This window comes from Podarcis pityusensis (genome assembly GCF_964106645.2).
Source record: "Podarcis pityusensis genome assembly, chromosome: 1".
NCBI lineage: Eukaryota > Metazoa > Chordata > Lepidosauria > Squamata > Lacertidae > Podarcis > Podarcis pityusensis.
The window spans coordinates 90,318,313-90,390,401 of record NC_138028.1 but is presented as its reverse complement, the minus strand read 5'-3'; the positions used below and the strand labels follow the sequence as shown (position 1 = coordinate 90,390,401).

Below are 72,089 nucleotides of genomic sequence, written 5' to 3'. Positions count from 1 at the left end.
TTGTGTTCCTGTATACTGCTATTTGGTTGCATGGACGTAGCCAGGATTTTTGTTGGAGGGAGAGGGAAGGACTTTTGTTAGGGGGGCAGAACTGACGTGATTGGTTAAGTATTTACCGTATTTTTCGCTCTATAACACGCACCCGACCATAACACGCATGTAGTTTTTAGAGGAGGAAAACAAGAAAAAAAATATTCTAAACGAAACAGTGGATGTATGATTTTTGTGGTTCATGCTGTGGCCACAGACATGTGATCTGACAGTGAGTTTGGAGTAGCCCAATGCAAAAATCCTGAGGATCCATGTGGATCCATGCTTTGTAACCACGTTTTTGCACCACTGCGGCCCCAGGCAACAGTGGGTGCGTGATTTTTTTTGGTGCAAGATGTAGCCATGGACATGTTATGTGATCTGATGGTGAATTTGGGGTGACCCAGTGCAAAAATCCTGAGGACCCATGTGGATCCGTGCTTTGTAACCATGTTTTAAGTGGGGAGGGAAGGAAAAACACTCAAGGGACAAGGAGAAGGATGCTGCTAATAATGCAGAAGAGGGGCTTAAGGGGAGAAGAAGCATGTGTGGGGTGGGTGGAGAAGGATGCTGCTAATAATGAAGAAGAGGGGTATAAGGGGAGAAGGCTCCTCTCCTCTCCTCTCCTCTCCCACTTTGCTCCTTTAAAGCAAGCAGGCTCTGCTTTTCTCCCTCCTCTCCGCTCATCCCCGGCTTAGCGAGCTGAAAAACTTTGCTGCTATTTAGCGAGCCGAGTGGGGAGGAGAGAGGGACAGAGAGCCTGCTTGCTTTAAAGGAACCAACCGGACAGGAGCCGCTTACACTCGTGTAAGCTGCTCCTCTCCTCTCCCGCTTTGCTCCTTTAAAGCAAGCAGGCTCTCTGTCCCTCTCTCCTCCCCACTCAGCGGCTCTTCTCCCGCTTTGCTGTTTCAAAGCAAGCCACGGAGGAGGGAAGGAAGGGGAACCATGGATCCTCTGCTCACGACTGCAGCAGATCCCGCCACCCGTAGGCATTCCCTCCATAACACGCACAGACATTTCCCCTTACTTTCTAGGAGGAAAAAAGTGAGTGTTATGGTGCAAAAAATATGGTAAGTTAGTTAAGTTAGTTAGTTAAGTATTTCTGATGTTTTACTTGATCTATGGGGGGCAGCTGCCCCCCTGTGATACTCCCATCTTTAGTTGTTTAGAAAGATTTCCAAATAAACAAATTAAATAAGGCTACCACCAGCTCCCAGTCATGATGGCTATGTTCTACCTCCTCTGTGAGAAGCATTATGCCTCTGAATACCAGTTATTGGGAATCTCACAGGTCGGCAGGTGGGCTGTTCTGCTTGGGTCTAGCTTGGGTCTAACCAGGCAACTGGCTGGCCACTGTGAGAACACAATGCTGGACTAGATGGGCCATTGGCCTGATGCAGCAGGTTCATCTTACGCTCTTATCTTCTTAAACTTTGTACTTTCTTTGGCTTCTCCCCCAGTCAATGAAGGTACACCTGCTGCTGGAGTGAAAGCTGGGAAAATAGTGTATCCTGTCTCTAGCCTTGTTTGGATGGTCCCAGCTTGGCTCTAATGTGGCTGAGAGTGCTTTTGGACAATTTAAGCCAACTGTTCTGCCTCCTGCAGGCAATGGGCATTGACTGGTGGAAGTGCACTGAACTGAACATAATTCCAGGGGGGTAGAGTGCATGGAACATTCACATCTATTCCCAATCTCCCCATTTTCAGACTCTTGAAACACCTCTACCTATTTGGCTCCTGTGAATCTAAGTAGCTGCAGTTATGGTCGGCCTGTTAGGAAATTATGTGGCACTGAAATATGGGTCAAAGATGGCAAAAACAAGCAAGCAAACAAACAAACAAATGAACACCAGTTGGCCAAGATCTTAGGAGATATAAAAGGCAAAAATTGCCTTCATACCCCAAATAGGGTGACTTCAAAATGTGGAAGCAAAACTCAGTGAAAAGTTTCATCTGTGTGATGACAAAGCTTATCACAGAGCTGCTGCTTCTTCCCAACACATTTGATCATTTTGATCACCAGGGACATTACATTATTTCAGTTTTGACAACATTTAGTCTGTGTAATTACCTTTCTGCCTTGTCCTTTAGGTTTCTAGTGCCACTGGCAATAGAATTAAATGTGCACCATAAACTACAGAAGGACAGTCTGGGTGTAGCAAAATGACACTTCCATGGTCTCCTCTTCTTAATCACCTTGGATGTAAACACATTTTAATCCAAGAAGACTGCTCATCTCAAACTGCTACACCTGACACAAAACTTAACTCTTTTCATGTACCTCTTCAAGTCCACTGTTCCATCCAGCAAACTGAAATTTTTGTAGCAGTCCAACATTGAATTCCACCCTATCTGTGTGGTGAAATGCTATACAGCTGTAGCCATTCTTCACATAAAGCCAGGTGATGGTGGGGATGTCTCCTAACATTTCCAGATAGGATTTACTTGCAGAATATTCCCTAAGCCACAAATTTAATACAAGCTTCATCATTTTCCCTTGACCTCTCTCAGGCCACTTTAGGGACACCATTCTTTAATAATAGCTGCAGTCATTCTTCTATAGTTGCTTCTGCCTCCTAGACATACAAACGTCAACATTAGGGAATTTCTGTTTCATGAATTTGAAGAAGGCTCCCTGGGCAAAAGAATACATATGTCAGGGTTTTGAAGGAAACGGAAAGAGTTTTGAAAAGGTTAGCAGCAATGTTGTCCTGCTGTGACCATTTCCTTTCGCCAGGAGCAAGAGAGACTGCAATTTCTGTCCCCTTGCCCTAAGCTTTCAGGCTCCTACATGTGCATCATGTTTCCTGGGTAGCTCAGGCATTTCCAGGACAGGTTTGATAAATTTGGGAGTTTTATTATTACTAGAAGATGTGGGAAAGGGCTCTTGTTTTGTCTTTTCACACTTTATTTCCTCCTCTTCTTTTCCACAAAGACCTGCTCCTGGTGAACTCCTGGCTCCTGCCCACATTTAGCCATGTCGTGCCAAGACCTCATGCAACCTTCCATCCACCTATTCCTCTCCAGACTTGCTCAGAGACCTCTGTGAAGTGATAGTATTTCTCCTCCTTTGCATCCTCCTACCTCCCTGTCCATACTCACAGGGTATCCAGGGACCAGGGTGGTCACCACACAGCTTGGGAAGGGCTGTAGCTCGGTGGTAGAGAATCTACTTTACATGCAGAAGGTCCCAGGTGCAATTCCTGGTGTCTCCATGTAGGGCTGGGTGGAAAATCTGTCTGAAACCACTGGAGTCATTACTGAGCTTGATGGATCAATGGGTCTGACTTGTACAGCACTTTTATGGCCTCTGGCTGTGAAGCAGCTTATAAATTCGTAAAATAAACAAATAAAATACAGTGCAGTCTGCTTTTAGTAATTAAAGATGGTGATGATTTTAAAAACACACCTTTATTATGACTCTTTCTGACCTTGTCTTTCTCCAGGGCTTTTCCCTTTGGAGAGATTTACTGCAATTTTTTGTTTTCTAGCTCTTAGATATCCTCATGAGTACAGAGATGCAAAACTGTAGCAGCCTACACCTCCTGAGGAAACCTTGATCCACACCGCCACCCCTTGCAAGTTCTACTTTTCTCTCTTCTGCAGCAGTGTATGAGATTGGAATGTTGACAGTTAAGGTCAGATGTGCTGCATTAATAATTGGAGTACTCACCTGTTCTCCCCCTCTTTACCTTCCTCTTTGCTAAAGCAATATCACTCCTAGAACCAGAGGGATTTCAGAGGCTGTCATTGGGTCAGAGGTGTTTACTCAGGCTTCCCAGTTCTCCGTTTTTATTGACCTCCCTATTAAGGGAAGAAAATGAAGCTTTTTTAAGGGTGAGTGACCAAGAACTATCCGACAGTCAACTATTGCCCAGTGGAAAAGGAATTGCTTCCGTTCCTTCCTTCCTCTAAAATCCTTAATCCAGATTGATCAGATCACTTGAAAGCAGGAGAGAACACTGCTTTTTGTAACACTGTGTGAAGAAGTCTAGGAAACCAAACAAGGCTTTGGGAAGTGTTTCCAACGATTAAAGGTTTGTTCCTGCATCTGTATGCATATGCTGTTCTCAGGTACAGATGCTCCTTCCTTTTGTCCCAGTAAGAATCGAGAAATAAAGTCTACTTACACACTAAGGCAGTAAAGAGTTTTTGAATGAAACCAGGATTTAGTACCTTAGCTGTGTATTCTAGCCTGGTTTCCAGATGCTCTAACTGCTTTTGGCATGGCCAAGAGTGATGTGCAGGAAGCTGGCCATACAGGAAGTTTGCAGAATGCAATGTAGCCTCCTAGAGTAGCTAAGATATTTCCAACAGGCCTTTCTAGAACGTTGCATTCAGATGCCCCAATTTTGACTGGCACAACCAGTGGACATTATTTTCACTCCCTATTTTCCAGGATGGAGGTTCTTAACGCGCAAAGTAAGTTCCCGCAGCAAGCCAAATGATGCCAGTGTCACTCTAGATGTTGCCTTCCCTGTTCAGATCATGTCTGGTGCATCCACTGTGCCAAAGGCTTGAAGTATGTGATGTGGTCTCCTAGAGGACTCATGGTCAGTTCTAATCTTGCTAAGTTCCCATTTTGCACAATCTGATCCCATTATTCATTTATTTCTTTATTTATATAGAAATTGTCTGTCTTACCCTTCTGGAGCTTATGCACCATTCCGGCAGGTTACAAAAATTTCAAATCATGAAATCATAAAACAAAACAAAACAATAAAATGCATTAAAAATATAGCATTAACAACACAAAAAACCATTAAAAAATACAGCATACTCAAAGTTCTCTATAGCACTGGTGCAGCCACTGAGGAGAACTTATCTCTTGTTGCCATCAACCATGCCTTCAGTCTAGGTGGGACACAGAGAAGTGTCTCTCATTCTGGTCTTAGGGAGCAGGCAGGAAGGAGGTGTTTCCTCAGATATTCTGGACCAAAGACTAGTTATTTCTTTATTTGTTCATTTGTTCATTCGTTTGTTCTTGTTCACATATTAATTTTCACCAATGGGCCACATAACAGTTTATAAGATGCGATTGTAAGTGGAAGCCAATAGGTTTTGCCATGGTCTGATGATTATTGGCTTGTGGCAACATGGAAGTTGTTGCAACCAGAATTGCAGAATGCTTTCCCTGCAATATGGGAGACCTCATCAGTGTTGGCATTCCAACAGCTCTTGAAGACACATATATTTTAGATATGTCTTTCCCCTGAATTTGCCCTTTCTGGTTTTTTAAATTGTCATTTTAATTGTTTTAATTGTTTTGGGTTTCATACAGTGCAGTGCTACGTAAACATTTCAATCACAAAATCAGCTACCAACAGACACATTTGTACTAACCAAGGAAGGAAGGAAGGAAGGAAGGAATAGGGCTTTAATACTGTAGTTATTAAGTAATAAATAACCATGTGTGAACCAGCCCTAAGTGATATACTTACATTTGAGATCCAGCCCTTATACTATTTTTAATTGAAAGTGTGAGGGGAGCTCATATGTTACTTAAATGGGAATAGTTACATAGGAGGCAAATAGAACAGCTGCGCATTTATTTATGGAAGTTTATGCTTTGTCGGTGCTTTCAGCTGTGCCAGTGATGCATCATAGCTAGATCATTATCTAATTCAGGAATACAGTAAATCATTATTATTTATATCACAATCTTGCCAGAGAAGAAAATGTAACAGGCTTAGATGCTTCCATTGAATGATTCGTGGATGAGGTGACTTCATGCTTTGCTAAATGCCAGAAAAATGTTCCAGATAATCCCACACTGAGGCTATGCTTCTTAAACACACCTTTGAAAAGGCTGTTTCAAATACAAGCAAGCTTCTGAGGAATAGGAAGTGAATGGTTATGCCATATCTTTCCAAAATGAAAACTCTGTTTCCATGGGATCACTGCGTTCTGCAGGAGATACTGTGTTATAAGAAGGTCCATTTTGTACAAATAGGCATCAAGCCTTATGTGTGGTGGCACCTACACTTTGGAATTCCCTTCCATTACATATCACAAAGGCACTACCTGTATTATCTTTTAAGCAACTATCTGAAGACTTTCCCTTTTCAACAAGCCTCGAAGGTGGAGATCTTTATCCCAGTCTGTGTTTCTACTGGATTTGAAATTGCTTTTATACGTGAAATCGTTTTTATTTTTATTCTGCACACAGAAGGAGAATGGAATTGTTTTGAATTCTATACATGGAACTTTTAATAAAGTATATGGGATTGTCTCCAAATGCTTTTATTGTTCATGTTTTTATTGTGAAGTTATTTTGAGATACTTAATGGGAAGCGTTTCATAAATTGAATCTAATAAACAAAAATCCATTCTTTGAAAGCTGTGGCTTTGAATCCATGTAACATTGTATTAAAACTTGACCTGTGGGCTTGATCCGTGATGGCTGCTTTTTTTTGCATATGCACTTGGTGTTGACGGCATCATCAAGAAACATAGGTGAATGGAACTTAATTTCTAGAAAACAGAGTACATGAGGTGATAGGGATAGTGTCAGTGATAGGACTAGCAGTGAGAAAATTTGCTTTGTTCATTCTGTGGCCCAAAAGAAGGATGCTCCAGATAAACCCTGGTCAACCTTCTTGCTGATCAACCGTGGGCTCCTATCAGAGAAAAGATGCACTAGAGAAAGACATCTGATAGATGGGTCATAAGCATTACAGGTGAGTCAAAGAAACTAAACCAATAAAAGATATAGTACAAGTTACATTTCTGTATTCTGTCCTGGTACTATGGTACAATCTAATTTCGACTCTCTCAGCTAAGTAATTTGCTTTCCCATTATTTTATTACTTACAGTAGATCTGTAACTTTGTTTGGATTGGGGATGTATTAGATTCCTAAATGACACTGTCACTGTTGCAGTTATTTTCACAATAATTTTAGGGATGTCAAAAAGCTGTCAACTCTTCTGGAATCAAACCATCTCGAATAAATAGCAAGTGGAGACTGCTCATGAATGCCGAAATGGGAATAGAGTCTAAAGAAAAGATGCATCCACGCCTGGTCCTTTCTTATTGGAGAATCACATCCTAGCAAAGGTATTTATAGCTAATAAGCCTCTATAATAAATAGCAGAAGTGCTTTTCCGTATGAGACAAGGAAGTCCTCCCAGAAGTAGCACGTAAAGGACACCTGCTTGTATCTGCCCCATCAAGTTTGGAAACAAGCTGGCCCACCTGGTCATGATGCCTACTACTTCCAGAATCAGAGGCAGCATGTTTCTGTGAGTACCAGTCGCTGGGGAGTGACAGCAGGAGACAACTATCGTGTGCATGCTCTGCCTGTGAGATTCCCATAGCTATCTGTTTGGTCTCTCTGGGAAACAGGATGACGGACTAGATAGGTTTTTGGTCTGATTCAGCAGGACTCTTTCAGCAAGTTGTTAGGAATGGAAGGTAAGTTGTTTCCATATTTATTTTGGCTGGAATGTAGCAAATGATATTATGGTGGTTCACTGGCCAACCTCACAGCACTACTCCTGCGTTCAAGTTTTGCAGCTGGCCCACCTTTCTTGCATCTTTCCAGAGGCCAGGTGCAAAAGCATCCTCCCTGGGGGTGCTGGGACTCTTGTTTTATAACTTTAAGCACATGAGTGGGTGTGAGGATACTAGTGGGAGAGGGCATAGACTACGTAACACCTGCTAGAACCTCAGAAATATTGGCACTGTTTATTTAATAGTGGGGGTATTCACAGTAGACTCACTGAAATGAATGGGCCTAACTTAGTTGCGTTCATTAATTTCAAAACTTAGTTGAATACCAGTCTAAGTCTTCATCTTGCCTTGTAGGGCAAGCTCTCACAAGGCAACAATAAAAATTCTGAAAACCCAAAGCAATTGTACACTCATAAATAACATTAGCTTAAAAACATCTCTAGAACATCAGGAATTAGAGCAGTAAGCAGCATGGCAGAATAAAAAGAAGAGACCAGTCAAATGCCACAAGAGACTGGGGCAACTAGGGTACTGTGGAGAAGGAATTCCACAAATATTGGGACACCAATGAAAAGATCCTGTGCCTGGTACCCACTAACCTGATTGACTTTAGAGGTGGGTGAGAGTACAGGGCTTCTGAGTCTTATGGTTGCAGGCAGTCCTTCAGGACTACTGAGATAGTTCATGTGAGGAGCTTTGAAATCTTCAGATGTGCTAGGACAATGATGCTTCCAGGTTTTTGCAACATGTTCTTCTACAGCTCATGAGGTTGGACTTGACAATTCTTGATTTCTTCATAGATCTCATGCCTTCCTTCAACATGGAACAGAACAGTAGCGTGAAAATTAAGGCTATGAAGGTCCCAGGTAACTTCAATCATATAAATGGTGGTGGGGTCTAAAACAGGTTTGATTTTGTGCAAATGCAAAGCCTCGAGGTGACATTTCATGGACTGAAATGTCAAGTCCAGGTTCTAGTTTTTCAATTGAACATCCCTAAACTAGAAGAACCTTGCTCAGAAAGAGTAGCTGACTGGCCATCATGTTTTGCTTTGAATCAAATAGCCTTCTTTCCTGCCCCTTTAACTTAGAAAGTTCATTTCTTCTATCACACAACATGAACAATTTTGCCAAATCCCACGTGACTCAGTCCTTTTATATCTTTTATCATGTCAGTCATTGTGCTGTTTCCTCTGGGCTTTCCACTGTAGTCATGCATGGGTCATGTAGGCTACAGTTCATCACTCTTGATATACTGGAGGAATCCATCACTAAGTGCATTCACTAAGTTAGACAAGAACCTGGAGCATCCAGGGGGTTCAAGGGAAACACTGTTCTTGCTGTAATAATTTTCTGCCCCCCCCCCCAAAAAAAAGAGATCTAAAGTTGGGAAAATAGGGAGAATGTCTCTGGAAAAAAAAATCAGGAACTACCTCTTTGTGACAAAGTTTAAATATTTCACAATATGCTATTCATTTCCACTGTACCACTTATATTTCATTTGCCTGGTGATGATTCATCCACACATTTATGCTTTCAAGTTCTCCTCTCATGTATGAGGTTGTACAAAAGCATAGATCAGTGGATTCTAATATTTTCTCTGATAGTATTTCCTTTAAGGGGCGCATTTCATTCCCAAACAATCAAAGTTAGAAGCCCAAGTATAGTTCAGTTCTATAGGACCAAAGCCACTGTCAATGGCATCAACCAGCAAGACTATCAAGTTCCATCATTAAATCATTTTTTTCTTACTCAAAATAAAGTTATAATAACCATGTGCATTCTCTCCCTCAGTTTTAGGCAATTCTTTTGAGTTAAATAAGATTTCCTGCTTTGCATCACAGCAAGATCCAGTGGGAAACGCTTAAAGAGGAGAAAGGAAAGAGGAACCCTGTCTCATCTGGGCACAGCTGCCTTCTTCTCTGCATTTGAAATATGAAACTAGAAACCTTACAGATTGCACCTCTCCTCCTGTACTTTATCTCTCGGCAGATGGAACTGACTATGGTGGCAGGAAGGATGATGACAAATGCATTCACAGAGGAGATGCTATTCCTCCTCTTTATGGAGAATGAATGACTTTGGGTGAAACTACAACTGCTGTTCAGTTACAATAGTAGATTGCTGAACAAGCTCCAGAGTGACAGGAGTGCCTACGAACAATAGGGCTCTTTCAAGCCTCAGCATTAGGGAACAATCTGTATTCTCTTAAATCACAGTCTGTCAGGACAAGGCCGGCAGGAAGCTCCATCTGAATCTGAGCCTGGAGGGTGTGTTCTCCACTCCGGGTTCTTGAGGTTAGTGGTTTAAGCTGGAGTTTTAAATACAGCAAGCAGAAGGTAGCAAAAAGAGGAAAGCAGGCTCCTTCTATGAATAATAACTAATTAATGTTGCATACTCCTATTCTGTTTGGTGCCTGAAGAGGTCTATGAATGCTTGAGCACATATTGTGCATTCAATAGGCAGGATCGCAACTTCAGGCTATAAGGTTCTATGTTCAAGTCGTTTAGGGCTCTGCAGAAGTCACAACACACACACCATGCAGAAAATGCTGGTTGGCCATACCCACCAGGGGCCACACATTCAGCATTTGTGTGTATGAGGCCCTATACACACACCTTGGGTTACTTGGCACAAAAGGGGTTTTAAGCTCTCTCTGTGCCTTGCTTGTCAGGCAAGGTCCTCTCAGCACACTGGCTCTGGAAGCCTAGTCATGCTTACACTAGATCTCATGGGAACTCGGATTGTCCCATGAGATCTCACGAGAGCAGTCCAGAGCCAGTACACTGAGCGAATCTTGTCCACCAAGCAAGGCTTCAAAGCTCTTTTCTGGCCAGATAAGTTAAGGTTACCAGATGTCCCCATTTCCCGGGGACAGTCCCCGGATTTACAAATCAGTCCCCTGACAAGCTCTGTTTGTTTAGGAGAAAGTTGAAAAGTGTCCCCAGATTCATTGAAAAAAAAACTGGTAACCTTAAGATAAGCCCAAGCAGACTCAGTGCAAAAGGAGCTTCTACACTCTGCACTTTGCTTGGATTTAACTTGCTCAGTTTCAATGAGCCTACCTTCAACTGTGTATGTTTGAAATCACACAGGCTTCCAGTTACTGCGGCACTGAACTGGGTCTGCAGCATGGCATATGGCCTGAAGATTTCAATTTGCTGGATTGTAGAAACACCTGAAAGTAAGTGCAAAACTCAATGAGACTTACTTCTGAGTAGGGATTTATGAATTCTTGTTTGAAGGAATCATCATAAATAGCCATTAGCAATTTAATGCAATTTTTACCTAATATACATTTTTGTATGCAATTTTGCTCATTGTACACATTTTTGTAAAATATTTTGTATATTGTTTTCACAAAAATATGCCTTTTATGCACATTCTAGCAAGCACATTTTTATACACATTACTTGGCTGGAGAACTGCGCTGCAAAAATTATGAGAAGTGTGCATTTCAAATGATCAAGATGTTTTTGTTTGTGCTTTCTTTTGGAAATTGCAAATAAAGTAGGTTTACTTTCAAATGCAAACTGAATCAAATTTCTCCCCATCCCTATGTCTGAGTAGGCATGCCTAGAATCCTGTTGTTATTCACACAGTCTCTTTGCATGGGATGAAAATGTGGGTTGCGGGCAGGGGGAGGAATCTAAGAGAACTTGTTTGGTAGTTTTGCATAGTGAATCATGGACTTATGCAGAAAGTTAAGAAGGTGTGTGTGGAGGGGACATACAACCACAACCCTATAACACTTGAGAAATGAGCAGTGTCATGGTTGATGTGCTATACAGAGCAGATGATTAACAGCAGGGTCCCAGGACACAAATCTTTGTTGCATCCTCTTTAGGCTTTAGCTGTTGATTTATTAGTTAGCACTACAGCATGCCCACTGTCCAGCATCTTTCGGTAAAATGGGAATATAGCAGTGTGATCTGTGAAATGCATTTTAGGTGTGCAACATGTCAGCACTGAATCCCAGCAGAAATCAAATCAAATGGTGGATATCTTTTCGCCAGACACCTCTTTTAAAATGTTGTGTATTGTGTGCTGTTTTAGCATGTATTCCCTGAATTTCTGGGCAAATAATACTATAAACCATACCAAAATCATTTTTTAAAAAATCATCCCAACTTAGAGCAGTAATAAGAGAACAATTTTTTTAAAAAATGTGTCAGCAATAGCACAAACACTTGGCTCGAACTAAAAAAAAAAAAGTGTGCTGGGATAAAAATGTCATAAGAGCCCACTTCAAAGTGGGAAAAATGCTGGCGAAATAAACCTGTCTTGGGAGGCTATTCCACAACTTAGGTTTCAGATTCCCCTGCCCCCCATTTCACCATTAAGTCAAGCTAGGTGGTTTTTGCACCAATAAACCCTCCCTGTATTGGGAAAATCTAAGTAATTACCAGCCACTTACCAATCTCCTCTTCTCAGGTGGTTGCGAACCAAATCCAGGCGCTCTTGGGGGAAACTTATTTTCTAGATCCATTTCAATCAGGCCTGGTTTTGGCACAGAAACTGCTCTGGTCACCCTGTATGATAAACTCTGTCTGGAGAGTGCCGGGAGAAATGTGTCCTTGTAAATCCTCCTTGACCTCTCAGTGGTTTTTGAGACCATTGACTGTGGTATCCTTTTGCAGCGGTTGTCCGAGTTACGAGTAGGTGGCAATGCTTTGCAGTACTTCTGACTCTACTTGGATGGTTGTTTCCAGAGGGTGAAGATTGGGGAGTGCTCTTTGGCCTCATGGAGCCTTCAGTGTAGGGTTCCTCCAGGTTCAGTTTTATCCTCCATGCTGTTTAACATCTACATGAAACCACTGAGTGGCATCATCTGGAGTTTTGGAGTACATTGTCAGCAATATGCTGGTGACACAAAGCTCTACTTCTCCTTTACAGGTGCAGCAGCGAATGAGCTGGATTGGTGTCTTGCCTTGGTGATGGATGAGATGGGAGCCAATAAACTGAAGCTCAATCCAGATAATACCGAAGCACTGTTAGTGGGTGGTTCCCTAGACCAGATGGATGGGAGGTTGCCTGATGTTAATGGGGTTGCACTCCCTCCAAAGAAGTCAGTATGTAGCTTGGGGGTACTCCTGGATCCTTTGCTGTTGCTTGGGGCTCAAGTGGCCTCCATAAGAGGTCTGGATGGTAGCAACACAAGAACAGGCCTTTTCTGCGGTAGCTCCTTGCTTGTGAAATGCTCTCCCTAGGGAGGCTCGCCTGGTGTTTTTGTTACATATTTTTAGGCACTAGGCAAACATCCTTCTTCTCTCAGGCCTTCAGATAATTAAACAACCTATGGCCTTTTAAGGGATGTGGGTGGCGCTGTGGGTTAAACCACAGAGCCTAGGACTTGCTGATCAGAAGGTTGGTGGTTTGAATCCCCGCGATGGGGTGAGCTCCCGTTGCTCGGTCCCTGCTCCTGCCAACCTAGCAGTTCAAAAGCACGTCAAAGTGCAAGTAGATAAATAGGTACCGCTCCGGGGGGAAGGTAAATGGCGTTTCCGTGCGCTGCTCTGGTTCGCCAGAAGTGGCTTAGTCATGCTGGCCACATGACCCAGAAGCTGTACACCGGCTCCCTCGGCCAATAAAGCGAGATGAGCGCCGCAACCCCAGAGTCGGCCACGACTGGACCTAATGGTCAGGTGTCCCTTTACCTTTACCTATGGCCTTTTAAACACCTCCATCTGCCCCAGATGTGATGATCTGCCTACCTATTATTATTATTTATTAAATTTCTATACCGCACTTCAACTGAAGATGAGAGGCAGTTTACAAGATAAAAATGCAAAAAATAAAATAAAACACATTGTCAGGATGTAGCATCACCCTAAGTTGCAGCGGACCAGTTTGTTACAGGAAGAGCATGGACACGTTTCTCCAAAACTTGTTAAGGAAAGCCTCCTCTAGGGGGCTGAGAAATGTAAGAATCTCTCTTGGTTCCTGAAAAAAATATTGGGGTTCTTTTTCCCTATTGATATTTTATTTTTCATTTTTAAGCTGAAACAAACAAACATTTTAGTTCAGCCTATGTATTTTAGTTCAGCCAGAGGGAGGAGACCCATGGAGCAAAGGCAGTGATGCAGTGCTCCATCTTCCACACATTCATTGCACTCATGGAAAAGTAATCTAGTTCCTAAGTTTGAACACTGCAAATAGCCTATCTAGTAAACAATTTTATAAAATATGAGACGCTGTGCAAGCCAGCTCTAAATTTTACAGTCTGAAAACACCTGAAGAATAATAAATTCCAGCTGATGTTGAGGTGCAGATGTGCAAATAAAGCCAGAGGTCATTATTGACTTATTTTCTCTGGATATTGAGATTCCCCATAACTATTTTTTAAAGAACATTTCTCAACATACCAGAATCCCTAGGCATTTTTCATATCATATTAACATGAGGAATAAAAGTGAACTCCACACACCATTTCAGATCTTCAGGCAAGATCTCGGGTTTGCTTAGTGGCATCTCGATTGCCAGCCTGGTTAGTTCCTCATAAATATGAGAAACATTTTACAAAACTTAGACTTTCATAGCCTTTTAATCTGCTAGAATGCAGTACACATGTGAGATAAACAGAATAATAAAGGAGAGAGCACTATTCCTAGTTGGGAATGATGTAATGCTTGACAGAAATGCAAATTAAAGGCTATTTTAGCTTAGCCAAGTTTCCCCTTGGGTATTTGCAGAGTAAATATTAACAAGTCATTTAAATGAAGCACATCATTATTCATTTCACCTATTCTGAAAAACTCCATTCCAATTAACACGGGGCCTGCTGCCCCCCTTCTCTGCCCGCTACAATTCAGTTACTGTACACAGTAGTTTCAACAAACCATAAAAAGATTTAATTTATGGTCTCTTGGTTTGGGATAATTTTAGCATCAATAAATTGGGTGTCAGTCTGATTTTTCTGGCAAGCTTTATCCTTTATACTAAATCTAAACATCTCATTACATTCTGAATTACCTGAAATCTGTATTAACCCAAGACATGAGTTATCATCTTAGTTAAGTGCATTCCAGGAGAAGGTCTGTTGCCAGTATTTTCTTCATTATGTTAATTATATCTTAAGGCAGGCATTAGGCGCCTGTGGCCCTCCAGATGTTGTTGCATTCCAGCACCCATTGCCCCCCCCACCGGCCCTGCAGGATGGGGATTGTGGGAAATGGAGTCCAACAAGACTGACCTCCTAGTGGAGGCTGAGGGAGTCCAGCAATGGGGTCTTCACCCCTGTCTTAAGGACATAGAGTGGGCCAGAAATGCAAACCTTTCCCAAGAATTCCAGTATGTTATATCCTGTGGATATTGGGGGGCGGGGTGAGGGCATGCAAACCCACTTGGTAATTTATTATATTCCGTCTCTTTCTTCTTGGATCTCTCATTAGCCCTGTTTACTTGGTTTCTGTTGTCATTTCTGTGGGCCATGTCAAACAGGTGTCAAGTCCCTTTCTTTAAAAAACATTGCCAGCAAGAAAGAGATTTGGGGGGAATGAGCATGGAGATAGGAGTGTAGGCAATGTGGGAAGGCCATGAGGGCATGCATATATTAACAGACCTATGCACGTCTATTAAAAAATCAGTCCGATTGAGTTCAAGGGGGCCTAGTCCCATGTAAGTTGGTATAGGATTGCAGTCTCAGAATGCTTCATGTCTCTTCTTTTTGCAAGCCCATAGTCACAATCTAAATGGGGTATAAGGGGAGGGGTAGTGCCTCTGGTGAGGGGCACGTTGTGCTCCTTCTGAGCTAGTTTGTACACTTTTGGTTCCTACTCTGCATTCAACTCTAACCTGTGGCTCCTAGAAGCTGTCAGCATGCGACAGCGGTCACACAGATAAACCAGGTGATGGGTCTCAAACCCTTGGTGAGGTAGGAACTCCCCCTGCATGCAAAGACAGGCTCCAGTGTGTTGGGCAGATGAGACCAATAGTGGGTCCAATGGTCAAGAAGGCAGTTTCTACATGTGCTACAGAGGGAAGTGAGGAGCAGATGGGGCTCATCAACCTGGGAAGGCAGCCCGTATAGGAGAAGGAAACCTCTGATCCTAAACCTCTGCTGCCTTCTGGAACACCTTTGGGAGAAGAAAAGGCTAAGGAGGAAACCCTACACAAATCTGGAGTGGGGTCCCTAAGACAGTTGGATCACCATCCTTTTGGTAACTCCTGCAGCCAAACACATTACTCTGCTTTGGGGGCACATCAGCCAAGAGGTCTGTCGTCTGGGCAGCCCAGAACCCTTCTACACACTGCTGAGGCTTGTGCCCTGGAGAGATCACTTCAGTGCTGCTAACACAGTAGGTTGATGCCACCCCTGGAGGTGTTTCTCGAGACAGACGGATGCCAACAAGAATTATGGGAATTTTAACTTTATGAAAGTGATGTGCCCACACCTGAAAAGTAAATATTATTATTAATGGAGTGACTGATGACAAAAAATCCCCTTGCACAATTTACTGTGCATGTGCTGGCTTACCTAGAACCACAACTTTCTTAATGTATAACAAAGAGCTGCAATGAATACTGCATACTATGTGGAAAGCGGCTAACAAGGCAATCCTAAACCTGGACAGGCAGCAGCAAGGTTTGACAGATCAGAGCAGCCACGGCATATCTACAGCACTGCCACTTACATCAACCGAGGTATAAGGCGGGTGGAGACTGGGGAAATGGTGCACCATGCTGTGTTAGTTCGGAGCTGGCATAGGAATCAGGCCAGGATCAGCAAAGGGGGTGGCTTGGGATAGAGTTTGAAGTTTTTCCATGGGCTACTGCTGCTAGGAATTCCACCAGCTCATACCCTCCAACATTTCTCAGATGAAAATAGGAACATCCTACTCCATAATAGTCATAATTATATTATTTACACCCTGCCCTTCTGACTGGGTTTCCCCAGCCACTCTGGGCAGCTTCCAACATATATAAAAACATAATAAAACTTCCCTATACAGGGCCTCCTTCAGATGTCTTCTAAAGGTTGTATAGTTATTTATTTCCTTGGCTTGGAGGTTGCATAGCTCCATACCCTCCAACATTTCTCCAATAAAAATAGGGACATCCTAAGTAAAAGTGGGACATTCCGGGATCAAGTCAGAAACTGGGACAGCTTCTGTAAATCCAGGGCTGTCCCTGGAAAATAGGGAAACTTGGAGGGTCTGCCAGCAGTACTTCTGCCCTTCTGCAGTTTTGGAAGGCAGAATGGGGAGCTCTGCATTGGTGGAGAATTCAGTTACTCTCTATGGATGGGGGCTGGTGGAGGTGTTTCAGTCCTCTACGTCCCCCCCCCCCCCCCCGGCCAGCATGATGGATCAGGAATTTGGACAGGGACCTAAAGCAGGAGCCAGCTTGCAACATTCTCCAACTTGCTTAGCTAAGCCCAAGTCTGACTCTGCCGTGAGCAGAGGGCACTGCCTGCTTCCATCCCATCTGGCTACACCTTTCTGGCTGTTGTCAGTCACCACCTCCCTAATAGCCTAAACTCTAGCTGTGTGATCTAGGGAAGTCTCAAAAGAAACATTTTATGTGTATACGGCTATCAATCAGTCAATATTCCATGGGTGGTCTGTTATTAAAATAGAACATATAATATACAATCATATTGAAAATCAACAATCAACAATAGAAGACTGGCAACTGGCATTATTATTCTACAATTGATTTTTAAACTGTAGTGATTATTAAAGAGCTATTGCACCTTAGACTCTTTACATATATTAAATGATGCTGATAATGCAGAGCAACACTTTAAGAATAAGCTGATTACTAGAATGAAGTAAGAAAATTATTTCCCTCCCTGTAACCATTTTCCATTGCAATACATCAGTAGCCTCATACGGTTTTCTTATTAACATTTCAAGTCAAGGGCATGTTATTAATGACTGCATGACTCCTCCTGTGATTTAGTCATAGTGTATGTCCATAAATAGGCAGTGTTAAGTGTAAGATACTGATCATATAACTATAACAATTTTCCTATAACAAAGGTAACAAAGGTAGAAGCAGGCAACTGCAATCAGACCAGAATAATAACTGCATGTTTATGGACTGTTTGAACATGATGTACAATTTCCCTTGTTTAGTTTTTGTGTGCAAGGTATAAGTGGAAGGAGTGGAGAGAGAAAGAGAGAGGAAGAAAGAGCGCGCTCCATCATCACCACCAACACCAGGAAATATACTGTTGAAACGCTATGCTTTTCCCATTTTTTTCTGGAAGCTTTGTCATAGAATCATAGAATCATAGAATCATAGAGTTGGAAGAGACCACAAGGGCCATCGAGTCCAACCCCCGGCCAAGCAGGAAACACCATCAGAGCACTCCTGACATATGGTTGTCAAGCCTCTGCTTAAAGACCTCCAAAGAAGGAGACTCCACCACACTCCTTGGCAGCAAATTCCACTGTCGAACAGCTCTCACTGTCAGGAAGTTCTTCCTAATGTTTAGGTGGAATCTTCTTTCTTGTAGTTTGGATCCATTGCTCCGTGTCCGCTTCTCTGGAGCAGCAGAAAACAACTTTTCTCCCTCCTCTATGTGACATCCTTTTATATATTTGAACATGGCTATCATATCACCCCTTAACCTCCTCTTCTCCAGGCTAAACATGCCCAGCTCCCTTAGCCGTTCCTCATAAGGCATCGTTTCCAGGCCTTTGACCATTTTGGTTGCCCTCCTCTGGACACGTTCCAGTTTGTCAGTGTCCTTCTTGAACTGTGGTGCCCAGAACTGGACACAGTACTCCAGGTGAGGTCTGACCAGAGCAGAATACAGTGGCACTATTACTTCCCTTGATCTAGATGCTATACTCCTATTGATGCAGCCCAGAATTGCATTGGCTTTTTTAGCTGCCGCGTCACACTGTTGGCTCATGTCAAGTTTGTGGTCAACCAAGACTCCTAGATCCTTTTCACATGTACTGCTCTCAAGCCAGGTGTCACCCATCTTGTCCAAGAAGAAACCTTCCCATTTGTCTTTCTTTTTTTAAAAAAATAATATTTATTTTTCCAAAAACACTAAAAAAAAGAAGAAAAAAAGAAAAAGAAAAAAATACAATACAACACATCAAATTAACAAAACAAGACTAAGACAATAAAATAAATCAACCAATTTCATTATCCCATCTTTCATTCACTTATTTCCACGACCTCCTCACACCTCCCTTTTTGTATTCCACTTCTGTTAATTATTTCAGCGATTCCTTTCCATCTTCCTCTGTTTTCTATCCTATAATTATCTTAACTCATTCTAACCTTATTTTTTTCCCTTTAATACTCTATTAACCTATCTGTACTTAATTCCTTATAATACTAAAGCCATATAACTTCATTTCAACATTTTTCTAACATTCATTAATTTTACAATATTTCTGTAGATAGTCTTTAAACTTTTTCCAGTCTTCTTCCACTGACTCCTCTCCCTGGTCTCGGATTCTGCCAGTCATTTCTGCCAGTTCCATGTAGTCCATCAACTTCATCTGCCATTCTTCCCGGGTGGGCAAATCTTGTGTCTTCCAATACTTCGCGATGAGTATTCTTGCTGCTGTTGTTGCGTACATAAAAAAGGTTCTATCCTTCTTTGGCACCATTTGGCCAACCATGCCCAGGAGAAAGGCCTCTGGTTTCTTCAAGAAGATATATTTAAATACCTTTTTCATTTCATTATAAATCATCTCTCAGAATGTCTTAATCCTTGGGCACGTCCACCAAAGGTGAAAGAATGTGCCTTCAGTCTCATTACATTTCCAACATTTATTGCCAGGCAAATGGTAAATTTTTGCAAGCTTGACTGGTGTCATGTACCACCTATAAATCATTTTCATTAAGTTTTCTCTTAGGGCATTACATGCCATAAATTTCATACCTGTGGTCCATAACTGTTCCCAGTCAGCCATCATTATATTATGTCCAACATCTTGTGCCCATTTAATCATAGCTGATTTCACCGTTTCATCCTGAGTGTTCCATTTCAACAGCAAGTTATACATTTTTGACAAATTCTTAATTTTGGAATCTAACAATTCTGTTTCCAATTTTGATTTTTCCACCTGGAAACCAACTTTTTTGTCCAAATTATATGCCTCCATTATTTGATAATAATGGAGCCAATCTCGCACTTTATTTTTCAATTTTTCAAAGCTCTTCAATTTTTGTCTGTCTCCCTCTTGTTCCAGAATTTCCCAATATTTCGGCCATTTGGCCTCCATAGTGAGTTTTTTCTGTGCCTTCGCTTCCATTGCTGACAACCATCTTGGGGTTTTCTTTTCTAACAAATCTTTATATCTTATCCATATATTAAACAATGCTTTTCTGACAATATGATTTTTAAACGCTTTATGTGCTTTTACCTTATCGTACCACAAATATGCATGCCAACCAAATACATTATTAAAACCTTCTAGGTCCAACACATCAGTGTTTTCAAGTAGCAGCCATTCTCTCAGCCAACAAAAACCAGCTGATTCATAATAGAGTTTTAGGTCTGGCAGGGCAAATCCACCTCCCCATTTGTCTTTCAAGGTTGCTTCAACATAAGAAGCCTAAATCCTCACATTTCTACTCTTCTTTCTACACTTGTAAGCTATTTAGGGTCAAACCCTTGTCTTTGTGTTTATTTACATAACAATGGAGTCCTATACAGACACCCCCACACACCTGATTTCAATCTTTTAAGGAAGAGAGCACAGACACACTACTCCCTGCCATGTCACATGTTGAGGGCTGAACTTTTACCATGGCAAGTTGTTCTTACTCATAGAGGCTCCCTGATTTAGAACCTTGGAAGATCACAGTTCCAAACTGCAGGGAGACTACAATGCCTTTCATGCACAGAATGATGATACATGCTCCAATATCCATGAATATAATCTAGTTCAGCTCCAATATACAGTGGTACCTTGGTTTGCATACATTTTGGATTACAAACACACCAAACCTGGAAGTGCATGTCCTGGTTTGCAACTTTTTTTATTACAACCCATTTTGGGGGGATTACAAACAATTTGGGGGGGGGCGGCCCCATTGGTGAAAGCACGCCTTGGGTTACAACCTGTTTTGGTTTACAAACGGACCTCCGGAATGGATTATGGTTGCAAACCAAGGTACCACTGTATGGAGGATTACAGGTGTGGCAACAACGATTCAAGAAAACAAGTGGAGCGCAGGGACATCCACTCCCCTCTCAGACAATTGAAATCACATGTGTAAAAATGCCTAAATAGACTTTTGCGGTCCTGAACTACTGATGGTATTATGTATACCACCGATTGTATCCCTCTATCATATGCTTCCCTATGTTGTCATAATAAGGGGAAATGGAGTTGGGAACTATGTGCTGCCATCATAATGCCAAGTTTGACCACCAGACTTTAATGTAAGAGAGGTTCAAATCCTCGCTCAGGTAGGAACCTCATTCAGTGGCCTTTTGCTGGCATGTCTCAATTTGCCCAGGGCTCCTTTGTGAGATTATAAATACAGGTGCTAAATTAGTTTTTTAAAATAAAAAAATAATAATACAAAAATGACTGCATAAAATTTAGTTCTGGCTTTTAGATGACCTCTAACCTAAGGAAATCCAGTGTGGTCTTCAATTTGCCTCCGTTTTCTTCCCTAAGTGTTCCATATGATGGTGAATTGCTAACAAATTAACCTTTTGTCTCAGTAATTGAAGCTCTGTGGACAGTGGAGAGTGGAGAAAAGGCCCTCTGGCTGATGTCAAACTTTTTGGGAAGATGTCCTCCCACCCCACATTTAAGATAATTTGGAGTTGAAAAGTGCAGCATTTCTAGATTCGGCCTTGTAATTCTTTTCCATGCTGCATACCTGCCGCAAAAAAACATATAGTGAAACAAATGCATCTCTGCTGAGTTTATTGATCCATTTCAGTGTAATAATATCCCACTTTATTAAGTTATTATTACCCTGCAAAAGATCAATAAACTCTGGGAGACATTTTTACACTATTTTAAAATTTCCAGGAGATACAGGAAATAAGATGAGAAATAGGTACCCTCTGAATTCTGCATGGGTGATCTTGATTGTGGTTAATATATTTTTGTGTATGTGGTATGCTTGAAATGGGGGTTATAACGGACAAACTTTAAAGTAGATGAGAACTTCAGCTAGCTGTACTAATCTATTATGAGTATGAATGTGTGTAATCCAGAAGATTTAAAAGGTACTCTTGACTCTTGTACTTTTAGAGTTAACTTTGTGATGAAAATCAAGTTTCTGCTTTTCTAATGTGTCATTTGCATCCTGCCAGGATGAATGAGTTTGGACTAGGTGGAACTTGCTGTCCTGGCTGAGTTGTGGCTCAGTTGCAGATAGGCCACGGTAACCCCTGCGTCCTGACTCACCCAGGGATACACCAGTGAACTCCCACAATTAAGGTTGAGCTGTGGCTATGCTGGCTCAGCTGGGGCTCACCTGGCAGAACTTAAGTTGGTGGAATTTACACAGGTGTAAATATGAAAAAGTGGGGTCTGGGGATGGAGTAAGGCAATGAGAGACTCAACGCCAGCTAAAAATCTCTTTCAGCTCAGCCCTGTTGCTAAGCAACCGGGTGGAATTTAGGCCAGCAAAAAGCGTGGTACAAGTCAAACTCTTCATGGCTTCTTTCCCCTCTGCCAGGCTTGGGCCATCTCAGCCAGCAGTAGCCCCACTCTTGGCTAGAATTTAGAATGGGGTAATTTACATTTATTTAACCTAAGGATTGCTCTGTTATTCTTAAATCATCATAGGTGGGAAACACGAGTTTTCTTACCTCGTTAATGAAGATTCTCATTTCCGTCCTAGGTGTCCACATGAATTATTGACAGATATTACCCACAAATCACCAGGGGCATTGATGTGTGATGCCTAATATCTGCTATTATACCCCAACGCCAGACCCGGTAACTTATTAACCCATCAGAGACTATCGGTGATCCTGTGCCTCATCCCTTTTTGAATAACATTAGTGTGGTGGACCCCAAGACCTTTCAAGCCTACAAAATGACAAACGGTGCAAAAAAAGGCGTGGCAACACCAGCGGAAAGGAGGTCGTCGAGGCAAGAGGATGCTAAGGAAAGTAAAGAAATTAAAGACTATAGCAGTCTGATGGCCGAAATAAGGAAAGAATTCAAAAATAATGAACAATATATTGAGAGAAAATTACTTGAGGTACAGGACACTTTGGATAAGAAATTGGAGGGAGTGGTGGGGGAATTGACAGGAAAGGTTAAAGATTTATCAGTAAGAACTAAGGTTTTGGAAGATTCAATGAAAAAGGTGCAAAAAGATACGAAAATTAGTAAGAAGGAGGTGGATAGAATTAGAGTAGAAGTTAAAGAGATAGAAAGAGTGCAGGAAGAGTTGTTGGACAATATGGCTATGACGCAAATGAGGCAAAATCAAACCAACCTAAAACTGAGGGGTGTACCAGAGACCCCAAATGAGAATATTAGATCTAAAATGATAAAAGAGCTGGCAACTTGGTTAAATAAGAGCGAGGAGGAGGTAAACTGTCATTTAGTAAATATTTTTCGAATAAGACCAAAATCAGACAGAGCCAGAAAGAAAAAGCTGCCAGGTGATGTAATTGTCATGTTCAACACTTTGGAAATAAGAAATGAAATACTGCAACAGAACCACATAAAAAGGTTATATATTGGAGGAAGCCCAATTATTATCTTTAGAGAAATTCCTTCGAGATTTCTTCGAAGGAGAGAGCCATACAAAAAATTAACAAACCAATTGAAGAAGAATGGGATATTGTATAGATGGGAGTTTCCCGAAGGCATTTCATTCTACTTTAAGGAAAAAAGGTTTAAATTAAGCACCAGTATTGAACTCCAAAAATTTGCGAGGAGATACGAGAAGGACCTGGGAAAAGTTGAAGGGGAGGTGGAAAGGGAGGAACGACAGAGAGACGAGGAGGGTGAAGGGAGTGAAGAAGAAGAAAAAGAGGAGAGCTTAACAGGAGAAGGAGAAGAACAAGAGGAGGAAAGCAAGGAACAGTAGTCTCTATTTAATCTAGTTAAATTAGCTAGAATAGTTTAATAGATGGCTTTAAAAACAATAAGCTGGAATGTGAATGGTTTGAACAATAAAAATAAGAGGAATCAGATTGCACATGTATTGTTGAAAAAGAATTGGGATTTAATTTGTCTTCAAGAAACGCATGTTATAGGAAAACACAAGAGAGTATTAAGTAATAAGAGATTGGGATTGGACTTTGTGACCTCCGACAAGGTTAAGAAAAGAGGGGTAGTAATTTATATAAAGGAAAAATATGACCCGCAATTATTGTACAAAGATGAACATGGGAGAGTAGTGGTGGTACAGATGGTGTTTCATGGAGAAAAAATAGTTGTGGTTGGAATATACGCCCCGAATGAGAAAAAATCAGCTTTCTTTTTGGAATTAGATAATATACTAATGGAATGGATGGACCAGAAAATGATATTGATGGGAGATTTTAATGGGGTGGTGACGCCGAATATGGATAGATTAACAAAAAGACAAGATGGGAAAGAAGGTAAACTACCACGATCTTTCTTCGACATGGTAAATAATTTGGGATTGACGGATGTTTGGAGGTTTAAAAACCCTACTGCAAAACAATTCACTTTTTTTTCAAATCCGAATCAGAGCTGGGGGAGGATAGACAGTATTTGGGTCTCGAGGGAATTGGTACAGAATTTAATTAAGTCTGAAATTTGGCCTCGAACTTTATCTGATCATAGTGCGGTTTCCATGGAGTTAAAAGGTAGAGAGGTTAAAACAGCCAGATGGAGAATGAATGAATATTTATTTAATGATCAAAGGATAGTAAATAAGGCTATAGAAACAATTGAAGAATACTTTAGGTGGAATTTAAATGGAGAAACTTCCATAGAGATGGTGTGGGACGCAGGAAAAGCGGTCATGAGGGGTTTTTTGATTCAGAAAAATACCCAATTAAGAAAAGAAAAAGAAAAAAAGAAAGAGCAGATTTTAACACAGATTATGGAAAATGAAAGAAAATTAACTGTTAACCCTAGTGAAGAGAGTTTAAAACAGAACTTAAAAATACTACAAGCTAAATTTGCTACAATAATTAACCAAGAGATAGAGTGGAAAATTAAGAGGATGAATCAAAAGAACTTTGAGTCCGCAAATAAGATAGGGAAATATCTAGCGTGGCAGTTGAGAGAAAGGAAGAAGTTGAGTACGATCAGTAAAATAAAAGAAGGAGATATGATTATGGAAGAACCAAAAGAAATAAAAAGAATATTCCAAAGATATTATAAGGATTTGTACAAAAGAGGAGAGGAAACAGAACAAGAAATAGATCAATTTCTGCAAAAACACCATCTGGAACAAATTGTAGAAGATGAAAGAGCAGCACTAGATGAGAAAATAACACAGGAAGAGATAAAAAAGGCTATTAAAAAGATGAAAGCTGAGAAGGCGCCGGGACCGGACGGCCTTCCGGCCAAATATTATAAAATATTAATTAACCAAATATCACCAGTGCTGGGAGAGGTTATGAACAATATATTGAGAGAAGGAAAGATACCTAATACCTGGAAGGAAGCCTATGTTACATTGATCCCTAAAAAAGAGGTGGACACTATGGAAGTAAAGAACTATAGGCCAATCTCATTATTAAATAATGATTATAAGCTATTTGCAGACATAATGGCGGAAAGATTAAAGAAGGTCTTGATTAATAAAATTCATGGTGATCAAACAGGATTTCTCCCAGGGAGACAATTACGGGATAATGTAAGGAATTTGATTGACATTATTGAATACCTGGACATGAAAATAGACAGAAAAGCCGCACTGGTTTTCATAGACGCCGAAAAGGCATTTGACAATGTTTCCTGGAACTTCCTAAAGAAGGTTTTGGAAAGGATGGGAATTGGCGAAAAATTTAGAAGAGGCATAGAAGCAATATACAAAGAACAGAAAGCAAAGCTGGTGATAAATAATAATACAACAGAATATTTTAACATTTATAAAGGGACCAGACAAGGTTGCCCCCTGTCCCCCTTATTATTTATTGTAATTTTGGAAGTACTTAATAAGAGACTGAGGGAGGCAACAGAAGTGAAAGGAATTAGAGTAGGAAAGAAGGAATTCAAAATTAAAGCCTTTGCCGACGATATTGTTCTGACTTTGGAAGATCCACAAGATAGTGTAAAAGAAGCATTACAAAAAATTGAGGAATTTGGAGAGGTGGCAGGTTTTAAGGTAAACAAGAATAAAACTAAAATGCTGGTTAAAAATCTAACTAAGGAAGAAACGAAAGATCTAGAACAAAAAGTGGAAATCATGGTGGTGAAAAAAGTGAAATATTTGGGAGTGTGGATCACGGCAAAAAACATAAACCTATATAAAGATAATTATGAAGTTACATGGAAAAAAATAAAGAAAGATCTGGAAATATGGGGGAGGATGAAATTTTCCTTTTTAGGGAAGATAGCAGTGGTTAAAATGAATGTTTTGCCGAGGATGTTGTTTTTATTTCAAACTCTTCCAGTTATTAAAGGTTTAAAACAATGTAAAGAATGGCAGAGAACCCTGATGAAATTCATCTGGCAGGGGAAAAGACCAAGGATTAAAATGAAAATACTAACTGATAAAAAGGAAAGAGGAGGTTTTGCTCTCCCAGATTTGAGCCTATATTATGAAGCAGCGTGCCTACTTTGGCTAAAAGATTGGATAAAATTGGAGAACAGAGACCTACTGGATTTAGAAGGCTTCAATAATCGGTATGGGTGGCACGCATATCTCTGGTACGAGAAGGTGAAAGTCCACAGGGCTTTCTTAAACCATATTTTCAGGGGACCAATATATCAGGTCTGGGAAAGAAATAAGAACCTTCTCGAAAGAAAAACACCATGGTGGATTTCACCAGTAGAGGTCTTAACAATAAAAAAAACCAACATGGAAGGGAAGACAGCCACCTACGAAGATTTGGTAAGAAAATCAGAACAAGGGCTTAAACTTAAACCGTATGAGGAAATAAAGGATCAATTCACCGGTTGGCTACAATATCATCAGGTGAATGATATGTTAAAACAAGATAAAAGAAAAATGGGCTTTGAGGACAAGAAATCAAAATTCAATATAGAAATAATAGAAGGCAAAAACAAAACATTGTCTAAATTATATGACATATTACTGGAATGGCATACAAAAGACGAGGAAGTCAAAGAGGCAATGATTAAATGGGCAATTGACTTCGGTTATAACATCGAGTTTGAAAAGTGGTTGAAATTGTGGAATAGAGACATTAAATTTACGGCCTGTACGAGTTTGAGAGAAAATGTTTGGAAAATGCTCTATAGATGGTATCTTACGCCGGCAAAATTGGCTAAAATCTATAGATCAGAAAATAAGACATGCTGGAAATGTGGTGAAGTGGAGGGAGACCTCTACCATATGTGGTGGCAATGCAACAAGGTGAAGGTTTTTTGGGAAGCAATTTATAATGAACTTAAAAAAGTTTTTAAATATACTTTTCCCAAGAGACCTGAGGCCTTTTTGCTGGGAATAATGGGTAAGGAAATAAAAAATGAAGATAAAAAAATATTTCTCTATGCCACCACAGCCGCAAGAATTATGCTGGCACAAAACTGGAAAATAGAAACTATTCCTAACATAAGTGACTGGCAGGTCAAAATGATCAACTATGCCGAGCTAGATAGATTAACAGGCAGAATACGAGACCAAGACGACCAGAAATTTCAAAAAAATTGGAGTAAATTTTGGAAATATATTGGAACGGATATATAGGAGGAACTGGCGGTATTAGAAAAACTTTATCAGCTAATAACTATAAACTTTAATAAACTAATTACGCAACCCGGGATTTATTTGATACTTACCAAAAGGGTGAAGGGAAGTCAAAGGCTAAGGAGAGCCTAATGGTTATATTATTATTTTTTGTATGATTGTATGCTTTCTTTTTGTATAGTATGAAAATAGGATGAATAATTTATGTTAAAATGTTTATTTTTGTATTTGTTAGTTCTTTTTTCTTTTTTTTGTACAAATTCTGAATAAAAATTTACTTGCAGAAAGAAAAAATGCTAATGACTATGCAGTATGAACATAAACGTCTTAAATAAAACAAATAAACACAATTATGTTTGTTAGCACTTACACCTGTTTATGAATATACAACAATAATATGGTGTTTGTTCCATAAAGTTGCAAGTTATTCCTTTTTAACCTTCAGCCAATCTCAAAAAAAAAAAAAAAAAAAATAAAAATCAACAAATCACCAGGGGCATTGTTAAGGGGTGACCCAAGGGGCCCCTACCCCAGATATTTGGCATCTCCTGCCCTTCTGCCCCCCCCATTAAGCTTAATTTTTAGCTGCCTGCTAAAAGCAGTTTTGTTTAGGGAAGTCAACCCAGACATATACTTTTATTGCATTCCTTTTTCACCCCTATAAAATGTTGACTTTACCTATACTTGATTATTTTTATTATGTTTACTGTTTTATTGCTATTCCAATGAATTATTTGTACCATTTGGTGTAAATTGTTCAGAGATTGTTTTTCATTGAACAGTATATAAACATTGTTAGATAACTATCTAAGATCTTAAAATCCATGCAGGGCTCATTTTACTCAGCCCCCTGTCTCCTAGCAAATGCCGTTGAGAACCCTTAAAAAGGGGGAGAATAAAGACTATAGGAGCTGCCAAGTTGCTCCCCGTAAACCTGAATCAGAAACAAAGCAAGAGGAGACAGTCTCAGTAGCTAGGGATATTGCTCTGCTGCAACGAGCAAATAAGTTCCTTTGAACACTAACCTGAACTTTCATTTGTTAGCTGCCTACAAGATAACTCCTTTCTCTGACCGAATAGACACCTTGACAACCATTTACCCACAACACACTCACAGTCTACCCAGAATTTCTAATCAAAGTCTAGATTATGCCGTTCACTGGCCTAGAGTGATATAAATTCTGGAGTGGATTATTTTGTTCATTGGACTGAAGTCACATAAAACTCTAAAGTGGATTTTACAGTTCAGTGGACTGGAAGCATAGCACTGCATTGCAGAATCCTATTATCTCATAAAGCTACATGCAGGGCTCTGGAACCCTGCCTTTTTGTTTCTGTTTTGTTTTGGAGCTTCTGTGCGTGCAAAGATGTCAGTCCTCAGTCGGTGGAGTGCTTTGCTGTGAAGCTTTCTTGAGGTTTTTTTTAATTATATTAGTGAAAAACAGAAGGTAAAAAGAAACTTGAGGAAAAATTACACTTCACTGCATTCAGATCTAATTAGGAAAGATGAGATGGCATCTCTGGTGCTTGTTACTTTAATAGTTGTAAAAATGCATTTAGCTTTGCACTTTTATGCATTATGCTTTTGCTCATAACGTCTACCTACTGTTATTCTGCCACCTTTTAATGGTGTGCTCCAGGCTGTGTTAGCTAAACATCTAGAGTAGTGGCCTCTCTTATAGGTCATGCTCACTTTCAGAGCCTATTTGCACATTTCAATGTTGCTACTGTCATTTTGCATCTGTTCTAATACTTAAATGGTGTGTGGTTATTACTATATTGCATGTGACTTAGGGGACATTTCAAACTTTTGGGGTGGCTAAAAATGTGGGATAAAGGTAAAGGGACCCCTGACCATTAGGTGCAGTCGTGACCGACTCTAGGGTTGCGGCGCTCATCTCGCTTTATTGGCCGAGGGAGCCGGCGTACAGCTTCCAGGTCATGTGGCCAGCATGACTAAGCCACTTCTGGCGAACCAGAGCAGTGCACGGAAATGCCATTTACCTTCCCACCAGAGCGGTACCTATTTATCTACTTGCACTTTGAAGTGCTTTTGAACTGCTAGGTCGGCAGGAGCAGGGACTGAACAATGGGAGCTCACCCCGCCGTGGGGATTTGAACCACCAACCTTCTGATCAGCAAGTCCTAGGCTCTGTGGTTTAACCCACAGCTTCACCCGCGTCCCTCTCAAAAATGTGGGATAAGAGTTCTTAAATAATGAAACAGAAATATTTACACATGAGGTGACAGTGCACACAGTGATAAGAAAGCATAGGACTCTTGGAAATAAGAATCTTGATGCAAACTAAGGGACAAAGCTCATGTGACATTTATCAAGCAGTGATAAAGCAGTGGAAGCTTTCTTTCTTTCACAAATTGCCAGAATGGAGCAGTCACTCTAGACTGAAACCCTGGTATGGAAGGTAGATAACTTTAACTCTTTGCTCGTTGCTGGAGTCTCCATTTAGATCGGACCCTCCATTAGGAAATAATATTCCATTTGCTCCATTAGAGGCTCCTCCCTGCACTTGACTTTCAAAGGGTGGAGCCCTGATCCATTAGGGCAAATGGGGCATTGCTCCACCATCCCAAGTCAGCCTTTAACCTGCCGGCCTGCCTCCTTACTTACTTATTCTAGCTGGTTGTAAGAACTTAACAGTTTGCCTTATCAAGTCTAAGTAGGTCCAGGGTATGTGTATTGTGCATGCTAATGTCTAACGCTAAAGAAGGAAGAGGAGGAAATTTTCATATGGAGATGACGATGATTATTATTCATTTTCCTCACATGACCCAAAGTAACTTACAGACACTAAATTCATCAAAACAAACTGGACAAGCCCAGCCCTGTTTGCCTAGCTCATTGATTTTTGGTAAGGGCGGCGGTAGAGGGTGCAGTCATGAGCGAAGAATCCTCCGCACGTGGCTGGGGCGGCGCGATGGTGGTGGGGCGAGCCCCCCATGGGGTGCTTTCTTGTCACCCCCTCAAAGATGGTACCCAGGGCGCTCTGCCCACCCCACCCCCTCTTGCTCCACCACTGGGTAAGGGTCAAGTTAGGGGCAGCAGAACCACCTTAATTTGTAACCATAATAATAGATGTCGCTGGCCATTTCTCTTTCATTGTCTCTCTCAAACTCTATTCCTCCTCTTCTCTGCTTTTTTATCTTCCTGAAGCCTATACTGGATTCTCACAACTGCTGGTGGTGCACAGCTCTCCACCACCCTGTGAATTTATCCCCCATTTTTACTTTCTGGAGCATCAGGGGAAAAAATTAACAAGCAAGCAAGCAATTCAAGCAAGCAAGCAAGCAAGCAAGCAAGCAAACAAACAAACAAACAGAAAATGGTATTAGTACTGCTGGGACAATCAACCACAGGACAGATGGTGAAGCTAGTTATGAACCTACCGCTGTTATTTACTCCTACCTTAGTTTCACAGCCCAGCAGGACTTCTGAACCAATTGAGGTAGAGATCAGTGTCCGAAAACGCTTTCTTTTTTGGTTGGTATTGAACTGGATTCTGATCTCTCTCTCTCTCTCTTTCTTCTGTCAGGCTCAGGCCAGTCCATGACTCCTTATTCAAACTTGTGAACAGCTCTGGATGGAGATGTAAATCCTTTGCAATTAATAGGTATTGAGATAATCCTCCTTGAGCCAATTTGTTGCCATGTCTGAGTTAATAAAGCATCTTGTGATACAGAAGAAAGAGCTGCAAGAACTAGATTAAGTTTCAGGAAGAATTCTATGTTTGTAAGTCAGGCAAAAGACTAATGATAAGGGAAGCTGTGAATATTCCAGCATGGCATGTAAAGTATGAAATCCAACTTCATTTAAATAGACTTCAGGGCACACAACAGGGCTTCTCTTTCCTCATCTCCCTACTGAAGCCCCATGCTCCCCCCGTCTTCTCCCAGGGGGATTTGGGGAGCACACATTGGTGATGGTGGGACTGGAGGGGAAGGAGAAATCCTGTTGTGTAAATGGAAGTGTTTTGTGCTGGTGGAGATGCACAATTGGATATAAGCCTATAATTTTTTGGGAAATGAGCTTGGCTAGGATTAATTGCTAGTCATTTTAAAATACATGTTGATGAGATAATTTTAAAATGCCTTCCAGTGCCTTTATTCATGTTTTTATCTGTAGGATATTCCTATATTTTGCTGATTTAAATTCAATTTATTCCTATTATAATATTGTACAACATGATACTAAAGTAAAGGGCAGCATATTATCTCTCACTCAAAGCATGCAATATAAATATTTTAAATTAGTAATAAACTTCAGAGACCAGGATATAAAAGTAAATGCACGGTGAATTGTCCAAGCAATATAGTGACTCAGGGCTTGGTGTGATGATGACAGTTATAGGAAATGACCCCATCAAAAGGTAGCGCTTTTAAGTCACATTTCAGTTGGATAGATAAATATAATAAAGTGAAGATATTTATGCACATGTTTGATTTTCTTCTAGAAATCAATGGGACTTTGCAGTCTGGATCATATTCAGTAAAATTTGCCACCAGTTCCTTCTCTTTCTCCCAGTACATTATAAATCATCATAAAAACATCGTTATCATACACTTTCTGAAAGGAAATATACAACATAATGATTTTGTCTTCACCATGTTGAAAAGATAAAAAGGTAAATGATCCCTGGATGCTTGAGTCCAGTCAAAGGCAACTATTGGGTGCAGTGCTCATCTCGCTTCAGGCTAAGGGAGCTGGTGTTTGTCTGCAGCCAGCTTTCCGAGTCATGTGGCCAGCATGATTAAACTGCTTCTGGTGCAACGGAACACTGTGATGGAAGCCGGAGCACACAGAAATGCCATTTACCTTCCCGCCACAGCAGTACCTATTTATCTACTTGCACTGGCGTGCTTTTGAACTGCTAGTTTGGCAGAAGCTGGAACAGAGCAACAGGAGCTCACCCCATTGCATGGATTCAAACGTCTGACCTTCTGATTGGCAAGCCTAAGAGGCTCAGTGCTTTAGACCACAGCACCACCCACATCTCTATACCATCAGTGGCGAAGCTGCATGCTCTGCTACTGGGGGGAGCATGGCTGGCACCCCCCACCCAGGGGCATGGCGCACATCCTGGGGGCATGGCGCCTGTGGGGGCGTGGTGCCCGGCAGCTCCCTCCGCTCCCTCCACCCCCCCGTTCCTCCACCAGTGTATACCATGTTGAAGCACAGCAGTCAAATGGAGTAACAACTTTGCATTCAACTCATGGCACTTAGAACATGGTGGCACGGAGAGTTTATTTTAGCAAGACAAATTTTCAAGCATTCATATTATTATCTAATCAGGGCTGATATGGAGACAGTGGTACCTCTGATAATTCTGAGGTGGAACCTTACCTTAGAAATCCAGCAAATGTTTGGCATGCTTGAGACCCCAGAGAGCTGCTGATGGTCAGAGCAGATATTAATATTGGGTAAATAGATAAACTGGTGGACAAACAAGAGTTTTCTGTGTTCGTCACCTGCCTAATCTCCACTAGCTGGTTAGGGGCAGAAATTGAAACTTAGGTCAGATAACCAATGGAATGTTTGCACTCCTGTTCATTTATTTTATTTTACACAGAAAATAAAAAGCCCTGGGGAATTTGTGGAGGGAAATCTACATCCTTGGTGTGGAATCTGTTCCCCTCCAGATGTTGACACGCTACCGCTCCCATCAGCCCCAGCCAGCATGGTCAGTGGTCAGGGGAAATGGGAGATGGAGCCCAGCAACATCTGGTCCCCCAACCCTGATCTAGATGGATCAAAATATCTAGATTTCAGATAAATGGAACGTCAAGGGGAAATATTTGCATTACAAATTCACTTTATAGTAGTAGTACACACCAGGAAACCAAGTACAAAGTATTTAAAGCACATGGCTTCCAATCAGCATAGTCCCTGCTAATGCAAAAGTTGTGCATGGTGAGGAAACAGTTCCTCTAATTAAATCTAAGAACTCCACAGCTGTGTGACCATAAATTTTTATCTACATCAGTGGTAGCTGTAAAAGTGATTCTAAATTAAATTTTTAACTTTTGTTTTAAATCCTCTGCAAGGCAGCTTATAAATGATCTGCAAAGCCTATTTATATAGGCTAAATAAACTGTGCAAGAAACAAGGAAAAAAATTTCTATACACTTAGAACTTTTGCATACCTGTATTTCTGAAGGGAGCTGTCCCACTCTGTGTTTATTGTTTTCTCCTGATGAGAGAAGAAGCAACAACATCTGTCCCAGTGCTATGCCAGTAGATATAGTATTTATTAGCATTATTAAAATGTGCATACCATCCTTCATCTGAAGATCACAGGGTGGTTTGCAACATAAAAATACAAAATGAGAACACTAAGTACCTGTTCAAAAAGTATAAGAACAAAAACAAACTGATAATCCCCACATCCCAAAACCATATTTAAAAGTACAAAGAATGTTACTCACCCAAAGGCTCAGTTAAAGAGGAACATTTTCATTTGGCACCAAAAGATATCTAATGTCAGTGTCAGTTGAGCTTCCCTGGGGAGAGCATTCCACAACCTGTGAGCCACCACAGAAAAGGCCCGTACTCATGTTGCCACCCTCCAGACCTTTTGTGGAGGAGGCACACAAAACAGGGTCTCAGGTTATGATTGCAAGGTCTAGGTTGGTTCATATGGGGAGAGGTGGTCATTGAGGTATTGTGGTCCTGAGCCATTTAAGGATGTATAGGTTAAAACCAGTCATTTGAATTGGGCCTGGAAACAAATTGGTAGCTAGTGCAGTCAGGCCAGTTATATGCTCAAACCATCTTGCCTCAGTGAGCAACCTGGCCACTAAATTCTGCTTCACATGAAGTTCCCGAACCATATTCAGAGATAGCCCCACATATAATTTGTTGCAGTAATCCAACATAGAGGTTATGAGAGCAGAGGTGCACAAACTAGGCTACCCCTCTCCAGATAGAGGTGCAGCTGGACCACCAGCCAAAGCTCATGGAAAACATTCTGTACCACTGAGGCCACCTGAGCCCCAAGTGACAGTAATGGATCTACATGGGCCCCCAAGCTGTATACCCTCTCCTTCAGAGCAAGTGTAACCCCGTCAAGAGCAGGCAACCTCCTAGCCTTCCAGTCTAGGGCACCGCCAACTTACAGTGCCTCAGCCTTATCTGGATTGAGCTTCTGTTTATTGGCTCTCATCCAGTCCATTACTAAGTCAAGAAAATAGTCCAGCACATCTTCTGCTACACCTGCAGATGTAAAGGAGAATTACAGCTGGGTGTCACCAGAATATTGCTGAGAACATACTCCAAAACTCCAGATGACACCTCCTATCAGTTTCATGTAGTTTCATGTAGATGTTAAACATGGGGGATAAAACTGAACCTTGAAGAACCTCATTTGAAGATTCCACAGGGCCTAAGTGCACTCCCCAAGCATCACTCTCTGGAAATGACTGTGAGATTTTGATCAGCTCCGGCCCATCTGGAGCTGATACAGGCTCGTCTTATCTTGAGCCCAAGCAGAGTGTAGTCCCGCAATGAAAGGATAAGCAGGTAATGTGCTACATGCTAAAGTTTATTTACAAGCTATGCTGAGAGCATACAAACACACATCTTGCCTCTGTGAGAGCAGAGAAGCAACTCCCGTCTCTAACAAAGAAACGACAGAACACTGAAAAACAGGAAACCAGTGTACGTCACATCCAGTCTCCCATTGCCGTGGGAACCCAACAGTAACTCTGACTGTGGAATGTAAATAATGTCTTGTGACAAGCAGTCGCTGCAGAGTGAGGGAAATAGAAACCAACAATGACCATCCAAGAATGACTGTAACCATTGCAAAGTGGTGCCACCCATCCCCAAGTGGGACAGCAGCTGCAGAAGAATACCACTACTGATGGTATTGAAAGCCATTGAGTCGTCAATAAAAATTAACAGGGACATATTTCCCCTGTCTCTCTCCCAACAGAGGTCATCATGCAGGGTGACCAAAGCAGTTTCTGTGCCAAAACAGGGACTTAACCCCAATTAAAATGGATCTAGAATATCAGTTTCCTGAGAGTGCCTGGATCTGGTAGTTGGAACTAAAATCATTTGTGTAAAACACAGTCAGTTTACTTTGTTAAAAAAGCCTCTTTGTTTATCATTGCTTCATGCTGAGCTGCTAAATTCATTGTAATTTTCACCTTCTGTTTTTATTTTCAGCTTCTATCAGTGCTAGTTCTCTGGAGCTAGATCCTGTAGAAGGGAGATGTTGCTATACTCTCCTTCTAAGCATCCAAGTTGTTTGCATACCAGCAGATCTGTGTTGTATTATAAATGACACCTTAAATAAACGCAGAGAACAAAGTTTGTGGCAGAACTATAATATCTCATTAGAGGCAGGCAAACACATGTATCACAGGAGGCAATTTAAAGTGGAGTGGCAAATTGAATCAGAAATACACACTTACTGAGAGAATTGTGTTTGATCTCCTTAACTCTCATCTATGTTGGACGGCATCTAAAGCATCCATTTCCCCTCAAATTATTTCTGCTTGTAGAACTGGAGACAAAAGCAGAGGAATATCAGACTAGAAAGGATGCAAAACATTTCAGATTTGTCACATTAATATTAGAGACATCGGCTCATTAGACAGCAGAGCACTTTGGCAATCCTGAGGAGAGAAAGACTGCTCCCTCCCACATTTGCACCACTTTCAACACACATCAGCAACCCATAATAGAGACTGTGTGATACCTTGTATGTAAAAACAGCAACTCTATGGAACAAAAAGACTCTGTAGTGACACTGCATTGACCCTCCATGTTCACAGCTTGTTACCAGCATGGCCTATTCTGGCCAAACTTGAGGCATTGTGCAATGTCTGGAGAAGGCATAGAATTTGGAGTTATCTAGCACCAAAAAAACATGCAGCATAGTTCTAGGGTAGAAACAGAGAAGTTCATTTGGGACAGGAGTACAGAAATGAACTCCTTCTGTTCAGAAATGTTCCAAGTCATTATGACTTGAGACCACCCTGCCTTCTCTGAATTCCACCTCAATTTGTAATGGCTTGGGGCTAATCTGGCAATTTCCACCCTCCCCACATGTATCATTTACCAGTTTTAGTGAGGGGGAAGGAAAACAGAAGTCAAGGTGAAAGCCACTGGCTCCTTCAAATTGTTCCTAAATTACTGGCAGTGTTGTTGGTGTTATAATAAGAAAAACAATTAGACTACACAATTGTTACTTCATTGTTGCTAGACGTCAATGTAAGGATTTTGTTGTGGGGAATTTATTTTGCATCTTTCAGCTAGCATATGATGCATCCACAGTGACTGGTCTATGCAGTGAGGCTGCCATCAGTCACATTAAGCTCTTTGCATCTATAGGGAACCTGCATCCTTCCAGATGTTGTTGGACAACTGCCCTTATCTGACCATGTCAGCTGGGGTGAAGGAAGCCCAAAGGAAAAAATAATCTAGATGGCCACAGGTTACCCTCCCTAGCTCCAACAGATTCTTTTTATGATATGCTAGAAATGACAGCTAAAACTACCTCTGCCTTCCTTTTACTATAGCTTTTTGTAAACTGATGATATCTGGCTGGATCCAGGCTAAGAGCCCTGGTCCCCCCAGAAAGCTAACAATTACTTCCTTAACAATTACTTCCCTTTCACAAGAAACATGGAGAATTCTAAGCTTTTTGAGGGGAACAGGAGTTTCTTAACAACCCTCAGAACTCTTAACAAACTACAGTTCCCAGGATTCTTTGAGGGAAGCCATGTTTCTTAAAGCTGCACAACACTCCTTTAAATGTCAAAGTCAGGGTGGAAGAAGATTGGAAGAAATTTAAAGTTTATTTACAGAAACATTGTAAAATTAAGGAATGTTAGAAGGATGTTGGAATGAAATAATGCGGTTTTAGCAGAAATGCTATAAAGGATTAAGGAAAAATAGATTGCTAAATGGTGAAGGAGGGAAAGTAAAGTTACATTATATTAAGATAAAATAGAGGACAAAAACTGGAAAAGATGGAAAGGATTTGCTGAAATAGCTAATTGAACTAGAATACAAAAAAGGGAGGTGTGAGGAGGTCAAAGAAATAAGCAAATGAAAGATAAGTTATGGGAAGATTCATTGTATTTTTTCTTTTTTTTCTTTCTTTTCTTGTTTCTTTTTTTATTATTGTGATGTGATGTTTTGTATTTCTTAAATATGCTGTTTTTTAATTTTTTCTTTTTGTAACCCTTTAAAATTCAATAAATATTATTTAAAAAAATAAATAAATGTCAAAGTCAGTTGATACCAGAAAGAAGGACATGGTTTAACTCCAGCATGCTTTAATTCCACATCCTCAAGCAATCCAGTTGACTGCAGGACTACAAATGGAAAATACACCATGCTATGTAGCGTCCAACTGCATATGCTCCAAGGCAGGGCTACAGCGGCCATGTTTACAAAAGAGTCCTCTAATTGACATTCTTTTATCTCAAGGCTTCCTCTGTGTGAAGGGCTGCCTGGTCTAAGTCTCATCTAAGGATAAAGAAACTTCAAGAAGGAGACCAGAAGCCTTGAAACTGCCCATCTACCATGGGTACCTGGAAGCTGATTGAAGAAGAAGAGTTTGAATTTGATATCCCGCTTTATCACTACCTGAAGGAGTCTCAAAGCGGCTAACATTCTCCTTTCCCTTCCTTCCCCGCAACAAACACTCTGTGAGGTGAGTGGGGCTGAGAGACTTCAAAGAAGTGTGACTGGCCCAAGGTCACCCAGCAGCTGCATGTGGAGGAGCGGAGACGCGAACCCGGTTCACTAGATTACGAGTCTACCACTCCTAACCACTACACTACTGGTTACCTGACCACAGGCCTTCCCAGCATAGTAAGATATATTTATATTTAAATGAGAGTAATTATTTCTTAATTTGCATTGATGAAAATAGATTGGCTTATGCAAATGTATATGCAGCTCCATATCCTCCTTTTAAACTATGCGCAAGTGACCAGTCTAGACAGCACCCAGGAGTATCTTTTCAGTGTTGCCTCCCTTGCCCCTCTCCATGGTACCTTCTCTTCAGACCCTCCATAAAAGCTATCTCCATGACAAACAGGAGTGATTCTCCACTCTTGCTGCCGTGTGCAGGGCATTACAGCAATACAGCTATAGTTATGGTTGATGAAGCACCCCCATTACATTTCCCTGGTTTGAACTCTTTGTAAAATAATTACCCTCTGGACTGAAATTTCTCATGCTTGTTTTCAACCCAAGGGTGAGAAATTTTTTGGAAAGCTTCATAAACTCCCATTTGGGCATTTTATGAGAGAATGAAGGCTGGGAAATAAAAACAAGTGTTCTCTGCTGGCAAAGAAATATTTCACATTCTTCATTTGTGCTCAGGTAAGTTAAAAAACGGTTTCCTTTTCTTCCTCTTTTTCTTTTATAAGTCTAGCAATTATTCCTAACTGTGGTTTTCACACGGTGTGAGACATTTTATTTAGGGGGGGGATGCTTTTGAAAATTGCTTACATGGGTGTGCGCTGGCTGCTCTTTTCTCCTGCTATTTAGCAGCACACTTAAGAGCACAGTGCCCTGGGTAAAATTCCTGCAGTGGCTGTATCTTCTGCTTTCAAATTTCTTCTTCAAGTTCTCTTCAGCTGCATCACTAAGGGCTGTGACTAAGTTCACACATGAATATTCATCGCTCGATTTCACTTCACTTGAGGTCTCAAGACAGCTGACTATGTGAACTGTCTCCACTGGAGAGTGCCATGTTTGAGATGACATAAAGACACGTGGAATTTCCACCTGTGGTGTTAGCTCTGTGATGGCACATTCACACAAGACGATCACTGCTTGATGCTGCTTTTCAGGAGCAGGAGCATGCAAATAAAACAGGAAAAAATAAATATCACACATCAAATCCACAAACCAAATCCCAGTTTTTCAAGATGGTCTGAAATTCAAGCAGATCTTTGACCCTCCAGATTTACTATATAATTCATTGGCCCGTATTTGCAGCTTGAAGCATATGTCCCTGGAAGTGCAGTTCAATGATATCAGTGAAACTCGAATTTAGTTTATGCAACAGCTTTGCTTTATATCATAAGCTCTCTTCAAGCATGAGAGCTCCATTGTTGTTCCACATGAGAGCTGGGTCATGCCAAGTAGCTCCATGCCCTGGCACCTGCATAAAGAGGGATGGAGCCTTCATATATACAGTGGTACCTCGGGTTAAGAACTTAATTCGTTCTGGAGGTCCGTTCTTAACCTGAAACTGTTCTTAACCTGAAGAATCACTTTAGCTAATGGGGCCTCCCACTGCCGCTGTGCCGCCGCCGCACAATTTCTGTTCTCATCCTGAAGCAAAGTTCTTAACCCGAGGTACTATTTCTGGGTTAACCTGAAACGCCTGTAACCTGAAGCATCTGTAACCTGAGGTACCACTGTATAGCTATATTCACAAAGGCTCCATAACAATCCACATTTACTCTCCTCAGGGGATGGGGCTATTCAGTGTTTTCCTTCTTCCTCTGACCACTCATCACCATTCCACCACCAGTCCCCTGGCTCTGAGCGCTGGGGGTTCCCTTGGGGGTTCCCCAGCTGGTGCCTCCCACCACTGCCCTGCATCCAGCCAGTCCATGACAGGATTACGTTTTTAGCACAATGGAACAAGCATACTATTTGCATGTTCAGACCCAGAAACCTCCCCCCTAAATAAATTCACACTTGACTCAAATTTTGGTTTTGGTTTTTGGCAGAATTTAGGCCACAACTTTATTGATTACAGAAAGTGACTGGTTGCATAGGCTCTGGTTCGACTAGGTCAGCCGAGGGTGAACATCTGGATAAGCAGAAAGCCAGGAACAGGCTATCGCTGCCACCCAAATGTCCCCCTGGACTCAGGCATGGGCACAACCCCCTCTCAGGTGTTGACCAAACCATCGAGTCCCTGGATTCCTTTAATGGAATACCCTTCACATAGGGATGGCGAGAGTGTTCTCCCATCCCTATCACCTGAACCAGAGCCTATCCACAACCTTACAAGTTGTGACAATTTGCTACGCAACAGGCGAAACCCAAATGGCAACATCCAATCAGCCAAGTGGGAAAAATTCCTGCCGTGCCCCTGTCCTAATGACAGATGATGCACGGCGGTATAGCAAGGTCATACCGTCAACCCTAAAAGTAGGGAGAGGTGGGCAGGTGTTCCGAATGCACGCACCAAAAGAGGGAGCTCTGGGTCACGTGCATGGCTATAAATAGGTCCTTCAAACCATTTCGACTGCGTCCCATTGGCCAGATTTCACCCAGCTTTGAGGGACCTACCAATTGGGTGTTGTGGCTGACCAATCGTACCCACCCATAACACAAGGTGTTGGTTTCCAGGTCTCACTGCAATATGTGCCCTCTTTAAGGGAGGACCTGATTTGCCCAGGTGTAGATGGCCTCTCACAAAGCTATTCCAACTGGTTGTGGCCTGCATAGCTGGTTCAACCCAAATCCTTGTCTGTAGTCTGTCTCTCTTTTCCAGGAATCAGCCCTCTACTTTTAACCCTTTCCTTTCCTTTGTATCTGTTTATTTTCTTTCTGCTAAATGGCAGCCGAGGGACAAGAATTATGTGCAACAAGTACAAACAATGGGGAAAGCAGTGTTTGTTTAGTTACACATATACCGTACCTGGAACATTTGCATTGCAGAATGCTACTTGGTTTCCATACGTGTTGAAGCAAAGCTGCTGTTTCACTTACAGCTTAAAGCAAAAGAGCAATGACTGGGAGCTGGAAATTTCTCGATGTCTGAAAACAACCCAGGATGCTGAAGAAGTACAAGGAGCTGTGTACAAATCATAATGATCTAGGAACGAACTACGTTGGTTTGTAAGACAAGGAGAAGCAAACCTGAAACTATTCCTCATATTATATCCTCTTAAACCCAACATGCAAGAATGTGTGAGAGCATGCGTGCATATATATATATATATATATATATATATATATGTGATGGCTATTACCTCACTCAGCCTCTGGGCCTGTAGAACAGTAAAATTCTGAGCTACCCTTTGACTGTTGCCTCAGGTAAGAGCCTTAGGTGAGACTGGGTGAGATGCTAATTGCAGTTCCCACCTGCCCGGTGGCTAGATAAAAAAAAAAAATACACCCGGCTGAACACTCAGCTATGCTGCAGAGCAAAGCACCATGAACATTCACCAGCCTAAAGAGGTGTTGACCAGGTCAAAGTGCCAGGTCGGGCCAGCTAAAAATAATTGCAGTAAATCTCTCCTTTATCAATATGTCTTAGAAAGATTGCTTGAAATAGTTCCTGAAAGGGAAGAAGCAGCACAAACAGTATGACATGGAAGATGTCAGATGCCAAGACTGGTGGAAAGGAAGGTGTGTGTGTGTGTGTGTGTTGTTTTCCCTGCATCTTGAAACATCTGACAATTTCTAATGCTTGCTGTATAAATGGAATGAAATTGCGTTTTCCCTTCAGGCTGGCCAAGCTAGTTTCCTTTGGGACTAAACTAATAACTTGCTATACTACTGAAGACTTTCTCCCCAAAATTCTTCTCAGTGGGAATCTGAAATCTAATTGGACCTTCCAGAGTTGGACTGTCAGTCATTCTCATTTGCAGCTAATATTGATGCAGATAGAATTGCCATCTGTCCAATCTTGAACTAGCTTGGCAAGGGTTGTTTTTCATTTGTTTGACACCCTGCATTTCATTTCTATCATGTTTCAATGTTCATAAATGGGCAAACACAATGATTACATACAAGAAGTCAATTATCATGTGCAAATAAATATCATGTGCAAAGAAACAGTAACTTCACACACACACACACACACACACACACAATGAGATAGCAACACTAGGAATAAATCGTCAGGAAGAGTAAAAAGCTAGTCTATGGTTCCAAAAAATCTAAAATGTCCCATATGCTAAAATAAAATAAAAATTAATAAATAATGCAATCCAGCAGAGAGTGAAGTACTGTTTTTAAACCCATGCCCCCCTCACTGGGTTGGATGTTTAATTGAGGCTTCTTGTCTTTAAATGATTTGGCTGCAAAGCAAAACTTTGATGTGTTTGGGAGGATAGTGGAAGTTAGATTCTCAAATTGCCATGGCACTCCATGGAGTCCACTGTGGCCACTTATAGATTGCCACAGAAAAGGACATAGATTTCTCTCTGTCTGCAGATACATACACACATATGAATATGCAAATCTAGAAATACTCACTATAATTTAAATATAAACACAATAATAGAAATGCAATAGGTCTCACCATAACAGGGGAGACTGTGACCTATGTGTCTGCTCATGCTGCTTTTCAGGTATAATTTATTGTTGAGGAAATCCTTTCCACAGCCCCTCTGCCCTTCACCATCAGAATGTTTCAGATTTTGCACCGGAGCTGCCAATTTTAAGATTCCTCTCTGCTCACAGAACCCTATCTGTTGTGAGCAAAGTGGATTTGCACTTTGCAATCCAGACTGAAAGAATACCATGTCCCTGGATTAAAGGTGTAGAGAAAGCAAAAAAAAGGGGGGTTCCTATGTGCCAAATAGGGGCAAAACATTCCTACTCAGCACCAGCATGTAGTAATAGCTAACACCATACAACTGTGTCAGGTTGGATGGGTAGCTTGCCACACTAGAGAGAATGAAGCGTGAAGCACAGTTCATGACCCCTCTTCCTTACTGGCAAAAATGGCTCCTCATAGAAACTAAAGGAGTGACCGTTTTGAACTCTGATGGAGAAGTCTACTATGTGTCCCTGCCCCTGCTGCTGAATAAAGGGTGACACTCCTTAAAGTGTTATTGAGAAGGAGGAGGTGACACTTCATGCTAAGGATCATGGCGTATTTGTTGACAAATGGATTGCAGCAAGTCAAGTGTTAACACTGTACATCTCTGCTATTCAAAAAATGAACCGGTCAATTTACCTCACTGTTGTTCTTTGTCAGCCAAATAGAAAATCATTCTGTTGAAGTTAAATGCAGTGGAAAAACAAGGAAGTGGGAACACGTAAATTTTTAATCTACGCTCTTGACCTGAAGGAGAGACACTAGGAGTTGCCATAGTAAGGAAAGTGAACGCTCTCATTTTGGAACTACTGACTACTTTGGTGGAGTTTTTCCATCTTCTTACACAATATATCAGAGATTGAAAAACAGGAGCCAGTGAGGCCACGGATAGAGTCTCAAGATACAACAAGCTTTAGGCCTGAGACAAATGGTACAAATTTTAGCCAGGGGCTAGTAGGGTGAGAACAGAACTTTTGTTAAGATCCCAATTGTATCAATTCAGATTGGAGTCCCAAACCTCTGAACTTCCCCACAAAGCAAGAATTATACAGGATTTTATTTTGAAACAGGGTGCCCCAATTTGAAACAGGCACAGCTTGTCAGAATCAAATTAGCACTCAGATAGCACCTCTGCAAACAGCCAGAGCCATCCCAGCAGAGATCTTTATGTTGCTTGCTGTCAACATCCCTGCTATTGCAAAATATATTTTGGGGGATGGGTTGGGGGTTAGCATGGGAAGACCATGGAGTAAACATGACAAATTCTGTTCAAGCAAACCAAGTGATTTTTTTAAAGGTGTGTTTGAGGGCCTAACTACACAGGATGCTAATTGCGTTGCTTTCAATCAGTTCAGTTCATTATCCCCCTCTTGATTTAACGAAGGGTGGGACAATGTTCATCAAGAAGGCAGCATGCAGAGAGGGGGAGGTTTAACCTTTTCCTGCTGCCACACTTGCAACGAGCATCCACCCTTGGAAAAAAAGGTTCTATTGGTGCTCACTGATGTTCACCTGAATATGTGATGGCTAAAACTGTGCGAAGAGCATACCTCCAGAATAATGGAATTTACATGTTTTCTTGGAAGCTTTTGAACACCAGGGATTCTTCTTTAGCCATGGTACTGTATGCACAGCCAAAGAAAACTACAGTGTCCAGTCTTGATCACTTATGAAGCAGTCAAGCAGGGCCGAGATGGAATACATCAGCTGTACTGGCTGAGGTTGATGGGATTTGTAGTTCAAAACATCTGAAGAATGGGGACGACTGGAAATACATTAAGATTTCCTATTGACTGGGCAGAAAAATAAGACATATGAGATCATCAACATATTTTACATAGCATATAATCGGAAACCAGATCTGGCCACCCAAAAATGAGAATTGAAGTTCAAAATAATATTTGAAACATGGCATTTACATTTTACCATTGTAAGTGATACATTTTTAAGTTTGATTTTTTTTTTTGCTTTTCAATATTGTTGTTGTTAGATGCTGGTTTTGACCTTTAAAGCCCTTTGTGGCTTAGGGCCCTTGTATTTATGGGACCACCTCTCCTTGTATGCCCCGCAGAGGACCTTAAGGTCCATGAATAACCATAGTTTAGAGGCCCCGGGCCCTTAGGAAGTCAGACTATCCTCCACCAGGGGCAGAGCCTTTTCAATGATGGCTCCGACCTGGTGGAATGCTCTGTCCCATGAGACTAGGGTCCTTCAGGATTTAACCTCCTTTCGCTGGGGCCTGTAAAACAGAGCTATTTGACCTGGCCTTTAATTTGAATTCTTTTATTTCCCTTTTCTTCCCTCCCCCTTCTCTTTTATGAAGATTACCCACTCTGGGACCCCACAGCTAATTCTCCCCTGACCTCCTCACTGGCCCAAGTAGGACTAATTCAGCCAGCTAGCCCTGGTGACTATCTAATGTTCATTGGATGGATTTCCCACAAATTGATATTTGAACTTTGAATTTTATTGTTATTCATGTTTTTATACTGTATTTTATGCTGCTTCTTTGTTGTATTACAAGTAAGTGTTTTAAATTTGTTGTTAGCCACCCTCAGCCTGGTTTTCTGAAGGGTGGGGTATAAATAAAAAAAAATTATTATTAATTTATTATCGTACTAGTTCACAGATGGATGATAGCAGTCCCAATTGTGTATTGATTCTGTTTCATCTCTGCAAGTCCTCTCTAGGGATGGAGGAGAAATTCAATTCAGTACACATTTAAAGCCAAATCTATCAAATCTATCAAATTTGCACTTTCCAAAAATAATATGCAAATAGAAACACAGCTATCCTTTGAAATTCACACATATCTGAATTTTGCAATGTAGTTCTGATGTATTGTTGGAAAGCATGCATAAAAATGAATAGATTAGTGAAAATAGCACACAAAGATGCAATATAATACTAGAAAGTGCTTGCAAAAAATGTGTTTATTCAGAGAAATTCATACTAAAATCCTGATGATTTTTTGTGAGAATTTAAAACTAAATAAATCACAAATTGCTTCCAAATGCAAAGAACCAAATCTAAGATTGGAAAAATGTGAAACTGAGGGAACTAAAATTTATAGATCCTTCCATTCCAAGTCCTCAATGAGTTCTCCAAAATCAGAGAGGAATTAATTTGAGGTGGGGGGGGGGGACACAGACGCCAAATGGCTACAGATCCTCCACACTACCCTGTTTCAGGCTTCAAAACAACAGTGTGTGCCCTGCAAGTTTCCTCCTGGTTTGCCTTTTTAATTTCCTCAGCAGTTGTTGGCCTCAAAACACAGGGAAAGCGTATATTCTGTAAGAATAAATAATCTGCTGTCAGAAAATTCTCCCTGCTGAAGCATAAATGAGCTATAGGATCCCTGCCTCCAGCAGGCTCTGCCAGCCACATGGCTGGCTGTCTTCCTGTGGGTTGCTCATTACTTTAAGATGAGTCAACCTTCTGTTACTCCAGTGAATGCATGGTTGCCATTCTCCTGGGACAAAAGTCATTAAGGGGATTTTATTTTAGTCCTTCCAAATTGTTTCCTTAACTACTCCAAATACCTGGATTCATGTGGACTATAAGTAACACAGACAAGCTGAAGGCGGTTGTTTGCTGTTCATTGTTGGTTCCCAGCATTCTCTTCTCCTAATGAAGGTGCCAGGATGCGACAAGAAACAAGCTGCCAGCTATCACCCAGTTCTGCATCATAACCTTAACCCTATGTCATATCCATGATGAAGTGGAAAATGAGAGAATAAAAATAGAGTCCAGGGATTTCCCCCTTTCCCCTGAAATATTTTCTGAGAGCCCATCAGGGAAGATGTATTGTGCCCAGAGGATGAAAATATCGCTAAGTTGCTCGGTCCCAGCTCCTGCCAACCTAGCAGTTCGAAAGCACGAAGTGCAAGTATATAAATAGGTACTGCTCCGGTGGGAAGGTAACCGGTGATTCTGTGCGCTGCTCTGGTTCTCCAGAAGCAGCTTAGTCATGCTGGCCACATGACCCGGAAGCTGTATGCTGGCTCCCTCGGCCAGTAAAGCGAGATGAACGCCGCAATCCCAGAGTCGTCCGCCACTGGACCTAATGGTCAGGGGTCCCTTTACCTTTTACAGTGCTCATAGATCTCTAAGGCAGTGCATTGGTGGTTTCAGTTAAGCCCTACTGAGAAGTTTCTCTCTCATTCTTCAAGACTTTTAATGCATGATTTTGCATCTCAACTTCAGTAAAGTGTTGTCAGTTACAAAAAAAGTAGTATATTTTCATACACGAAGCCTACAAACCAGTTTGTATTAAAATGCAACGAGATCCTCTATACAGAGGAAATGTGAGCAACAACAACAGAAAAGGTTCTTCCTGCACACTAGCCTTTGTTCTGATGCAGCTGCTACCATTGTAAGTGCGATTCTTAGCTTTTCTAATTATTGCGTTTAGAGAGCTCATAAGTTGAGGTTTGGGAGGAACGTACAACAAAATGTCACAGTGTGATGTGCTTCTGTTAACCATGTCTTCCTTCACAGTTCCTAATTCTGTTCACTTTCCAACCAGTTTTCCATTTCATCCCAACAGTACATCAACATTCCATGGTCAGTGAGCATCTTCAGTCCTCACTGGGCTGCTTTCTTTTCCTTAGCTTTTAATTTTACATAGCTCAGTCCACCACAATGCATACTCTTTTGGCTGCAGCTCTGAATTGAATGCAGGCAAGAAAATGAACTTAGACATGTCTTGAGATCCTATAACCTACTAGAGAATATGGTCACTTCTTCACAACAATGTCCCTTCTCTGCATATTGTCGAAGGTTAGACCTAAATCTACAAACTGGTTTGCAAAAAGATACTTAAAACAGAAAAATCAGAAGTCCAGCTGAATATGAATAACTCATTGATTGTGCCTAAAGTGGCTCTTCAGGTTATGGCCAATTTTGCACAGCATCAAGGTTTTGTTACAGGAAAACTGACCTTCAAATACAAATAAGGAACTGGAGCTTAATTTGTTTCATTTACTCCTATAGCCAATCCAAATCCTTTTCCAATGAGAGGTACATCACACTTAGACTGTCTGAGCATGATAATAGATAATTGGATCTACCAAGTCTGTTTTCCTTTGGAGAGTTTTACTTCTAATACACTATTTAAAATTAAATGGAAACTGCCTGTAGAAATATAAATCACCAGTGGCATCTCGGCTACTGGTTGACCATTCAGCTTAAAGAAGGTTCAAACCAAATTGTTGGTTGCCAACAGGTAAGTAGTATCATCAAAGCAATATTTGCCAATGATACTGTCCAAGCTGATGAAGACCATGATTGGTTATTTTGTGAAAGATTAAGCAAGACAGAATGATAAAAGCGGAACTGTTCCTCCATTAAGTGTAAAAGAAGCAAAATTAAGGTTTTAACAGCATTTTAATGTACAAGAATTGCCAAAATTCATATCTAAATCACCACCAAATCAATGGTGATGGGTTGTAGGCAAAGGCAATATATTCATGATTTTTAATTGAATTTTCAGCAATATTATTTTTGTTTTTGTTTTTTTAAAGGTCAACTCATTGTGTTCAGTGTTTTGAACACTGGGACAAATATATGGTAAACTCAAATGCTAAATTAAGAGTAATGGCTGTTCCACAATATATCAAAAAGCAATTAATCTTTGACTTCTTACATCTTGATTTCCACTGAAAGTACTGTCAATGAGGTTGAGTAATCTATTAATATACAGGTTTTATTTCAAGTTACTTACTTAAGTTCATTATTTTCATTGGTCTACTCTGACTACAACTAACATTGGATATTACCCATTGATGTGTGTTTTTAAAATTCTGTGAAAGGACTTGCCCCACAATGTTCATGACATTGGTCAGTATCACTGAACACATTTTACCTTGTGAGATGTGCTAGGAATTCATAGTTTATACATAGCAATGAGTTGTGGTGTGTGTGGGGGGGTGTTAGGTAACACTTTCACTGGAGCAGTAATCACTAACCTTCTCTCAACCCACTGCTCATTCTCCTTTGAATTATGCTAAATCAAAAATGGTTCAAAGAAAGACTTTGTGGTTTGGCCAAAGTTTCTGAGAAGCCAGAAGCAAACAACCAAACAATTTGGCATATAGAAGAAGCATCAAATATTAATGTACTTAATTCCCTGACTTAGTGTGGGCAGACATATTACAAGTTCTGCTTGGAAGGCTTGGAAGCTGTTTAAAACAGCCTCCACTTACTATTTCTTCTGTGTGGCAGTTTTAGAGCTGCCTACATGGATTTCCACTTCCCGTTACCTGAAGAGCCTACATGGAACCAGGCATATGAAGATTTCCGATATAATGGGGACGATTTACCTGATGAACCATGCTATAAAATATAATGGCTTCGTGTTGAAATGGGTACTATAGAGAAGCTGAAGACTAGCACAATTCCTCATTAGACTTCTGCGTATTCTGAGACATAACATCTAACCCAAGTGTCAACATACACTTAGCAGGCTACCTGAGAGGGTATGCATACTCTGAGGTCAGACTAAATGCTGTATAAAGGCTACCAAATGACTTTGCAAAATATCAATTCTCATACCATGCAAGGCATGTGGTAGAGGTCAAATACTGCTTTGAGAAGGAGATTCAGGTATGTAGCCATGTTGGTCTGACACAGTCAAAATAAATTTTAAATTTTAAAAATTGTCCAGTAGTACCTTAGGACCAACTAAATTTGTTCTGGGTATAAGCTTTCGTGTGCATGTGAAAAGGTAACACTTCAGGTATCTGAAGAAGTGTGCATGCACACGGAAGCTTATACCCAGAACAAACTTAGTTGGTCTCTAAGGTGCTACTGGACAATTTTTATTTCTTAAAATATTTTTCGACTGCTTTGAGAAATGTTATGATTGAAAGGTAACATGGCAAAATCAGAAATTAAATAAATGAGAAGATATGACTTAAAGCAGGCTGCATGAAGAATTATAACATGGTGGGAAACGCAGCTAATATGTTTCATCTTCTGTGGATCAAGTCAAATAGGGTATACACAACACTTTTATTCTCAGCAGCTAAACGTTTCCAGCAATGCAATGTCCATATAAGTGCAGGGAGAATACTAATGATATTAAATAGACAAGGTACTCCATTCCAATCAAATGTGCACTGAGATTATTCATTTTCTTATACAATAACAAATGGACTTGTCAAAAACAAACAGAAGGAAGCCATAAAAAACAAAACACCTGCTATTACTTTCTTACAGATGTGCTTGCATATGGCCAGGGAGACAGACATATAAAATACTTTAATCATTGCCCAGCAAATTAATCGCTCAGCAGCAGTCACCTAGTCTCATTTATGACAAAAACAACAATAACAACAACAAAACTCCATGTTCTAGGCTCAGTGGGTTTTGCTAATTGTATCAAATATAACTTTCTTCATAGATTTCTTCCCTCTTAAGTTTGCAAGCAGGAAAATATTCAACATCATCATCATCATCATATTATTGTAGCATGATTTACTGGAATGCTTTAGTCTGATTCACAAGATGCTTGAGCAGGGGAATTCTGAATAAAGTTTATTGGCACTACAGTTATAAGCATTTGCATGATTATATATTGCTGCAATCTTGGGGAAAGCTCTCTGAAATGTCACTGATATTGCATAGTTAATGAGACAACTTTTAATTGATTGGTTCTGAATTGATTCGCAGAGCAATCCCCTAACAGAGATCTACCAGGAGTTTGTCTCCTCTATGTCTGTGATTCTAGGATATCAAAAATGATATCAAAAGTTGAACGACTTCCTCTTGCTCCATCAGGACTTTCCTCTCTTTTTTCCCATTCATGACTCCTTAAATGGGGATTCCCCTCCAACCCTCTGGAGCAGATTTGTGGATGGTGAAATACACAAACAGGTGGATGAGACACACAAGCAAAAGTCATTCTGCTCAACCACTTATTTAGCAGGATACTGCCCACAGAAATTATACTATAACATGCAGTATCAATCTTTAGGTTTTGAATGCATTATCTGGGCTATTCCCAAATATATATGCTTCATAGTTATGAAACCCTTCCAGCTAGGTGGTGCAAGCATTATTTGCATGCATGTATTCATTTCAGAGGATGTTCAGTCCACTAAACATTAACATAGGAAAATGCACAAAGAAAACTTTATAAAAAGTCTTTTTTGTCTTGCTATGTTTTCTGCGGTAAAATACATTCTCAATCCATAGGCCATTGACAGAAGACTCGAATGTCCATCCTTAAAATAAGTGTAGGAAATGCAAGGAGCCCTGAGATTTTTAACCCTGAAATGGTGGACATCCCTGATTGATTTTTTTTAAAGCTTTCCTACAACTCTCTTCCTCTTTCTTTTGTGCTAAGAAAGTTTTCTGCTCAAAGATTCTCTTGGAGTATGTTGGTAATGCATCCTCACTGGCATCTGATATCTTTCCAGATGTCAGTAAAAAGGGCATCCAGTCCACTTAGTAAGAAGAGTGAAATAATGTTACTAACCACAACAGACAAAATGGCTCCCCTGTTAAGAAGGCTTGCTGAGTAATAATAAAAGAGAGTGCCAAGGGAAACTTGAAGACCTCTTCTATGTCATTAATACACAAAACTGAGTGTCGATCAACAAGACCCGCCATTTTGGAGTCAGATACTCTCTTCTTAATGTTAGCTCAAAGTGTGTTTAAAAATTCATCAATCTCACTATACACATTATTGTGGGGAACAAAAGAGAGGGAAACCATTACTAAGGGCATGGCACGATGAAACCAAAGTCGGCGTTAATTTAAGCAATGGGGGCAAATTGCTAAGGCATTTAAAGAAGCACTTTCACAGCACATAATGCAGTCAATCTGTAAGTGGCAGTGCTTTGTGGGGGGGGGGGAGGTAATTGCTAACCTCCATGCTGGTACTGCTGGGTAAAACTGAAGAATGGGGCAGGGGGCTGGGGGCATTTTCACAGGAAGACAGAGCTGATCAGCAACAGCATTGGACCTGCCAAATGACATCAGTGCTGTGCAACAGCATGCCAAGGACATCCTTAATTCAGGCCCTGATGCGAACAAATAGCTGAGGTAAATGTAACAGTGTATGTATTTGAAAGTCAAAGCTAATGAGACATTTCATTTTTTGTTTGTGATATCTAAGAACAAAATATATGCACATTATGGAAGAAAACTAGGCATACTCTTGATTAAATTCACAATCCCCAAACTCCAACTCCCCCCAATTTTCTCCAAACTATACCCCATACGACAACTATACAACAGCTAATGAAGCTGCCACAGAAGGTAAAGGGGAAGATATGCTTCAACTATGCTGTAAATCATAACTTGCACAATGTATATGTGTTTTGTTTTCAGATACCATAACTTAAGTACAAAACTATCTTCTGAGAGGTGCTGACAGTGAACACAAGACACTACTCTCAAACTGAAGCCCAAATAAAATTGATGTGCATGGACATGGAAATGTCAGTTGATGGATTTTTTTATTTTTTTATTTGAAGTTAAGTCGCTGTACTTTAAACTTTAAAAAAGACTTGTGACTGACAGAAGGGAAGAAACAGGGCTAAAAAGGAAGGGGAAATTACAATAGAAAGAAAATTGGCCTCCAACAACTCTGAAGATTGAAACAAGAATGAAAACTAAAAATAAATGGTCATTTCAGCAATAGGATGCTTGTAGCGGGCAGCTGTGTTGCCAAAGGAAATGGCCTACACATGACTATTTTTAGATGCCATAAGTACAGAGATCAATATTACACATTGTCTATAGCCTGAGGAACAAAAGGAGCAAAGAGAGACAGTGAAATCTGATAATACATTTATTGAGTCAATTCCTTTGGAACAGACAGGTGTAAGGTAAAACTCAACGTTCCCCAACAGCTAAGCAAAACTGGTTGTCGCAAGAGTTCCAGTGATGTCCACACATTCTTTGTAGTCTTTGGGATTAAGCCTAATGGCCAAACTATGTGTAATACTAAATGAAAATCCACCACACTTGCTATTGGCCTGGGGTGTGTGTGTGGAAAATTCCCTTGAGTACCAATTGGGCAGTGCTGTGATTAAAAATGGCCAGATACATTTCAATCCCATTCAACACGCATTTAAAGCACATGTCTACCCCGCAAAGAACCCTAGGAACTGTCATTTCACCCTCACACAGCTACCTTTCACAAATTACAATTCCCAGGATTCTTGGGGGGAAGCTAGTTACTTTAAATGTGTGTTGAATGGGATTAAAATGTATGGTGTAGATTTGCTCTTTGTCAGTCACAACTGTAGAGCAATGTGAAGATTAGATCAGCCACTGATGAATGCCTAGAGGCATCTTAATGATAAAAGGGTGATTCCCTAGATTCATCCTAAAGAAGGAAAACTTTGGCCCTGCATATGATTGGCTCCTAAAAACCTTTAGAATACTACGCATGTGCATTGGCTCTCTGTATATTCCAAGCATTTTTCACATGCAAAATCAACATGCATGTGGGGGAATGGGGATGCACTGAGTAGCACCACTCTCACATCAGACACTTGGAGAATCCACCCGACTAGTGTCGGTCCATAGGCATCTATGAGGTGGGTATCCTTAACACATACATCTTTGTTCATCCAAGTTCAGTGTGACCTGGATATCCAGCCATGCAGATTTTGAGGTTTCATGGACACATTTGGGTATACAGCTACATGCATGAAGGCCTCCTCTGTACAGATATTTGCACTAGATGTGTAGATGTGTGAAATTAACTTAAAATGGTGGAGAGACAGAAAATGAAATTTCACATGAAGGCCTCAGAGGCTGAGCTCAGGGGTTTTTTTTTACCACCTTTCTCACACCAGCACAAATGTCAACGAGAATGCACATGACCTTAAGATGAGCCAGTCAAATAAATAAATAAATTGGATGTAAAACGCTCAACATTTTACTATCAGCAAGAACTAAACCAAGCATTACCTTGCATATTTGTATTTTTAAAAGAATATACAGAACATGTACTGTTCAGAAAACTTAGCATATCATTTCATATAACGCACGAAGTGAGACAATCCACAGGCAACAGGGGGGAAACTTAACAATAACAACATTGTCACTGCTAAATGAAAGCTGTCTTTTTAATTTATTTAAAATAACTAGTTAGATATGACCTTGTGAGAACCCAACTAAATAGGAAGAGGGGGGGGGGGGAATCCTTTCCTTTACCACCAGAGGGTGGTGCATAATGTGGATTAATTGTTTCATGGTATAAACAATGATCAAGAATCCACTCCCAAACATATAATCTGCCTGCAGTTTACATTGATTGCTGCAAGGCCTTTGGTGCTGTGTTACACTTCTGGCTGCTTCAAGCACTAATATGTATAAATTGAATCCTACTATTATAGTGCTGCAGGTTAATTAATATAGAAGTGGACAACATGGAGATAGATAATAGGAACCTAGGAAGCTACCTAATACTGAGTCAGATCAATGGTCCAAGGGTATGTCCAGGGGTAGCCAAGGTGGTGTTCTCCAGTTGTGGTTGGACTCCAGTTCCCATCAGCCCCAGCCAGCAAGGCTGATGGGCAGGTAATGGTGGACTTGGGAGTCTTTTCCGTCTTGGAGTGATGGGCAGGGAATGGTGAACTTGGAGTCTTTTCTGTCTTTTCTGATTGGCTGTAGACCTCCAGGGTTTAAGGCAGGAGACATTCCTATCCCTACCTAGACATGCCAGGGATGGAACCTGGGATGTTCTGCATGCAAAGCAGACACCTTCTAACAGTTATCTCCCTTCTCCTAGTATTCAGATTTAAATGGGCATTTCTCAGGGGAACTCCCAGTATAGTTCTGTCTGGCTCTTGCGCCACACTTAGCTCTGTTAAAAGTACCTGGCTCTGAGTACCGACTGATTAGAAAAGGCAGGAAAGAGCCCTTTTTATATGGATAACATAAAATTATTCGCTGAATCTCCAAGTAGACTCATCAGCCTCATAACAGCCACAAAAAAAATTCAGAGAACATATAAAAATGTCATTTCACTTGAAAAATGTAAAAGTCTTCATATAATTAAAGACAAAAGTAAAGATCCTGCAAATCAGCAGCACCTGGTAACCACTAATATGTCATATACACTTCATAGTAATTCTACCTATAAATATCTTGGGATCAGTCAGAACAACTGGATAGGCCACTCAAGTTTTAAAATCCTCTTACTAGCAATCTCTATAGGCAGAGACTCCTTGAAATATTGAAAACTTAGTTTACAGCTGAGAATAAAACAAATGCTATTAACACCTGCACAGTCCCAACACTCATTTACTCAATGGGTATATGTAACTAGTAGACTTGCTAATTTGAATGAAATTGATATATTAACCTGCACATTCCTGCCAAAGTTCAGAATGCATTATCTAAATGTCTCCATGAAAGGCTATCATTCTCACTAATAGCAAACTTGGGTAGTCAACTGTCTATCAGTAGAAACAAGATGAAGCTATTAAAAATGATACTGGTTTCTGCATAGAGAATTCCCTGTATGGATTGTATTCAGCTAAGTCATTCTCTGAGTAGACCTACTGAAATAAATGGATTTGTTGACTCTTTTGCTTTCAGTGGATCTGCTCTGAGCATGGCTTAGTCATATGCAATGGTTAAGCCATTTTTAAAATATAAAAATGTATTTTAAATTACAAACAAAATGGCATGATGACCTGTGGAATGTTCAGTTTTCAGATGAGAACCTTCTAGAGAAATTCATCTCAGCTCACTTCTGAGTTCACTTTGAACACAAAAATCTGGAACTTCTGTTTTTTAAATGTGTGTGTGAGAGAGCGCGCGAGAGAACACCTACTGGTGCTTTGGTGATTAGACCCTCCTGGAGGTGAAGATAAGCCAGCACTTCTTGTACTGTTGGATTTGAAGGAGCCAGAGAATAAACTGAGAGACTGAAAAGCTTGTATTTCCTTTGAGGTGGTCTTTTGCAAATTGAAAAGTTTGATTCTGAGCACTTCACTGGCATCTTTGCTACAAATACCAGTTAAAAACACAGAAACTAAAAAGCCTCAGCAAATATTGAAAGTCTTTAACTGTATGGCTCCAGGTAGGCTTCCCTCAGAAAATAGTTCTAAAGAGGGGGCATGACAAATTAAAACTTAAACTGGCCTAAGTTCTGGAGACAGACTCATGTAGGAGAAAATAGTCCTACCAGGCAACCTAGTCCTAAACTGTAACAGTTAGCACCAGTATATTTATTGGGTTCAGAAGTGGACTGGGGGAGAGTGTAGCTTTTTAAAAACCCAGATGTGTTTCATATGTCTGGGCCTGTTAGCACTGTAGCTGCCATATAGTATTAACTAGAGTTGCCAAACTACCCTCAAGTCTCACATACAACACATTGCAATAATCGAAATTTGGCATGCTCTTCCACCATAAAATGCAATAAGGTGTCATTTGAAAGGGATACCACAAGCCAGGAAATTCCTATCCTTCCTAACCAATCATTTATGCCACCTTATAGAAAGGTGCTTGGAATTTCAGAACCTGTCTGAGCGAGGACCACGAATAACAAGATGAACAAAGAAAATAATAGTCACAATGAGAATTATACACCAAGAGTAACCGCTAGTAGGTCTTCAACAAGTATTGAAAGAATAACAAGTTTTTTCAAGTGGTTTCAAAAGATGAAGAAGGAGGACACAGATGAATATCACAAGGGGACCTGTTTCACAGTCAAAGTGCAGGGTCCAGCTGTTAAAGAAATTAATATTCAATGGTCTCTTTTATTGTCTGTAAAACACACAAGGCTTATGCAATGGCAACAAAAGTACAATGTGTAAGGCCTCCTACAAGGTCTGAAAAAAAGAGTTTATTAGATCTCTTGCACCCTTTGAAGAAATAATTTCAAAGAAGCATGATTACAAAGGCTTACTTTCTATTATGAAAAAACCCAGAATTAATGAAAACTAAGCTTGTACCACTGTGTTCTTTTGTGCTTCAGTGGAAAATACATTTGAATGTTAAGTTAAAATTGAACAATAGCATGACATTTTTTGAGAGAAGTAAAAAGCAGTCTCTTTTTTAACTAAAAAAGGAGAGCATTTAAGAATATTATGCAGATGAAATATAGCTCAAAACTGTTTCCTCCTCAGGATCTGATTAATGTGGGTGCCATTTTTGCCTGAAGGTGGTAGTATTTTGGCAGGAATTAGAAAATCTTCAAGGAATTGCAGAGCCCAGGATGTTCTGGAAAGGAGAGAGGTAGGAGGATCAGTGAAGGATAACCTCTCCTCAACTTGATTCAAAACTGGGCGTGGCAAAATTGGAGTGGCCCAATCCTTATTATTATTATAATTTGAAAGCAAACTCCACTGAGTTCAATGTGTGCACAGGATTGAAAACTGAACTACTTTTCAGTTCCCACCCCCAGGAAAATAGTTTATTCCATATCCATTACTGAAATAGAAAGCCTGCTACACCCTTGATGAGCTAATATTATCTTAACGGTTTCTTAATTATTAGGTGATCATTATCTTAATTATAAAAACAAAAACATCTGTTCTTTAGAAGGTCAATGCCAAAGACAGGGAGTACATAGATGTGATAAAATCAGAACAACCACCTTTACTTGAATTCTAAGAGGTGGAGGAATTTAGAGTATAAAGAAAGTAGACGTTTCCTCAGTGGGAGTCAAGTTGGTCTGTTAATTCTGTCTTTTCGATGGATGCATCTTAGCTAAAACACAACAATTTACAAGAAAACAGTGCTTGGATTGGAAGACACGAGATTTACCCACCAGGGAAGAATGGCAGATGAAGTTGATGGACTATATGGAACTGGCAGAAATGACTGGCAGAATCCGAGACCAGGGAGAAGAGTCGGTGGAAGAAGACTGGAAAAAGTTTAAAGACTATTTACAGAAACACTGTAAAATTAATGAATGTTAGAAGAATGTTGGAATGAAGTTATATGGCTTTAGTAGAAATGTTATAAGGAATTAAGTATAAATAGATTAATAGAATATTAAAGGAAAAATAAGGTTAGAATGTGTTAAGTTAATTATAGGATAGAAAACAGAGGAAGATGGAAAGGAATTGCTGAAACAACTAATAGAAGTGGAATACAAAAAGGGAGGTGTGAGGAGGTCGTGGAAATAAGTGAATGAAAGATAAGATACTGAAATTGTTTGATGTGTTTTAAACTGTTTTTGTTTGGCTATGTTAGTTTAATGTGTCAGTGTTATGTAGTGTTTTTGTATTGTATTGTATTGTTCTTTTTTTTGTAGTGTTGTGTTTAAATTGTTGGAAAAGTAATAAATATTATTTTCAAAAAAAGAAAGAAAAAGAAAACAGTGCTTGGTAAACTGTGGCTTAGATCTCATGCCTAATGTCCTGGATTCATTTGAGAACACAAAGGTGCAGCGGAGCCCAATATGGCATGATTATGTAAAAAAAAAAAGGGGGGGGAATTTTTAAACATTTCTTCAGCAATATACCGGTAATTCACTGAAGGCTGAAGGAAGAGTTTAAATTTGAAGCACCTTAGTTTCCTTCAGCAGCAGCACCCCCCAAAAAAGAGGCAAATTGGATATAATATGCATACTACTTCAGATGAGGGAGGGTGCACTAAGCACAGTATTTTGTTTGGACTCCAGTTTGATGCATCAGGAAAAAGTCTGACTTAGTTTATACCAATTACAAAATATAGGACTGGGGGCGTTTCTGATAAAGATAGACCTGATAGTGTATAACTTGGGTAAATTTGTGTCATATAAATAGAAAGGTGCAGAAACAAAAATAGAAACTGCAGTATGTTCTCATAGCCTACATCTGAGGGAAATTTTCTTCTTCTTCTTCTTCTTCTTCTTCTTCTTCTTCTTCTTCTTCTTCTTCTTCTTCTTCTTCCCCCCCCACCCATCTGGCTGGGTTTCCCCAGCCACTCTTGGCGGCTCCCAACAGAACACTAAAAACAGAATAAAACTTCAAACATTAAAAACTTCCCTAAACAGGGCTGCCTTCAGATGTCTTCTAAAAGTCAGATAGTTGTTTATTTGCTTGACATCTGATGGGAGGGTGTTCCACAGGGCAGGCACCACTACCGAGAAGGCCCTCTGCCTAGTTCCCCGTAACCTCACTTCTCGCAGTGAGGGAATCACCGGAAGGCCCTCGGAGCTGGACCTCAGTGTCCGGGCTGAACGATGGGGATGGAGACACTCCTTCAGGTATACTGGGCTGAGGCCGTTTACGGCGTTAAAGGTCAGCACCAACACTTTGAATTGTGCTCGGAAACGTACTGGGAGCCAATGTAGGTACTTTTAATATTTTTCACATTCCTCAAAGCAGCTCAGTCCCAAGTTTTTGTTTTTTTATTGCAATGCACATCTTTAAATGTTTTTTTAAAGGTACTGTGCATGACTTGTTGATTACTGGGGGCTGAACTGAGTGAAATTTGTAGTCACCCCCCCCCCCCTTCTGATCAGTGGAATACACCCAAGGGTTAGAAGGATAGCTACAGTGGTTTTCCTGCAAAGGGAGATTTTACATGGTGTGGTTTTTTCCTGTGGGTGGAGTGCTAAAAAAAAAAGGCTTCACTTAATTTCCCATATTGTTTTCTAGACAACATGTATGGAAATATTACATACATTGCAGATAGAGGTGCCCCTAGATAAGATATCTGCGGAACCTCAGAAGGTTAGATGCAGGATTTCTTTGCTTGGAAACCTTAAACCTGAACTGGGAGAGAAGAAACTAAAAGAAATTTGCTCCTCTTCCATTTCCAGGATTTTGTGAAAAACAACTAAATATATGAAAACTGCAGACATCAGTTTTCTAGGCGCCCCTAGAAAAGCAACCTGCAAAATTTCAGAAGGGTAGGTGCTGGAGCTAGGGAATGATGATGAATTGCATTGGGCAGGGGTCAGCTTCAGGCACGTATTCTCTCAACTGGCACCAAAAGTCACAGAAATTAACTGCAGAGCTGATTTGACAGGAGTGGGTGTGTTGGCCTGTGGTACAGAGGCAGAAGGACTCAGAGGTTCAGCATTGCCCGAGTAAACACCAGTAGCAGAAGATGCAGAGAACAGAACACAACAAGGAGATATATTACCTCGATGTGCATAAAGCACTGTGATCAGAGAGCCTGGCAAAATAAGATTCAACCCCCCCCCAACCCTGTTGGATCAGGCCAATGGGCCATCTATTCCAGCATCCTGCTCTCACAGCTAATGAAAATGTGACTGGTGTGTATGGAATATAAATTGCATGTGGAATACAGTAGCCAGGTTTTCCATATAAAAAGTCACATTAGAACACAGTTCCTGCCTAAAAAGAACATCATTTGTTGACAGTGTGAGCACCACATGAGAGCCATAGTAGATTACACACATTTAAATTGAGCAAAGCACCTGTTTGGCTCTGTAGCTCTTGGATAAATTTCCACAGCAATTAGCCAAGTTTCAGCAGGAGTGGGGTGTACATGTGTGTTGAAGAATGAAGTTTTTTGCACACTTTGCTGCAGGAAAAAGAGAGCAAGGAAGCATCCCTTCCCACTTGAGATTTCAATATGTGAATCAAACAACTGGTGTGGGTTTGTTTTCTTTAAATGAAAGGATTCCACCACAAGATTCTTTTAAGTGTGGTTTCATTCCTAGATACCAAGCTGCAAAATACCTTAGCTAACTGCGGAGAGCAGAAATCCATGCCCCTTTCAGTGAAACGTGAAGTCAAAATACAAACCAGTAGCATCAACATAATTTAAAAGTTAAGGGGAGGATGTAAGAGATGCAAGGGGAATTGAAGAAGGGCAAGATGGAGACCGGAAATAGAACGACCAGTCTCAGCAAATTAACAGGTGTGTGAATTATAGTCTGCAAAATGGAACTGGCTATTATGGCTGAAATCACTCATTGCATGTGTCCCCTCCCCCTTCATTCCCTATCCTGACTCCCACATCATACATTACAAAAAATAATGGTTTCAGGTGTGGACAGAAATTTGCCTCAGCAAAAGATAGATATATAGAGAGTGTGTGTAGAAAATAAGTGGCTAACCTTTGGCCTTCCAGATGTCTTTTTACTACAACTCGCATCATCCTTTGACTATTAGCTATGCCAACTGGGGCTGATGAGAATTAGAGTCCAACAACATCTGAGTTGCCTCCACCAACAATGACATCACTGCAGCTCACCTCAAAAGGTCCTGGTTAGGGCAGGATGGCGACAAGGTTAGGACTATGTTGGTACACTGGGGAAGCCCATCCATTACTCTTGCCAGTGACCTGACAAGCCACCTATTTGGGATGGCTTCGGTATGGCTCTAATTTCCCTGCATCTCAATTTTTTTTTTTAAGTTGCCACATTCATATCTGCTTGACACACAGTTGCCAAAAGCAGAGCAGCTGTACCAGAAGGAAAATGTGGTTTTAGCGATTTGATGCTAATTCCAGTGCTTTTTTTTCTAAAAAAAATGTTGAGGGGTACTCTCAGTTTCCTACTCATACTGAATTACTGCCCCTCAGTGAGGCCAAACTTAGATTCACAAAATGTTTAGGGGTATGCGTACCCCCAGAAAAATAGCACTGGTTAATTCCATGACTGAAATAATTGGTTTCTCCTAGCTTCCCACTCATCCTGATTATTGACTTACTGATTGATTGATTGATTGATTGATTGATTTGTATACTGCCCTTCATCTGAAAATCACAGGGCAGTTCACAGCATTAACTGATGAATGATGGATAGTGTGAAAAAAATCAGAATTGTTAATGATATTGTAATGAACAGAGAAATGACCCAGCCAAGCCATTTATTTGTATGTGGCCTTACTGAGATAAGTGGAATGATTTTAAAGCCACTGGGGTGAAGACTCTGACACAAGAGATCGTCTTTGGTTTTATAAAATGGCTATCACCTGCCAGGTATCATCTAAGGATCTTTCACTTGGTATAAACCAACAGATATTAATGGGAGGCAAGCTTCTCACATATCACTCAGTTAACTAACATGCCATAGATTGTGTAAAATGCCAAACCATTATAACACAATAAAATAGCAAATCAAATATTTCATTGATTATTTTCCTTCAGATTCTATGTCTGGAGAGTTTCTCTTTCTTTTGGGGGGGACAAAGGCTGATTTATTCATGCAAGCCGCTCATTATGCTATGTGCACCTGAACCCATTCTACTTGACAAAGTACTGACACCTGAGAGCAAATTGTATTGACAGAGCCCCCTTGGCTATAATTACTGGGAAAGAACCATCCTGAATCAATTAATACTGTAACTCAGTTTTAATTTTGTGGCTCTCCAGCATCCAGAGAAGCAATCAGTTGCATGGCTTGTGGCCAGATCCTGCTCTTGCTCAGCCTTATGGATTTGATTTCATGCTTGGTGAACGGCCAATCAGTGACTTCAATGACACACATTATTTACACAAGATGCGAATCTAGTACATTGATTTTAATTGGAGTGTCTGTCTGAGAAATGTCAGCAATTTTCATTGTGGCTCTTGGGAATGGAGTGTGGGAATCTGTTGGCCAGACGTTTTGGTGAAGGGGGAGAGCTGTCTGGAGCACTGGATGAGAAGAAAGGTTCACAGGACACTTGTGAGATACACCCTGCATCCCAGTTTCACACTGTTGTTCATTTTTCATCACACTGATGAGTCAAAAGCAATCTTCTGAAACCATTCTATGGGGTAGGACATATACTGCGCCAGGGATAAAGGTAAAGGGACCCCTGACCATTAGGTCCAGTCGTGGACGACTCTGGGGTTGTGGCGCTCATTGGGTAAATCCATCCATTTTCATTTTTCCCCATTTCTCCATTTTCCAAAATTCTATTCAGTTTTTCACATTAGCACATCAGTTTGTGTTGATGGTGATGATTTTATAAAACATCCTCACGAAAAATTATCAGCATTTTAGTGTCCATTTCTCCACATAAGTTTCTCTCACTTTTTAAAATATTTTTTTGGAAGTCACCCAGATGATGATATGTGTGTAGTTTTGGCTAATATATCATTTTTCATTTATTTTTTTTAAATAATATTTATTAAAATTTCAGGAAAAAAAGATTACATTAATAAGAAAAATAACAATAAAGAAAGAAAAATACAAAGTACAAAAAAGAAAAAAACAGTTAAAAACAATATATCATTTTTCAAGCACAACTCTGTATATTATTTTCAGTAAACAATGCACTTATATATACACTTCACCTCATCACGTGTGTTTTTGTACACTTTACTTGGCTGTAGAACTACATTTCAAAATTCAGAGAAGGGCCGTGTTTTGGTTTCTGTATTTTTTCAGAAAGTGTGAATCATGTAACGCAACTTGAATCCAATATATCCCTCATCTCTAGCTAGAGCTTACAGAGGCCCTGCCCTAAACATAGTATAAAGGGATTTTTACTAGGATATCAGTATAGTGCTAATCATTGCTTTAATACACACCGGTGCACACACTGAGTTTTAACACACCAATTTGCAGCACAATGCTTGTTTTGAAACATCCACACAGCTAACTGCAATTAATGCTAAAGTAACTACAGCCAGCTGAAGTGATCAGGCTTTAAAGCTTTGGCTGTCTTCCTGTGCAGTTATGCAGCTTAAATCCAATTGACTTCAGTAAGCTTTAAGCAGTCTGACTCTGTAAAGGAAGCAGTCTTTGTCTTTGCAATACAACCATAAATATAATTTCAAAAACTGAACCGCATCTCATATGTCAGACACAAAACAATCTAAACAAGTTAGCAAAATGTATAATGCTCTCGGCTACAGCTGATATATACTTGCCTATAAATTGACAGCCTGCTGTGCCCTTTTCCACATAAGTCTGCTTTATTGCATCAAAGCTAAATCTGCAAAAGCAAAAAATAAAAAAAGTATTTAGTGATTGTTAGCTTCATAGCATTTCAGCCTCTGCAAATAAGGGTAAGAGGTTATGAGAAAGAATCACTTTTTAAAGTAGTAGATAATGTTGATTATTAAAGATCTTCATTCTTGTTTTATCTTCTTCTTTTAGAAGACATCTGAAGGCAGCCCTGTTTAGGGAAGCTTTTAATGTTTGATGCATTACTGTATTTTAATATTTTGTTGGAAGCCGCCCAGAGTGGCTGGGGAAGTCCAGCCAGATGGGCGGGGTATAAATAATAAATTATTATTATTCTTTAGCATTACTGCATCTCTTCATCTTTGCGCAGTTTCTCACATGCATACATCCATCTTGCTTTTCAGAAAAACAAAACAAAACCCTGAAGACTGGATTCTGTTTCTGTTGTGGAAAACACACACACACACACACACACACACACACACACACAGTTTGATGGGTAGCGCAGAGCTGCAACATTAGTTTGCCAGTGGGTGGGTTGTGCTTGCTTACCAGGATGGAAAGCAATGAGACAGTGGGAAGGTTAGCTGGTACAGATACACCAGCATAACTGATTTGGTGCTCCTGCCAGTGTGTTTCTGCCATGTCATCCTCCCCACTCCCTTGTCCGTCCTCCTCTCCCTCCCAGCAAGCAACACTTTAATCCACCAATTGCATAAACCTAAATTTCTGGCATGTTATTGAATCTCTCCCACAAAATAGTAATTGCATGGAGGCACACACATTACATACATTATAAATCATAAATAAAATAAATAACCCGAAGCAGGCACAGGGAATGAGGCACATTTTTGCACACCTGCCGTGTTTGCTCTTGCCACTTGCTTAAAGTGTATCCGGGTGTTTGGAGAGGAGGCCAGGCTAGGTGTTACATGGGGCAACCAGGAAAAAGTAGCAGCTCTGCATCACCGCTTTCTTTGGCAGCCCCTGGGAACAACAGGGATTAATGGGATTGTTTCATTATTTATTTTCATTAAATATGATAATGTTTGTGGTGGTGTTGGTTTTATTCTTGTAAACTGCTTAGAAGCCTATATGGGCATTAAGTGAGATATACATGGGTGATGATGGTGATGATAGGCAATTGCTGGCAAGGGAAGGAAGCACAGGGAGACAATGTAATCGCTTCCTCTTCAAATAAATATGAAGCATTTACAAGTTTGATGCATAAACCCGACCAGACTGCAGCTGAATAAAACAAATTGGTCCTGAGGAAGCTTGGGCAGAAGCTCCTAACCTGCTGAGTCCACAAGACAGGAATAATGAACTCTGAGCTGATAGCACACCTGGCGAGCTAAAGTGAAATAAGGGCCCAGCCAGTATTCCACATATATCAAGCTATGCTCAGGGAAGAGCTGTAATGCAGTAAGATGCCACAGAAAACTCACATAGTTTTGTTCTTCCAGTCTGACACATTTTAATGGACACTGAAATATTTTCACAATATAGCATCAACTGTTGCGTCCCCCCCCCCTTTTCAGCAACATGGTAGAATAAATTGAGTTTGAAAAATATCTCCCTATCATTGTTAGGATCTCTCAGTTAAACATTACAAACCAATTTGGATTCACTTGTACAAGTGAGACAGCAGCTTTCCAAACTGCCAAGTTAAGCCAAAGTAACAACAACAACAACAACAACAACAACAACAACAACAATAAAAGCATAACATGACACCTGGTTAAAGCATGAATGGGGGGGGGGACAGTTATTAAAAAATGAGTGAGAGGTTATAAAGATAGCTCTGCATAGTGTTCATGAAGTCTTTGCACCAGTCCCGTCTTTTAACAGTTGCCTTTTTTGCCTCTAATGTTCAAGAAATGAAAAGTGAAAAAAGATAATTGATTCTTGAGAAGTGTATACCTTTGAAACGAGGTCCATCATAACTTTTAAAAAAGAGAGAGAAAGCCCTAACTCCAGAGTGATGGTTATCCTATTACTGGCAGTTTCGCTCTCCTCCTTTATGATGGACAATAATTATAGGAAATGGTTGGGAAATCCCCAAGACTTTATCAGCTGAGCTCTTCTTCTCAGTTTCACTTTAGCTCATAATGGCTCAGCACTACTCCACTAATTTGACCATTTCCATTCTCAGCTACTTTCTCACATTTCCTCAAACTTACCAAGCTGAGTAGGGGAAGGTAAATCAGCAACCAAAGAGACTGGGGGTTATTTTCTAAGCTGTTCCTCACTCTCTGTAATGAAGGCTTCTGAGCATTCTTGAAGACTGCATTGGAGAGAAAGAGAGGAGAGAGAATGCGCACCACAGTCTCTCAACCTAATCTACCTGCAAACCTATGAGGATAAATTGGGGAGGGAAAGAACCATGTGTGTCACCTTGAGAGAAATTGAACAACAAATAAATACAATTTATTTACTTACAGTACTTACAGTCCGTAGAACTGTCCAGAAGTGGAGGCATCTTCCCTGTCTTCCCACAGGTTGCATGATCAGAGAGGACCAGTAAACAGGCAGAAACTGCAAGGAGGAAGAGAGCAGGCACCTCAACAGCTGCAACGGGTCCTCTGCTTGGGTGTGGGCTGCAGATGGTGCCCAACAATCCCTGGCGCTGGTTCTGTTCTTTGATTAAGGAGACCAAAAAGGCACAGTTTCCCCAAGCCCTATCACGGAGTCCCCATCTGAACATGCCTGAAGTCCTCATTGCACTAAGACAGAGGAAGAACTGCGGAGAGGGCAAAGAATTCATCCTAACCTTGTGCTCCCCTTCAAAGTTGCCTTGTGCAGCTGCAAAGCTCGGTGCAACATTGAATACAATGTTCAATTTCTCCTATGCGGAGGAAGGAGCAGGACTGTAAAAGCCAGCCAAAATTTAATATAAGCTGCACCCTGCTCGATCAGACCAGAGACCTATTCAGTCTATCAGTCTGTTCTCGGGGAGGCTCACTAGCAGGGCATGAACACAACAACATTTTCCTATTTGCAATCTCCTGCCCCATCTCCTGATCCTGACTAGTTGTGGGCTCTTGCCTCTCCTATCCCATCCTATTCATTAACTTGCTTTATAGGCTCTTGAGCTATTGGCCCTCATTCATTTCCCTAGGTATCTACCACCTCCATTGTAGACCTGCATCAGGAAAATAGAAAGCTGCCTTCTATTGATTGAGGACATTGGTCCAATCTAGCTTAGTCCTTACACAAATGGCAGGAGCTCTCCATGATTTAAGGTAGGGGTCTTCAAGCCCAACCTGAAGATGTTGGTAGCTAAATCTGACTCTTGAATGCCAAGCATATGCTCTACTGCTGAGCTACAGCTCTTCCTATGGGTCACAATTCTGATCTTTCATTTTTAATATGTCCCACCCCTCTATGCTCACCCCACTCTTCTATCCAAAATATTTTAAATATTTATCATTATGATTTAACAACTTTGGGTAAACTCATCATCCACCTGCAAGTTTATCTCCCTCTCTCTCTCTCTCTCTCTCTCTCTGGCTATGCACCCCCCCTTTTTTAAACCACTCTTTGAATCTCTCTTTGTAAGACTCCTTAACTGAGCTTGGACAATTCTGAAAAGTATTTTAGCTTTCTTTCTTTTTTAGCTTTTAAAACATTGCTGAAATATGTCCCTTTGTATATAGCTGGCCTATGCCATTAATCAAGCAGTCCCATGAATTCAGTCAGCCTCAAATAATGGCATCAGCAATATTAAAGAACCGTCAATATCAAAATCAGAATTGTCAGTGTTTATTATTAAGCTTGAAACATCCACATTGCTCTTTTGAAGTTCTGAACAAGGGATGGGTACGAAAAAGGAAAAGGGGGGAAAGCTTAGCATTTCCAGATGTTGGGTGTTTCTATAAATCCTAGTAAATTTGCTGTACAAATTATGAACATATGCTGAAAAATCGTAACCCTTAAGTGTGAGTGAATTATTTGCATCCCCATCCCCCCCCTCAATTAAACCCCAGTTGAAAGCATTCAAATTGTTGCAATTCCAAATCTTTAGTTACACAATGTGCAGTAATTCCTTTCACTCTGTGCGACTTTTTCTTTCTGGAGGCAAGAAATCATGTGTAAGGGAAGCTAACATAATGTAAATGATAAACCGAATCATGAAAGGAACTCAATGCTTAGGCTTCAGACTTGATGCCATGAGAGAGAGATTCTATCTCTGGCTGGGAAGCAATGGATCAGAATGGAGCATTGGAGCTACCACCACACCCAGCCACACACTCCAAAGCCCTGGGCTTGCACTGGCCAGAGCACATTGTGCACTGCAACAGCTCTGGGCCTTTATTGGGCCTCTGACCTTGAAATGGGCCAGCAGGTCCCTTGGTGACCTTCCTTTGCCCCACTGACATAGTACTCCATTTCAGGGTCATGTGTTGGTGGCTTTTGACTGGCAAGAACACCACTTGAAAGAGCAACCACAATTTTCATAGGCACAGAAGCCCATAGCAGTGAACACCCGACCCCACCCGGGTTCCAGCAGAGGGTTCTGCCACATCCAAGTCCTGAACAGTAGCATGGGACATGCTAAGATTGCTCACAATGAGTAGGTTTGCCATAAGTCTGGAATTTCCCAGACATAACCGGAATACTGCAGTCGGCAGCTCAACAACTTTACTAAATAAATAAATAAATAAAATCTCAACAACTTTTCTTCAAGTTGGCTATTTTATTATGTATTCAACCATTTATATACCACATAAAAGCATGGTGTGTAAATGAGGTACAGTCAGATTAAAAGAATTCAGTACAGATAAAAATCAGTTAAAGTTAATCACCAATCAGAAAACTTACTTAAGATGCCTGCTGAGTTGTTGTTTTTAAAGATATTCATTCATTTATTTTTACAGAAGTATTTATATATTGCTGATATTGCTGTTATATAGCACTTACCTAAAATATAAAAATAAAATAAAAATCCTTCCAGTAGCACCTTTAAGACCAACTAAGTTAGTTCTTGGTATGAGCTTTTGTGTGCAAGCACACTTCTTCAGATACACTCTGTGTATCTGAAGAAGTGTGCTTGCACACGAAAGCTCATACCAAGAACTAACTTAGTTGGTCTTAAAGGTGCTACTTGAGTGTATCTGAAGAAGTGTGCTTGCACACGAAAGCTCATACCAAGAACTAACTTAGTTGGTCTTAAAGGTGCTACTGGAAGGATTTTTTTTTTATTTTGACTATGGCAGACCAACACGGCTACCTATCTGTAACTAAAATATAAAGGCAGTTCACAACTTAAAATATCATAAATATCTGGCAACCCAGCTGGGTGGAGTATAAATATCATCATCACCATCACCATCACCATCACCATCACCATCACCATCACCATCACCATCACCATCACCATCATCATTTTAAAAAAACAACACAAAAGATTGCAGAAGTTCTTTCCTTGGTATTGGAATGGCATCAAATTGGCACTAGCCAATGGTCAGTAATGATAGAAGCTGTAGTTCAAAAAGGTTCCCCACTCATGCTTTAGGGACTCTATTCCCAAACAACAAAGGGCTTTAAAAGTTAAAACTAGCACTTTCCTAACTCTCTTCCATGCTTTATGATTTTATGGGTACTGGGAAACATCTGGTTTAAAATCTAACTACAATCTGAGTGCGAATGTATATTCTGGTGTAACATCTGGCTCCATATTCCTTTGCATTTATTATATAGTTTGTGAGGAGGTCAGCTGATTGGAAACCATGTAGTGATAAATAACAGGAGAAGAACCCTTCTGGTGCAGAATAGCATAGCTATTTTCTAAAATCTATTATGGTGACACTGATTTACACCCTGAGTAAGGGTGAATTTGAAATAAGGGAAGTATTCAGAAAGTAATATGAATATTGAGGCTGAGTTCTTCACAGGGTGAATTGCAGAACTGCACCCAACCTTTGAGTTATTGTTTTGGATATGTCACCAATGATAAGATGTGCTGCATGCTACATTATGCCTCCCTACCATAAATGTAACTGTTGAATGGTTCGGGTAGCTCTGTGTAAGGATGGATAGGACTTGCCTGTTCCAATTTCCAATTAATTTCGATAGACCAGATTAATTTTCCAGATGTCCACTGGACATCATGAATATCAATCAAGAGTGCCAGTAAATTATGAATTAGACTATGTCCTAGAGCATGCTGTTAATATTGACATCATGTGCCATTGACGAGAAACCTTTCAGTCCCTGTTGAGCCATTCAGTTTGTCTGTGTGCAACAGAATATTTGAGAGAGGGTTTGAAGACTGCTGTGCTGTCTATAGCCTGCTTAGAAAACATGGATATTTCTGTCTAAACTTTGGCTGCTATTACACTCACATGCTGAAGGGAATAAGCACACTCAGTAGATTAACCCGTTTCCTTTTTTCTGTAAAAGATGGACCATCCTACTATCTCACCTTCTTTTCAGTTTCATCAGTGGTTGGATACAAGTCGTAAGAAAATGCAAAACTGACTTGACAATCCTCACCCTGCCCCTAAGCCAAGCATGCACTGGTTAGATTTCCAGGTCAACACATTCTTCCATCTTCCAGCTTTTACGGACATATGGAAGTGAAGCCCAAGAATCACAAACATCTGCAAGTAAAATTGAAATGGCACTAGTGGTGAAGGAAAGAAATAAACCCTAAAACAGGCTTCCTCAACCTTGGCCCTCCAGATGTTTTTGACCTACAACTCCCATGATCCCTAGCTAGCAGGACCAGTGGTCAGGGATGCTGGGAATTGTAGTCTCAAAACATCCGGAGGGCCGAGGTTGAGGAAGCCTGCCCTAAAAGGATAGTACATTTTATACATGAGGGGAATGCCATGCATGTCTAAATACCAAGAGGTCTTCTTTTCCCAAGATGGGCTAAATTTTCAGCCTGACTAGAGTCCAGTACATGGACTGGTGCTTGGCTAAACACTACCCTCAATTTCAGTGGTATGTGTCTAAGGGACAGCTATATTATCACGATGTTCACTGGTTTTCAAGTACGACAAAATGACAGCCGAAATGGGCCGTTTTGCCTACGCTTGCCTGTCACTGCCTATTATCCCTTGCAATCTTGGCAGCTGAGCACATCGTCTACATGGGATAATGGGGGAAGCAACGTATGAACTTACTTCATTAATAACCAAAGGGAAAGCGGTAGTTAGATATTCAGCAGGCCTAGAAGAGCTGTGCAATCTTGTAGTTGCTATTTTTATCTGATTGTGGGGTGGGAGTGGGGTCAGGAGCTGGAAGTCTTAAAAAACACAGAGAAGAGCAAAGTAGATTGGTCTGAAGGCAACTGAAAAGTGACATTACTTGTAAACAGTCTTAGATAAAGGGGGAAAGTACCAAGATAGACATGCATGTATCTTCTTTAAAGTATTAACCTTAGCATTTAGGCCTATGAATTTGTTAAGAGTTTTCTCCAAGCTCTAACTGACCAAACTAAAGTTTATGCTGTCTGACCAAGCTAAGATTCCTTTTCAAGCCACGGGTCTTTCAGCTGTTGTTGCTACTGCTCTTGCTGCTATTATAATTATTTTCATTTTTACATCAGCCTTTCTTCTATGAGAGTCCAGGGTTGTGAGCAGCATAAAACACAACCTTTACAATTTAAAATATTTTAAAGACTTGCTTAAAAACTATATACCAACAACACCAGTAGCTGAGACTGAAATAAACATTATACCCAGATTAGAAATGAGAAACCTCCCCAGTACATGATGATTTCCCCCAAACCCTTTAAAGCCAAATTTTCAACAGAGATTGTAGATAGATTTTCCTTTCTTCTTCATAGGAGCAGAGAACTCTTAATTAAGTTGAGTGTATTCAGGTAAATCTGTAGTGACTAGGACAAGCTAACTGAAGTGTCTTCCCTGGTATATAGCCGCAAAACTAGTTACTCTGTCAAATGAGAAGGTGATATATATATATATATATATATATATATATATATATATATATATAAATGGTATTCAGAAGGCCTCAGGGAGCAGTACAATCTAGGAGAACTATTTTTACCTTATTAAAGATGGAGTAGAGGAGGAGAGTTAAAGATATTTTTAATATTTGAGAAAGTAAAGGTGAATTTTCCAGTTTTCTGAGATAAATTAATTAGTCACGTTGCCTGGGTCAGATCACATCTTAATAATGTAAAAACTGTGTTGCATTCAGCTAATTAAATCTGTGCTGTACCCATAAGTTCAGTCAAGCTTATAATTCAGCATCCAACATTTATCCATTCCATTGACCAAGAAGAACAAAAACAACGCCCTGGCATGCATTAAGGGCCCTGCCATGGCTTGCACAGAATCAGTTCATAAACTATCAGTAGCTGTGGGTAGCCAAAATTCAGTAACCATGGTCTAAGACATGGTATTATAAGTAGACACAAATGTACAGCATATCAAGCCAGAGATGAGGAACTAGTGAACTAGATATAGTCCATGGGTTCTTCTCATCTGACCTACAATGTCTTCTCTTTTCTCTGCACTTTGCTTCACAGGTTTAGGCTTATTTTAAAAGCCTAATTGCAGCATGGGGATTATTTTCATGGATAGTATATGTGGGAAGGGAATAAGCAGTCTCCATGAAGATCACTCTCCTCTGGCTTTTTTTCAAGCTCACTTGGTGAGAATAGAGATAGGTTGTAGTTGTAGTTGCTATTGCTATATTAAATTTATATGCCGCCCTTCATCCGAAGATCTCAGGGTGGTTCACAACATAAAAATACATGGTAAAAGCACAAAATAATTAGTTAAACAATACAATACACTGGTGAAAA

At 40.5% G+C, this 72,089-nt stretch overlaps 1 long non-coding RNA gene across 2 annotated transcripts; it reads right to left on the bottom strand.

The window, feature by feature from the left end:
• Window positions 1–35,699: 35,699 nt before the first annotated feature.
• Window positions 35,700–65,590, bottom strand: LOC308479398. Of its 2 annotated transcripts, XR_013987663.1 has the most exons (6): window positions 65,488–65,590; window positions 63,268–63,332; window positions 44,073–44,315; window positions 40,891–41,046; window positions 38,736–39,068; window positions 35,700–35,769 (listed from the first exon to the last, which is right to left on the bottom strand). It is a non-coding gene; the product is annotated as an uncharacterized lncRNA (long non-coding RNA). The 2 variants fall into 2 exon arrangements; XR_013987664.1 differs by lacking the exon at window positions 35,700–35,769 and having other exon boundaries at window positions 38,607–39,068.
• Between the last annotated feature and the right edge of the window lie 6,499 nt (window positions 65,591–72,089).